At 58.7% G+C, this 67710-nt stretch overlaps 3 protein-coding genes across 6 annotated transcripts in view; 1 reads left to right on the top strand and 2 right to left on the bottom strand.

Annotated features, from left to right (window-relative positions):
• Positions 1-17950, top strand: part of RCC2 (regulator of chromosome condensation 2) — a 27139-nt gene extending 9189 nt beyond the window's left edge. For all 4 annotated transcript variants that reach the window (XM_045859274.1, XM_045859273.1, XM_045859275.1 and 1 more), the window contains exons 3-13: positions 677-770; positions 3741-3884; positions 6538-6669; positions 7039-7127; positions 8434-8548; positions 10486-10652; positions 11661-11841; positions 12090-12195; positions 13019-13091; positions 14772-14849; positions 15524-17950. In XM_045859274.1, the coding sequence (XP_045715230.1) occupies positions 677-770; positions 3741-3884; positions 6538-6669; positions 7039-7127; positions 8434-8548; positions 10486-10652; positions 11661-11841; positions 12090-12195; positions 13019-13091; positions 14772-14849; positions 15524-15628 (1284 nt within the window). In that variant the 3' untranslated portion in view covers positions 15629-17950. The remainder of the gene's footprint in view (positions 1-676; positions 771-3740; positions 3885-6537; positions 6670-7038; positions 7128-8433; positions 8549-10485; positions 10653-11660; positions 11842-12089; positions 12196-13018; positions 13092-14771; positions 14850-15523) is intronic.
• A 1237-nt stretch (positions 17951-19187) lies between these two features.
• On the bottom strand, positions 19188-39265 carry PADI6 (peptidyl arginine deiminase 6). Its single transcript, XM_045859663.1, has 16 exons — positions 39156-39265; positions 38261-38444; positions 36463-36535; positions 34110-34177; positions 33276-33387; positions 32381-32506; positions 28831-29009; positions 28448-28551; positions 26166-26277; positions 24780-24887; positions 24418-24572; positions 23522-23678; positions 23294-23417; positions 22118-22188; positions 20760-20921; positions 19188-19590 (listed from the first exon to the last, which is right to left on the bottom strand). The coding sequence occupies exons 1-16, from the start codon at positions 39245-39247 to the stop codon at positions 19357-19359; spliced, it is 2061 nt and encodes a 686-aa protein (XP_045715619.1). The 5' UTR covers positions 39248-39265; the 3' UTR covers positions 19188-19356.
• A 3902-nt stretch (positions 39266-43167) lies between these two features.
• Positions 43168-65706, bottom strand: LOC123831986 (protein-arginine deiminase type-4-like). Its single transcript, XM_045859375.1, has 16 exons — positions 65543-65706; positions 62130-62310; positions 59696-59762; positions 58150-58217; positions 56850-56967; positions 55065-55190; positions 53287-53465; positions 53037-53140; positions 51828-51939; positions 50290-50397; positions 48495-48649; positions 47319-47460; positions 46967-47069; positions 46088-46158; positions 45497-45637; positions 43168-43629 (listed from the first exon to the last, which is right to left on the bottom strand). The coding sequence occupies exons 1-16, from the start codon at positions 65632-65634 to the stop codon at positions 43396-43398; spliced, it is 2001 nt and encodes a 666-aa protein (XP_045715331.1). The 5' UTR covers positions 65635-65706; the 3' UTR covers positions 43168-43395.
• Between the last annotated feature and the right edge of the window lie 2004 nt (positions 65707-67710).

The following is a 67710-nucleotide window of genomic DNA, read 5'->3' as shown; positions in this document are numbered from 1 at the left end:
GGCCCGCCGGTTAAACAAAGAAGGGGAGATAGATAAGCAGGGGAAACTGGGCTCCCGTTCAAGTAACCCGAGTCTGGGTTCTGGAGGGATGGACTGGCCCCCGACAGAGGCCATCCTCTCAATTATTCAGGTGCAGCCAGGTCCCTCTCCGTCCCTGGCTGTGTGTCCCCCCTTCGCACGCCGACTGCCCGCGGAGTCCTGTAGACAGACCAGCTCCCAGCCACGGAAATGTGGCCGAGCCAGGCGAGCACGGCGGGACCCGTACTGTGGGGGGCGCCGGCAATGCCAGGTTCGGGTCACACGGAGGTCCCCAGGCAATGGAACCCTTGATAGTGAAACGAAGATGTGTTCACCTTACAAAGGACGCACCCTGTTGCCAAAGTGTCCCGCCAGGGCAGCCGCCGTGCAGAGGGGGGCGGAGGGGTATGTCTCTTGGCTCTGAGTTTTGCAGAAGACACTCGAAAGAGAAACGAAAGGATGACCAGGAGCCTGGGGCAGCGTTGGGGTTGGCGCACCGACGCGGGCTGGCCAGGTGGTGAGCCGCCCGGGCTTCTGTCCACTGGCGGCAGTGTTGATAGTGTCTTGTTCTTGTTTCCTGCCGTTGTTGGGCAGACTTAGGAAGCGGGAAGCAGCATTGGAGGCTAATTCCTCTTCCCCCTCTCTCTTGTCTCTGCAGAAACTTGAAGGGTCTAAATGCAAAGGGCAGCTTTTGATTTTTGGGGCCACCAACTGGGACTTGATTGGTCGGAAAGAAGTGCCTAAACAGCAAGGTATGAGAAGCAGTTCTAAAAATGTGAGAAGCTACTATTTCTTGCGTGCTTCCTAGGTGTTTGCTGTAGTTTGGTGACCATCCGCCAGGTAAGTGGTCTCTTCGTTTACAAGAATGTTCAGAGAGGCCAAGCCACTTTCCCGAGGCCACACAGCCACTCTAGGGATGGCACTAGATTCGAACCCTGGTCTTCTGTGAGTCCCACCTCACAGTTCTGCTTTAAAAAGAACAAATTCCTTTAAGATTAAACTGAAAAATATGAATAACAGCCTCAAATAAAACATCGACAGCTTTTTCCCATCCTCCTTCTCACGGCACTTGGTTTTTTTGAAATGAAGCTGCTCCCGTGGGGTATCAGAATGTCCTGGACATTTGTCACATGTCACACTGTTAGAACTTCCAAAGAGTCCACGTTTCTTTGCAAGCTGCCAAGGTGTTGCAGCAGCCGGTTTGACAGTTGAGTGGAGGGCGCGGAGAAGCCCTGAGAAGGAATGTTGGTCCCCAAACGCTGCTTTTAGAAAAGGGGTCTCTTTCCCCGGGAGAATACCAGCCCGGCGCAGAGAGGCGAGGTTGGCGCAGTGCCACGTTTTATGGCTCCTGAATTTCGTTTGGAAAGAGTCCCAAAGTCCTTTTTTACGGCATTGCCCAGGGAGCAGGTATTTGCACCCTGACAGCCCGGTGCCTCGAGACGCGGAGATCACCTCATTCCACGAAGACGCAGGAGTCTGGGCGCTCGCTCGGGGTCCGGCCGAACCAGCCGTGGGTCCGAGCCATTTTCTCCTGCCGTGGAAAGTGCCCAGACTTGGGGCCCAAGTGCCCCTCGCTGTTGGTGTCCCCCGAGGGAATCTGTCCTGTTGTGTGGTGACCCAAGTCTGCCAGTCCTGGGCACAAGTGGCATCTTTTCTCACGTTCTTCACACTAGTGGCCCACTCCCAGTTGCAGACACTCGGCCCGGAAAGGGGGGAGTAAGTTCCGGTGGGACGCGGGCGGCAGAGCCTGGGTTGCCGCCTGCGGGTGCAGGACGAGGCGCGGGAGGTCGGGAAGCCGCCGTGTGGGTTGCAAACGGCTCCCGAGCTGTCAGCGAGGGGACGCCGCCCTCACTGGGCTCCTCGACGAGCAACCCCTGCTGTCTCCCTCCCAGTTCTGCTTGCCCGGTTTTCTTCCTTCTGAAGGAAGTTTTATGTAGTTTTTAAAAAAATTTAAAAAGCATTTTAAGATATTTTTCAGTGCTCCGAGACCTCGCACTGTAGACGGAAAGGAAGGGGAGGTAGGACTTGTTTTCCCACGGGTGCCAGGCCTAGAGGGGAGGACAGTTTTGCCCCTTGGCCCACTCTTCCCCGGTGTCCTGCCCTTCGTGGGGACAGGGAGAGCTGCTGGGGACACGGCACCGTGGATCTTGTCAAGTCAGCGGCAGGGAGCCGAGCTCATTCTCAGGATCGCCGCGGGGATGCCTGCCCCCTCCCTCTCTGCTTGGGGCCAGGCCTGGTGACCGTCGGGAGTTCATGACCGCCGGCCACTTCCTGGGACTCGGGTCACTGCCAGCCAGGGTTCCTTGGCCAGGCTGGGTCAGCTGTGGCCCCCGTGGCATCTCCACGGTTGGTCCCCCGGTGTCGTGTCCTTGACGAAGGTGACACATGGTGCGTGCACTTGGGGTTTGGTGCCGTGCCACCTCTTGCTGCACCTTCAGGGTACACAGGCCATGGGGCTCTCTGCAAGCTTTAGGGTGGCCCATGAAGGCTGTCCTCTCTGGTTTGCTCCAGCCGCCCCGGGCGTCACTGGTTTTTCTTCGCCCCTTTTAGTAGTAGGGGAGTGTGTTCAGGTGAAGCTCAGGGCTGTCGCTGTGTGACCTTGTGAGTTGGGAGTTCTTGCTCCCAAGCGAGAGGGCACGAGTGGCGCCCTCTGCCGGTGGGGCACAGGCAGGGTGGGGCCTGACACTGAACAATTGCACAGATACTTTCCTGTGGCGCCAGGAGCCTGGTGGAGAAATCAGCCTTTCCCTCAGTCCCCATGTCCGGACCAACCTGACATGGTTGGTTTGGCAGGGGCTGGCATTTCGTAACAGTCACCAGAGGCCCCCAGACGAGTTCAAGTTTCTGTCCTCGAGAGTCCCAGGTTGAAAACACTGAGCAAAACATTGGCCACGCCCCTTTCACTCACAGGGTGAAGTGGGGATTTTGAAGGGGGTAGCTCTTTCTTCGTCCCTCCCGCACGCCCGCCAGTGTTACTGACAGTGCTTCCCGTGTGCCAGGCGCTGGCGAGGCCCCAGTGGCCGGTGCAGAGTGGGAAGGCACATGAGTTCAGTGGGGTAAGTGCTGTCTGTGGCAGGACTCACAGGGCGCTGGTGTGTGGGGAGTGACGAGGTCAAGGGGATGTGGCGGGGAGGGCTTCCCCAGAGGAGGGGGTGCTTGACCCGAGGTTTGCAGAATGAGCAGGTGGCAGGGAAGGGTTCTGCAGGGAAGTGAATACGTGGGTAAAGGCCAGGGGTTGTGACCTGGACAACACAAAGGGACCCCCGAGAAGGGAGCAAACCCACGGTGGGGGGTGGGTTTGGCGGGGAGCAGAGGGCCTGGGAGGCGCAAGGAGGGCAGGTTGGGGTGTAGGGTGGGATGCTCAGAGTCACGCCGAGGGCCTCCTGGCTGCAGCACGGCTGCTGGGACGGCGGGAAAAGCGAGGGAGATACCAGGTCCACTGCCGGCTCTTCTGGGTTGGCCCCCACCCCACAGGGCCGCAGGTGAGCATGCTCAGTGGCCGCTACACGTGCACCCGCGGTGCCCATGTGGCCACCGGCCAGGTCTGCACCAGCTCAGGAGCAAGGGGCAATGTGCTGGAGGTGCCGACTTCTCAGGTGGCACCCCAAGGACCCTTGCAGTTGTACCGTGGGAGAGTGGACCCTGGGTGCCTGGTGACACTTGTGCATGCTCTTCACGTGCTTGTCACTGCGGGTGTTAGATCTGTGTTCTTCTCTTTGCAGCTGCCTACCGCAATCTCGGTCAGAACCTGTGGGGACCCCACAGATATGGGTGCCTGTCGGGGGTCCGGGTGCGGACGGTGGTTTCGGGGTCCTGCGCTGCCCACAGCCTCCTCATCACCACGGAAGGGAAGCTGTGGAGCTGGGGTGAGTACGAGCCGGCCGAGGGCTGCAGCGACTCCTGCAGCCAGGCACCCGCGGGGCTGACATCCCCTCTGCATGTTCTCCGCCGCGGGGACCCGCGGTGCGCGGCCTGTTTCCTCTTCCTGATTCCTCACGGGTCCCACCTGCACCCTACGGCTGCGCCGCTGCTTCCTCTGTTTAGTCTTCCCGCGGCCCCTGAATTTCTGGATGCTCCTCCTTGAAGCAGCCCTTTCCTGACCATTCTGACTGAATCTGCGTCTTCCCGGTACTGGGGTGCCTGCAGCTGAATTCCTGTTTGAGGCCTGCTGTCGCCCCAGCAGACCGTCAGTCCCCCCTCCCTCCTCCTCCCTCCTTGTTTTGCAACCCAGCGACGCAAGACCTCTGTTCTTGCCGCGTTAAGTGCCACCCACTTGCACAGCAGCCACGTCAAGACAGCGGCCCCCGCGTCTCTGCAGTCTCTGCCTCTGGGGACTGCACCGGGATGTGTGGCTGCTGGCCTCTTCCGTCCCTTTCTCACTGTATGTGTCCCCGGGCGGCGTGCTTCTTCCGGGTGGATTGGCTCTCCTTGCTGCTGGGTGTCCTCGCCTGGGTACTCGGTGCCTCCCTGCCCTGGCCCTGCCGCTCTGCTCCACTTCAGGGCCCCCGGCGAGGGCTCGAGCGCGCTGCCGCCTGTCACCCCTCCTGGGTCACTGATCCAGCCACCGACCAGGCCCCATTCTTTCCTGCGCCCGTCTGGCGGCCCCTGGACGGCCTCCCCTGGTGTGCCGGCTTCTGTCCCTGCCCCCCGTTTCTGTCCTGTAGCCGTCGGGCTTTTAGTTCACGTGACTGCATTTTCATCTGGGTCTGTGTGAACCTTTTTTTTTCTTTTCTTTTCTTTTTTCTTTTTTTTGCTGCTGTAACGACGTTCAACTATATTAACATCTGTTCTCCCTGCACTGCTAATTTCGTCATTCGGTTGAAAAAAAGCTAACAAGTCTGTCTGGCCCAGATCTGTGCCTCTCAGACTCCTGACACATGCCGGCATCGCCTCGGTTTTCATCTCCCCCCTGCTGGCACCCCTCCCGCCTCGCGTCCCCGCGCTGAGCGCGCGGGCCGTGTCAGTCTGCCGCTTTAAACACCACCTTCCCGCTCTCTCTACTGAATCTCCCTTACGTGGTGCTTCTAAAAATGTCCCCTCCGCTGACCCTGTGGGCAGGGAGTGTCTCTATAAACTGTCCACTTGCCCCGGCCCTGGGCAGAGGTGTGTCCCCGTGAGCAGACGTGGTGCCAGCAGCGAGGGGCGACGTGCCAGTGGGGTGTCACGGAGCCACTGCTGGTCGGTCACCCCAAGGCGAGGGGCCCTGCCCGCTGCCTGGGAGCCCTGGCGCTCTACCGCACGTCCCTCCCCGGGGTCCACCCCTGCCAGCCAGTTGGCCCCGAGCCCCATCCTGCACTTGTCCTGCGTTTGAAGTGCCTTTTGCGGGGAGCTTGGGCAGCTCCGTCAGCAGCTTCTGTCTTCCCGTCCTGCTGGGGGGCCGAGGTCAAAGTTCGTGGCCAAATGTGGTTTTCTGAAGGTAACCGGTGGCCAGTAACTTCCTCCTCAGGCCCGCTCCAGGATGACTGGCCCTCATCCTCGTAGCTCTGCTCTTGTTTCCCATGACCTAAAGGTCAAGTTCATTGTTGAGGATGGGCGTGAGCCTCCGCCACCCTTCCCCAAATTGCTCTGACTTTGCGGCCCTGTAAAACCTCCCTGAGTCTCCAGAATCATTGAGCAGCAAGTGAGGTTTTCCTCCCCGACCTGCCACTGGCCCGCTGGGCGGGTTTGTTTGGAGCCGTTGCAGCCGGTGTGGAAAACGGGGGGAGGTTCGGGAGCACCCAGGCTCCTCCTGGCCCACACGACTCACCATGTTTGCGGTGGGGCTTGGCGTCCGGGGTCGCCGCCTCAGGCCTCCCTGCCGCGGGGCCCCCCCCAAAGCCAGCGCAGCTCCAGAGGGGGGGCTCGTGTTCAGCGTGGGCCCAGCATTTGTCCATCGCTGGGGCCCACGCAGCTGGGGGTCCCATGAAGGGTGGTCCCGAGGAGGCGGGGTTGGCCCTGTGGGGTGACCTCCGTTTACAGGGTGGGTGAAAGGAAGAGAAGTGACGGGCAGAGGCCAGACGGGCCCCAGTAGATAGATGCCCAGAGCACGGAGGCCGTCAGACCTGGGAGGCAGGTCTCGAAATGGCTCTGTCTAAAACCACATCTTGTAGCGAGGGGACAGCTGTCAGGTGGGGCCTTGAGGCGTTGGGCCTGAGTTTCCGTGAGCACTTGAGCTTGTGTGTGACATCAGGCCGAACAGAGCGTCCCCCCATTTTCCGGGGAGCAGAGAGCGAAGGGAGGTGCTCGCGTGGTCCTCACTGCCGCCCCAGCAAAGGGGCCCAGGGAGTTGACTGAGGCCGCGGATGGCTGTGGCGGAGACATCCCTGCGGAGTGTCGCCCCCGGTCCCCCAGCCCCACTCGGCAGGCCTCAGAAGGCTGGCCGCCGCCGAAGACACTGGAGCCCCCCTGCCCCTCCCTGGCTGTCGCGTTGGGAGGGCACCTGGGAGACCGGACCTGCTTCTGCGGGGCGTTCCGCGTGCCCCACGCAGCCGCTCTGGCCGCTCTCTGTCCTCCCCACTTCATCCTGCTCTTGCCCCGCAGGTCGCAATGAGAAGGGGCAGCTTGGACACGGCGACACCAAGAGAGTGGAAGCCCCCAGGCTCATTGAGGGTCTCAGCCACGAGGTGATTGTGTCGGCAGCCTGTGGGCGGAACCACACCCTGGCCTTGACGGGTAAGGGATGGCTGGTGTCTGTGATGGTCGCTGTGGCGAGAGGTCAGGTGGTCCTCTTTGGGTGGGGGGCGGGGCAGAGATGCCCCTGTGACCCTTGGTCCCCATCAGAAAGATGCCCCCGAGAGGCCGGGCGGGTGCATCTGGGAGGCGCAGGGGGCCTCACCCACCGGCGGCGGCGGCCAGGGTTGTGCCCTGTGAAATGGTTTTGCTCTGAGCCACCCGCTCCGCCCACCACCTTTTGGAATACTGTCTCGCTTGCATTCTTCCTGGTAAAGGAGCTGTTTTTATTACTTGGGAGCCTTTGATTCCAGGTCTAGTTCAGAGCCCTCAGCATTGTTTTCCCTTTGTGGTATCATTCTTTCCTTCTAGAAACGGGCTCCGTGTTTGCGTTTGGGGAGAACAAGATGGGGCAGCTGGGCCTGGGCAACCAGACGGACGCCGTCCCGAGCCCCGCACAGGTACCGCGCCCCCCTCCGCCCCGCCAGCCTGTGGTGCTCGCCTGTCCGGGGTGGGAGCGTGGGTTCCTCTTGACTCCTCCAGAGCCTAGATGCTTTGAGCGGAATTCTGTGCTGTGGTCTCTAAAGCAGGTGTGATGCGTGTCTGCCGTTGAAAAAATGCCCACAAAGCAGAGTTTCTTTCTGAATGAAATAACTTGTTACAGAGGCCTCGTCTGAAGCCTGTTCTGTCCCAGAGAAAGGAGGAGATGTCGTATGGCTGTCACTCATCTTTATCAGCCAACAGTTGCCTGCTGCCAGGTGCCTGGCACACAAACAGGAATGAGTCGGAGGGGTGGGACTTACACCGAAAACATGAACCAATACCAGGCAGCGGGATGCTGACGAGTGGCTGACTGGTGGTTTAATGATGGAGGGACTCGGGTTCCTTGGCCTCCTCGAAAAGAGGCCGGGGCCGGGCCGGGCTGTGGTTTGTAGGATTTCTGAAGCCTCGCTGTTGCGGCAGCTGTGTGCTCCTCAGCAGGATGGCAGGCAGGGTGTCCAGAGACTCCCGCCTCAAGGGGACAGGGCCTGAAGTCTCCACCCCGTTCCCCCAGCTCCAGCCCCGATCTGCCCCCACCCCGTACCCCCAGTCCGGTGCAGATCTCCCCACTGTCACTTCGTTCCCCCCACTTGTCACGGGCTTTCCCAGACGCAGCTGGGGTGCAGTAAGGAGCACGTTTTCTAAGTGCTCTCTGAGATCCGTTTTCAAATCCCGTGTGCAGTTACTCGGGGCCTTCGCTGGCTTCTCTGCCTTCTAGTTGTGAACCAGTCTGTTCCTTGTTCAGACCGTCGGCCAAGTATCTCTGCAGAGGTAACGGAGAGTGTCCAGTGGATGGTTTCGCTGGTTGGCAGTAACACTTACAAAGGCTTTGCTTCGAAACGTGGGGGCTGAGCTGGTGACTAGAGCGAGGTTCGAGGGCTGTGGTGGTGAGCTTCCCTTGTCTCCCACGCTCACATCCACGCCAGTCAGCGGACTTCTCGGCCTTCACGGGGCACTGGGCTGTGTGAGGTCCAGTGCCGGCTGTTCTGAGAGAGTCACAGAGACCTGGGCCGCTACTTACCTGGCTTTGAACTTGACTCCAGTGGGAATGTACGGGTCCCCAGGGTGTTTTTTCACATAGATCCTAAGCGTTTGCCTTCAGAACGGTTGAGCCCATTACATTTCTCTTGCAGCCCAGTAATTGTTTCAGCACGAACCAGAGAGGTAGAGACTTCTTAATCAACCTTTTAAACCCGTGTCTGAAAGTGTCCTGTCTTTTCTTTTCAGATAATGTACAACGGCCAGCCAATTACCAAAATGGCCTGTGGGGCTGAGTTCAGTATGATAATGGATTGCAAAGGAAACCTCTATTCCTTTGGGTGCCCTGAATACGGCCAGCTGGGTACGGAAGTATATCTTTTTTCAAAAGCTCTGTGAGCTAACTGTATATTTAGAACCAGGAGTCAATGTGGGGCTGCACACGTGTCAGGAATGTGGGTAATTGATCGCAGATAATGGCCCTGGTCCCTTAAGTGGATCTCACCGTCCGTGGAACAGCATGTCCTAACTCACAGGGCTGGGGGGCTGTTTGTTACAATGACTCGCCTTAAAGAACAAGGGCCCCAGTCCGACAGAAGACGCTTTATTCTGATTTGGGAGTTCATAGATATGTACAAGGATTTCAAAGGGGAAAAGTGGGGACCAAACCACCCTCATTAGTTCCATGTTGAAAGATGGGCTTTTATGGAGAGTGAGGAAGGGACGCGAGTTTCGGGCTGCTCTGGAAGCCCCGGCCTGGGCGATCGTGTGCGGGACACACCCGTGGAGCCCCATGCATGAGCGGCTGGGAGCCCGTCCCATTTTCATCCCCAGACGGAGTGTGCTCGCCTAAAAACACGTACCTGACAGCTAGCTCACTGAGTGAAAATGGAAAGCCCGGGAGGCAGGCTGCGCTGCTTCTCAGGATGTCTCTCCATCCTGATCTCACAGGGTCTCCATTTTCTTTTCCCATCTGACACTGAAGTGTTTTTCCCCTTCCTGGCGCCTTCCCCACTCCGTCCCCCCGCCCCCCGCCCCCCAGCCCCTTCTGAGTGGGAGGCAAGGCGTGGGCGCCCTCTGCTGGCTCCCTGCTGCATGCCGCTCGGGTCCTCGCCCCCGGATCTGGGATGCTGGGGCTCCGCGTCATCCCAGCAGGCGGATGGAAAGGCTGCATAAATAGAAGGAGGAGCGTCTCGCTGGCCTTAGACTTCAGGGAACAGTGACTCGGTGGAACTAAATATACCTCAAGTCAGACGTGAATAAGAAAGAACGGCCCCTTACGCACATGCAGTGCTGGTTGCCAGGGAGTTGCCAGAGACCGTTGGGGGAAGCGTTTCCATGGCCACAGGCCCACATGCGGTCCCCAGCCCCGAGCCAAACACCAGAAGGGCGTTCTGGTCTCCTTCCGGAGCCGAGCGCGGCCCCTCTGCCGCCTGCGGCCGCCCCAGATCTGCACAGAAGCGGCTTGTCGCAGCCCGTTGGTTTTCCTCCAGGGGGAGCCCGGCGAAGTCGGCGTAAGCGTCTGACGTCATTACCGTGTGCCAGCCCCCATTTACGTGCTTTGTACAGCCCCCCGCTTCCTAGTCGGTCCCCATTGACACGTGTTGAGAAACTGGCTTGCTTCATAGCTATAGAATCGGCTTTTATATATCTATAGAGTCAGTTATTCAGTTGTTCTTAAGTTGCCAGATTGCAAACCTGTTTTTAATCTCATTGTCCAATCCAGAGCTCTCCCTTTTGGAACTGGAACGTGAATGTGACCTTGGAGGAGCGTATCACCAGCTCTCCAACCCCCCCATCCCCCATCACAGTGTACCTCCTGGGGCAGGCAGGGCAAAGACGGGAATGTGCCAGTTAACTATTCTGCCAGCCATAATGCTCCATGTGGGTTACTGGTAAAGCCTAAAAAGACAGGTCTGGGGGGGTGTGGCGAACTCTTTGGACCATCTTGGGCCCCCCCCCACCCCGTTCAGGGGCTCCTTGAGGGGCCCTCAAGGGGACACAGACCGTTCCTCTGGACCAGCACCTTCCACCTTTGTAGCCGGCAGCCCACGGTGAGAAGTGCACTCACGTTGCAGCTGGATCTGAACATAGAAACACACACACAGTAAGGCCCTTATTGTAGGCCACATCCTTGGGTGTTTCTCGGTGCGTTTTAAAAACAACTGAGTAACTGGTTTCAACCCACTGAACGGGTTTCATGGCCCCGACTGGGCTGTGCCTCAGCTTGGAGAAGGCTGCCGGGTTGATAGAGGGCCCCTGGGCCGTGGCTGCCGCTGACCCCGGGCTCTGGCACCACAGGACACAACTCGGACGGGAAATTCATCGCCCGGGCGCAGCGGATAGAGTACGACTGCGAGCTGGTGCCCCGGCGCGTGGCCATCTTCATCGAGAAGACGAAGGACGGGCAGATTCTGCCGGTCCCCAACGTGGTTGTGCGGGACGTGGCCTGTGGCGCTAACCACACGGTGAGTCCCGAGTGCCCTTGACGCTTTCTTCCTGCCTCCTAAGAGTGCCCTCCTTGGGGTGTGGGCTTACATGCCATTTTCTGCTTTGCTTCTGTCCAGGAGAACGTCACGGGCGTCCCTCTGGGTGGGTGGACAGTGTCCTGTAGGGAGGTGCTGACTAGTTTTCGTAAATTGTTTTTCAACGATCAAAGTGGTTTCCTTGAGGTCACTTCAGGTAGATGGCAGCGCACTTTGTGCACAAACAGTCTTGATCTCAGCTGCCTCCTGGCAGCTGCTTTACTGAGAATGCCCGTGTGTTGGCCCTTTTCTCTGCTGAAAGAGCGCGAGGCTGGGAGTCCAGAGACCAGGCTGGTGCCCCGGGGGCTGCTGTGCGGCCGGGGGACCTCGGGCACAACTCCATCCCGGGCGTGTCTCCCTCCCGGTCTGGTGAGCAGGAGCTCCGACTGGGAGGTTTCCGTCGTTAAAGTCTGGACACAGCCTCGTCAGGTTGTCCTGATACGTTGTGTTTCACGTGATTCGGATGTTAAACACTGAAGATGCTGTGAAGAAAAGAATATTTTGAATTGTTGGGACGTCCATGTGCTCGCTGCACCAAGGACCAGGGGGGTCGCCTGCACATACGGGCTGAGGAGTCTAAAGAAAATCATGGCAGGAGGCCTGCCTGGTCCTTCCTGCAGGTCGGTCAGTGTCGTCGGGAAACAGACGTGTCCCTCTGCTTCGGAGATGTAGCCCCCTTCTGGTGGGGGAAGGGAAAGACTTGTGGCTTAAATACGAACAAAACGTAGTGTCCCTGGCACAGTAGATGGCATGGTCCTCGTGCTGCTGCTGCTGCTCCTGTTCCTGTCGCCTCCCCCACCTGCACAGGCAGGTGACGGGACACAGTCTCTTCCATGTTTCGGGCCCTCTGCCCTTAGCCACTGCACCAGGTTCTCTGGAACAGAAGTGAGGCTGCTTGCCACCCCTCCTGCCGGCAGGCCTGTCCCCGACCCTGTGTTGTCTCTCCCGCAGCTGGTCCTCGACTCCCAGAAGCGTGTCTTCTCCTGGGGCTTCGGCGGCTACGGCCGGCTGGGCCACGCCGAGCAGAAGGACGAGATGGTGCCCCGCCTGGTGAAGCTGTTTGACTTCCCCGGGCGCGGGGCGTCCCAGATCTACGCCGGCTACACCTGCTCCTTTGCCGTCAGTGAAGTGGGTGAGTGAGGCGGTCTCCCTCCGCTGCAGAGGCATGCCCTGGTGCCCCGTGGAAGCCACGGCGTTGTCTGTTCCTGCTCCCGGGGCCTTGATTTTGTTGGCTGCTCCCCGGTGTCCTTTTGAGCACAACTCTGCTTTGTCACTGGTACCGGGTGTCTCGCATGGTGGTCCCAGCCCTGTTGTCTGTCTCGTTGGTGTTGCCGGAGGTGCGAACTGAGCTCACGGGGGCCTGTGATTGTCTTTCTCCAGGCGGTCTGTTTTTCTGGGGGGCCACCAACACGTCCCGAGAGTCTACCATGTACCCGAAGGCCGTGCAGGACCTCTGTGGCTGGAGAATCCGGAGCCTGGCTTGTGGGTATGTGGCAGCGGCTCCTGGGGGGCAGGACGTCTGTCCCCCTCCCGGGGGTGTTGAATGTACCGGGGGGCCTGCCCTTGAGGGGGTTCTGCTGTCCATCAGAGCATCGGGTGGACTGAACCCCGAGTCCTAGAGGGGAGGGCTGTGCTTGGCCGGGGGGCGGCAGGTCCTGGAGCAGATGACTCGATTCCCTGCCTCCAGGGAAAGTCCCTTGGAAGGTGTTTGTTCCTCGGACATTTGGTGCGCTCTGCTCGTGGTACAGGTTCAAAGTTACATTTAGATTTGGGGACACGTGGTGGGGTTTTAGCAGCTCTGACACGCTGGTAAGAAATCGGAGACCGTGATTGTCAGATCAGTTTGCTGAAGAGTTCCCAGCCAGGTTGTGGGTGGGGGGCAGCATCAGTGGGGGGGGGGGGGCTTTCATCTGCGGCAGCCTCTAGTCCTGCCCAAATAATTGTGAGGTTCCACCCCCTTTGGAAGGAGTTCCGAGTTGTCCCGATTTGGCCTTCTTTTGCCAATGTGTTCACTCAAAGGGGACTACCCCACCCCCACCCCCCGAGAGCCCTAGAACCCCGTGCAGAGGTGAGGCAGGCGGGTCGGGGTTCCGTGGGAGGCTCTGCAGTTTGGGCCCCCCGAGGGTTCCGGGGAAGCCCGGCAGCCCCCTGCTCTGCGTTGCCAGGAAGTGAGAGCACGGTGGAGCTTGAGTGGCCGCGCTTGGGTTTGAAGCCAGCACGTCCCACCACCACGTTCTCGAGCTGGTGGCTGGGTCGGGGACGGGGCCCGGGCTGCCGGCCATCTGCTGACCGCCTCCGCCTGTTTGCAGGAAGAGCAGCATCATCGTGGCCGCGGACGAGAGCACGATCAGCTGGGGCCCGTCACCGACCTTCGGGGAGCTGGTAAGCTGGCCCCTGCGCCCCAAGAGGCAGCCCAGTTGGGGGGCTCCCTGAGACCGAGCCCTGAAAATACGTGGACTGGAGAAAACGGCCCTTTTCCCTGTTGTGTTAGGGCCCGTCACAGTCCCTAGCCTCTGAGCACCTCCATGCTGCGCCGTCAGATGCAGTCGACCCTTGGGCGGCGCAGGTCCACGCACACGCAGACTCGTTCAGTCGGCTGACCTGCACGGCCCAGACCTGTGTAAGGTCTGAGCCATGTAACCCCACAGGCGGGACCCGCAGGTGCGGGGAGCCGACTATTGACATGCAGACTGTCAGCTTTGGGGTAGACTGGTCCCCAGTCCCCTCTCCCCACATCATTTGAGGGCCAGCCATAATTGTGAACGTCCTTTGTGTCCACATAGTGACACGGGAATCGGGAAGGATTGGGTCTCGTGCCCTCTGCGCTTTGTAAACTGTGGGTGTGGCCCTAGGGTGACAGGGAAGACCGGGGCCCCCTTGCCCCCTCTCCGGGAGGGCCTGAGCGAGCAGAGCAAAGTGTGTTCCCTGCTTTTCCTCAGTTACTTGGGCACCTAACACTGGTGCTCAGTTTCTCACACGCACTTGGCCTTCCCCAGCCACGTGCCTCTGCTCGGGTTCTGCTGCGTGGGCAGCCCAGCTGCTCCCCCAGACGGACAGCGTGGCTGGGGCTTGCCCCAGCGGCCCGCCTGTCCTGCCCATGGTTTGACCCTCGGCTTGGCTCCTGTGTGTCCTGCTGGGAACACAGTCCGTCTCTCGCCCCGCCTGTCTCCTCCTGTCTCGGACGGGGGCCGTTGGCATCATGGAGACGAGGGAAAAAGGGAGGGGCCCCTCGAGCCGTCTCCAGGACGGCTGGGCTGGACGTGCCTTTTCCTGGGCGCTGAGCCTGGCAGCTCCGGAGGGGCCCCATTGGGCCTGAGAACCGGGTCCAGTTTCAGTGGGGTGTTCTTAGGGAAGGGGCCTCTCAGAAACACAGACGGAGAATCAACTTTAAAACTGGAGGGGAAAGAGAGGGACTCAGGGCCGCCTCTCGGCACTCACTGTTGGGGGAGGCACGGGGCGGGGCCCGGGGTCACGTGGAGCTGGGGAGGGCGGTCCCTCCTCACCTGCCCTGTGTGTCCCTCGGTTAGAGCTGAGCTGCGCGGGGGTCTGCCGGCTTCGAAATCACCCATCTCCCTGCCTGTGACCTGCCCCGGCCCCTCCCCCCAGCAGTCCCTGACCAATCCCTTTCGTCCCTGGTCGGGTGAAGGTGGCATCATCACTGATAACGGGTGGTGGGCAGGTGGACGGGTGGTGGGCAGGTAGACGGCCAGCCTTCCTTGTGACCTTGTGGCCCTGAAGGGCAGTGGCTTCCTGGGCTCACGATGGTGTTTTCTCACCAGTGAGACGTCCCCAAAGGTACCTGTAACCACAGAAATCCCCAGGGGTTACAGGTGAGCCTGTGTCCTGCTCAAGTGAAGAAATAGTCATGTGTTGGCAGCACATTTTGGGGGTGAATATTGCTCCCCCGGCCTGGCCCCTCGTGTCTGAGGGCAGCAGGGCCCAGTCACAGAGAGGCGCCGGGCTCTGGCTCCGGTCAGCGGGGGTCCTTCGTCCCCCCCCTCCGGCCCGTGTCACTGTGACCCCCAGACCTGTTGTGAGCGCCTTCTCCGCTTACCTCGCCAGGGCTACGGGGACCACAAGCCCAAGTCTTCCACTGCAGCCCAGGAGGTGAAGACGCTCGACGGCATTTTCACGGAGCAGGTGAGCCGGGACCTCTGCGCTGCCGGGGAGAACACGCGCCCATTCGCACCTCACCGCCCGTGTCTCTGGTCTCCGCGTGCGCCGCCTCCGTGTCCCGATGCGTGGCGGCCGTCCACGGCATGCAGAGGCATGCTGGCCGGGCCCCGTTGTCCTCCTCCCCTGGACGACGCTGTCCCCGGGACCCCCTCTCGCGCCGGCCTCGCGGCTGTCCCCGAGACCGCACACCCTCAGGCCGGGGGTAGGTGGTGGGGTGAGGCCCCTTCTCTGCCGATAGGTCTGCCAGGCCGCCGGCTCTGTCTGCCGAGACGCAGGCAGTGTGTGTGTGCCCTCCCACGAGGCAGAGTTGTGGTCCAGAGAGGCGGAGGAAACGGGGCGGGACCCGCGTGTCCCCGCTGGTCCCTGCGGACAGTGGGCGTGGAAGTCCTCCTGGGTGGGCTCCCTCCATGTCCTCCCTGAGGCAGCTGGGGCGTGCTGGCGGCAGGGGGGTTGGTGACGGGCGCACAAGAGTAGTTGCTTTTGTAAAGGGTTTTCATGCATTTTCATGCGTCCTCCATGTTTTCCGTACTGACCCAGTTTGCCCGCCCAGCTGGCTGGTGCCCCGTCTGCTCCAAACCCAGTGTGACATGCTGCCTGTGTGCCGCAGTGTCACACGCAACCCTGATCTGTCCCCCCAGGTTGCCATGGGCTACTCACACTCCCTGGTGATAGCGAGAGATGAAAGCGAAACCGAGAAGGAGAAGATCAAGAAACTGCCAGAGTATAACCCCCGCACCCTCTGATTGCCCGGAGTCCCCCACTCCACACCTCGCGGCAGCTGTCATCCCCACGTGCACTGGGACGGGAAGTCAGACGAGGCATTGAAACAAGCGGAAGTTGACTGAAGGTGCATTTTTGTTAGACTCCCTGAGGTTCCGTTTTATAAGTGGTTCAACGTCAACTACCTTTTCTGTATGCTTTCCAAAGTGTTTTTCTTCTCTTGATGTTTAATTAAAATATTTGCTCATAGTTGACTTACCATTCCTACAAGAGGCAGAAACTTTGAGCAATCTAGGTTTTTTTGGGGTTTTTTTTTTTTGTTTTTTGTTTTTTTTTTACATTTCTCTCCACCTGCTTCCTGAGGATACTTCTCGAAACTCCCCTTTCCGATCGCAGTCAGCATTGTGGTCCGAGTGGGTGCGGCCTGGGACAGCAGTCCCTGTTGACTCATAAAAAACGTCCGTTATGGGAGCTGGCAGCATTATTGGCAAAGAGGGTCCCTGGTGGTCCGTCTCTATCCAAAATCACACCCACGTGCTTTTCGGGGGCATCTGGGTCGCTTCCTTCCCGCCTCTTCCTGCAGACCGGCCGAGGCCGGCCGTGGTTCCCTTCTCCCGTGGCTGCTCGTGAGCCCCGCCCACCGCCTTGTGGCTGCACCGTTAATAGAACCTGCCGTCTCCCCCCTGGTGGGGGCTGGGGGCATGTGTTTAGCCATTTATATCTATTTTGTCTGTAAACGAAGTCCCAGCGAAAATCAGGTGACCGTGGAACCAGCGGCGGGGGGTCAGGGGGTGCAGTCGTGGGACAGTGTACCTGGTTCAGGACCCGGTTCTAGGGTTCCTGTGAGGAGCTGGGGCCGCCTCGCCAGCACTCGCCATCAGAGATTGATCAGCCAGCAGTAAAAAGTGCATTCTGGAGTCCTTTCGAAGAAGGACCAGCCCTTAAGTACCAGCCTTGATCGCCTTGTGCTTCTGTTTTTATTACCCCCACCCCCACCCCCGGGTCCGGCTTGGAACAGCCCGGTCTGCTTCCGAGACTCGGGCTCCAGTTCCGCCGTCCCGGCTCTGCAGTCCCGTGTGCTTGGCCATGGTACCAAATAGTCGGGATGACGACGTCCCCCTTCCCCGCGTGTCAGCGCAGATGCTGGGACCGCCGCCGCCCGGCTGCCCGCCAAGTGCCCTGTGCCCGAGCTCGCCCCCGGTGTCCCGCTGCTCTGCGTGCGTTACGAGGTGCCTTTCCCGGAACCCTCCTCTCGCTTGGACCCAAGAGAGGCAACAGCTCTGGCTGGGGCTCTTGGTTCCGAGATGGTCTGGACTGGTTTGGGTGCTTTAAATAGACGTTTTAGTTCAGTGGTGCTTCTGGGGAGAAGGGGGTAGGACTTCAGTGTGAGGCTTGGGTGGATGGGAAAGTTCAATATTGGTCTTTTATTACTTTTTTGCTTTGCTGTTGTTACCATTTGTCACTGTCTTGATGTTAAAATGCCAAAAATGATCTAGTTGTTGCTTTTTTTTTTTCCCTACCCGTCCCCCGGTCCTCCTCGCAGTGGCTTCTGCCTGGGCAGGGCTTGTCGTGGCGGCGGTCTCTGTTCTGGCCAGTGGGGAGGCCGCACGTGAGGGGACCAGCCCGTATCTGAGACTTAGTCTGACTCCACGCTCGTCTCCGCTGCCCTGTGTTCAGTCGATAGTCCAGGGGAGAAGCTTCTGCCGTTTCAGAGCTTCTGCTAAACTGACCCGGTTTGTCCAAATCACCCCTAAGCCACCGTCTCCAGCTCAAGCTCCCGCACGTGGACCCCGCTTCCCCGGACGAGGCTCTCCCGGAGTGGGGTTGGGTGCCCGTGCTCCCTGTCCCCCCGCACAGCACCCCTCTGGGGCCGTGCGGTCGCCGAGCGAGTGCTGGGAGCAGGAGCCGCCCTCAGCCACGCGGGGCTCGGGTCTTCCAGTGGACTGACAGTCTGCAGCCCGCCGCCAGCCGATGCTGGAGCCCGTGCCAGGGACTGCAGCGGGAAAGGGGTGCAGCTGCCCTTTCTCTCCCACAATCACTCCTTTTGGCTTAGAGTTTTAAAACGAACTTCCCGCTGGGCGAGCTCCTGCAGAACGAGGAGCTGCGGGGGGTGGGTCCTGCACCCCAGGAGAAGGGGACGGAGTGACTGGAGCTGAGAGGGGCGTCGGCCGTGCCTTCCAGCTCAGGAGGAATTTGGAAGGAGGAGGCTTAGAGTGAAGGGGGACCTGAGAGGAGGTCGTGGTTTGGTCGAAAGGTGCCTGGTTTAGTGCTGTAATTGTCTTATTTTTTTTATATATATTTCTTGGAGTAAACATTTTAAATAAACGACATCATTGTTTACTCTGTTTCGGCTTTTGCGCTTCTTTGTCGGTGGCACGGAGGGCTCCGTGTTCCCCTGCCCTGCCGCCCGGGCTGGGGCTCCACCAAGGGGCTGTCGCAGGAGGAGCCCGGGGCGGCGGGGACTTCCAGCTTCTCGGCTTAAACCACATGGGGGTTGGGAGGTCCCTTGCAGGGGTTCGGTCAGCACCCCTCTTACCCAAGAGGACTTTTGCACCCACCACACTGGGGCTTTGAGACAATGGGATGGGGCATGGAAAGCACCAGAACGGGGTTGGGGGTGCGGTGTTTTGTCCAAGAACATCTAGTGTCAGTTGCCACCCTCCCCCACCCACTCTTGAGAAGGGAGCCTATTGTCACTAGAGCATGGTCACAAATGTGCCCCTTCAGCCCGCACTGGGCCCTTACCTGCAGCGTGGTAAGCCACCCACCAGGGGTACCGAGAGGCAGGCTGTGTGTTCAGAGGCCCCGGCTGCCCCTCCAGGCCTGCTTGGCTGAGCTACACCGCACCTGCCACCAGGCCCCTGCAGCCACTGACATTTCAACGCCGCCCACTCCTTGCTGGGGCCTGGACACTGGCTGTTCACGCGAGCACACCCGCCCTCCCAGTAGGCATTGCCCCACTCCAGGCACCTGGACTGCTTGGAGTGTCATCCGTGGGAGGAGAGGCAGGGTGGGAACAGCCAGAATCGTTCACTTGCTGTAGCAGCATTTTTGTGCCATTGAACACAAGGGCAGGCAGGTGGGAATAAACGACTTCAGGCCCCAGACCCCAGAGTGAGCATTGCCTCTCCTGGACGCTTAGGCGTAATGGGAGTTGGCCCAGGCCTGCCCCTGATATACGTGTCGCCCAGCGGGTGCACACCTGCAGACCCCAAGGAGACCAGAGCCCCTGTCTGACAAAGCCAGCTGCTCACGAGGCCCGAAGGGCAAAGGGCGCCACCCTTCCTGGCCAGGCCTCCCACGGCTGCAGCAGGCGGCCCACGCAGTGGCCTCTCCCTCCCCCGCCTGATCTGTCCCACTTGGCTCAGGCTGCTGTCTCGATGTTTTTCTAGAGGAATTCAAGCAGTCTGATTCCCATCGCTTCTCACCCCAGACAGCCGTGAAGGTTGAGGCTAACAGCAACTTGTAAGCCCCGTCCCCTGCCCCCACAAGCAGGACAGGTTGGCCACAGGTAACCCACCTGCTCGGCTTTCCGTCCTCCAACCCCCAAACAAGGCAGCCACTGCCAAGATGCATTCAGAACAGCCAAAGCTTTAATGACCACTTCTCAGCTGAAAGCTGTCTCCATCTCCAAGGGGTTCAGTCTGGCAGCCTTTGCCACCCCACTGGATTCTGGGGGACGGGAACAGGATAAGGACCCCAAGCAGGGCCAGGGCACAGTGACACTGAGCCATCTGTGTGGGGCGTGGGTCTAAGGCACCATCCTCCACCACTTGTGGGCGAAGGGCACCCGGCGGATGTTGGCGCAGGCGCAGAAGTCTCCGATTTCGGTCAGGTAGCAGTCAAAGTCGTTGATGAAGGTGCACTGGAAGCCCAGGGGCTCCAGCAACTGGCGCATCTTCTCTTCCAGGCAGCAGGTGCCCTTGATCTGGGGCCCAAAAGGCTTGGGGATGCCCAGGTTCTTGCCCATCACCGTCACCTGCAGCTGTTGGAGAGACGGGGTGGGCAAGGCCTGGCCAGGCTGGGGCTGCAGAAGAAGGCTGGCCCCTGTCCGTCGGGGTCAGAAGCCCCCCCACTGGGTTCGTGCAGTGCGGAGGAGAACCCAGCTGCCTCTGGCTGGACCGGACCGGGAGGAGCCCGCCACACCAGCACCCCCCCGGGTCTGCGTTCGTGCAGACCTCACTCGGCAGTCCTGGTGAATCCAACTCCCTCCTGCTTAAGCCTCCAATGGCCTCACCCTCCACGTGGTTCGGTAGCAAAACTCAAGTCCCGCCTGGCCAAGGCCTGGCTTTGCCAGCTTCCCTGGTTCCTTCCTCTCCCGCATTTCTCAGTCTGGCCTGAAGTCCTGTTTCCTCATGACCTTGCCCGCCTCTGCTGGAACATTCGTTCCCCCACCCCTAGCTTTGTCAGCAGACCTTGTCCGTTTTTTACCTCAACTCGAGCATCTCTTCCTTAAAGCAGTTCCCACCAGGCCACCCCCCAACCTGCTCCCAGGGCCTACGGTAGGCTCCTGCTCTGTGCCCCGAGGGCCACGTTGGTCTGGTAAAGTTGGCAGGTACCCACATGTGGCTGGGGACCGTGGGGCCTGTGTCCCTGGGCCTCGGAGAGAAGGTCTGCAGGTGTTTGAGGGACTGCTGAGCGCGAGCGTCAGAGCGCGTGCTAAGTGGCCGCATGGTGGGTCCCAGTGCGAGAAAGGTCAGACACCGGCCAGAGTCGGCGTAGGCTCGGCTCGGCAGGGTCCCATGGGCACTCGCACGCCCCAGCTTCTGCCCCACAGTCTACACAGAAACCGCCCCTGTGAGTGTGAGCACTTCCTGTGCCGGATGCTGCCCTGGTCCCAGGCTCTGTGGACAGGGAAGTCCTGCTTTGGGGAGCTCGCCCATCGTCTCAGCCAGCAGGTGGCTTGGCTGCCTTGACTCTGGTGGCAGCACCGCATCCCGGTGTCTCAGCTGGGCTGCACGACGACTACCCCAGGGCCCAGCCCACAGTCACTACTTGGCAAGCCCCTCAGCCTGGGCCCTGCACACGGCTCTGCAGGGGAAGGGCTCCTTCCTCCACCTTACTTCCTCTGAGAGCCCATTGCCTGCTCTGCACCGCCCCCCATAGTCCAGCACCATGTATGTCAGGGGACCAGCCCGCCCCCGAGCCTCTCACCAGGTTGGGGAAGTAGGGCCTGGCGTAGAGTTTCTCAGTCTGCTGGTTCGAGGGGACATTCGTCAGCTGCTCCAAGCAGAAGAGCTGGGGGACGTCAATGATGTCCTTGTCCTGCAGGCCCAGCTCCTGCTTCAGGATGTGTCGGTTCAGGTTAATGCACCTCTGTGGGGCAGGTGGGCCGGGACGGCTGTGAGCTCCCGGGCGTGGAGGCCAGCGGCCTGCCGCAGCTCCCACCTCCCATCACCCCATCCCGCGGAGCCCCGCATGGCAGGCCAGCCCCCGGATAAAGCGGGCAGTTTCCTTTTTCTGGGAGGAAGTGGGGGCTCAGAGGAAAGACCTGGTCTCGAGAGGTCAGGATGCCACAGCCAGTTGGCGCTGCAGCAGCTGCTAGCCCTCGTTTTGCTGTAGCTTGGGTCCCCCCTTTGGCCCTCAGTCCCGGCTGGGGTGAGGGACCTGGGCAAGGACAGGGCGCCAGGGGGCCAGGAAAGGGCCTGAATAAATCCTCAGACCAAGGCACTCTGCTTCCCTCCTTAAAGAAGGGACAGGAGGAGTGGTCCCCACTTGGGCATTTTCCTGTCCAGGCCCGGTGATGCCAGGCACCCGAGCATCTCCCTGGTCTGACACAGGGCACGACCCCCTCACCCAGGATACTGTCCAGGGCTGTCTTGACACCAGACCTGGCCGGTACCCACCCCGCTGTGCCAGGAGGCCTTCCCTGCTTTGGCCAAGGTCAGGGCACCAGTGCGTTGTGGCGCTGCATGTGCCTTGGCCGGGAGCCATAAAGAACCCAGAGGACAAAGCAGTTTTGTGCCGACCGTGTGACCCTGGGTAACGCCACCCTCCTCTGGGCCTTGGCCTCCCTTCCAGAAGCCAGGCAAGCGCTTCGGGGCGCTCCTGTGCCTCCCACAGCCGGTGACCCACATTTGCGGACACCTGAAGTGCTGCTGGCCGACTCTGGACACCGAGCCGATGGGCCCGAGCATGGAGAAGGCCCTGGACTGTTCCTAAGTCTCAGGCACTTAGCTTCCTGGACAAGTCAGAGGTGGGGTCCCCCGCCCGGAGGCTGCTGAGCTCCAGCAGTGTTTTCTGGCCCGACCCTGTGAGTAACGCAGTGAGTGAGGCATGAACTTGGCAGTCCCACGGGTTCAAACCCAGTACCCAGTCATCAGCATAGACTTGACTCCAAGCCTGCCTACCACACACAGGCGGGTGTGACCTCACGGGGTTGTTTCGAGGACTCCAGTAATGCATCTTGCATGCTGCTTGGGCTACAGTAGCTGCTCAGTTAGGAACTTGTTTATATCGTCATTGCCTCCCCCCACTTTCTGGAGAAGGCCGCCCACCTTCTCGGCCCCTACCTCCACGTAGTTATTCTGCTTCCTCAGGTTCTCATCGGCCAGAAGTTGGTTGATGGTGGTGGACTCCCTCCCTGGAGGAAGGAGGAGGAGGAGGCGGCGGGCAGGCTTGGGAGGCCAGGGAGTGGGCAGCCTTGTCCAAGGCTGGCCGGACTCGAGCCCCGGGCACGGCTGGCTGGGGATGTTCTCGGGCCAGTGACTAGAGTGGGTGACCTGGCCAGTCTCTAGGGACCCACCTAGGTCAAATGTCACCTCTAGGGACTGAACGGGGCCACGAAAGCCCAGGCGGGACTCTTCCTAGCCCCTCTGTCCCTGGCAGGGTGGAGAGTCCCTGCTTGGGAGGCAACCTGGAGCGGGTTCACAGGTGGCGTCAGCCCCACCCACCTGTGACCTGCACGCCTCTGTGCGTTCCCTGACCTGTACAACCGGGCTACCTTCCACCTGTGACCTTGACTGAGTTACTTAACTTTGCTTCCCAGCTGCCTCGCCTTTCGAGCAGTTCAGCTGAGGTAACACCAAGTGTAGCATATGGCACGTGGTTCGTGCTCAGTAAACGTCACTTTCCATAGTGCTCCTGGGACCCGGAGGTTTCTGGACCCCACCCCAGAAGTCGGTGGAGGTGGTCTGGGGTGGGGCAGAAATTCTGCCTTTCTAACCGGCTCCCAGGTGGCCCTCAGACCACACACGCTGAACAGCGAGGGTCTACGGGACTTCCTGCCACCCTCTCCCCAGGGCTCCACACATCTAGAAAAACTGCAGCACTGGCTACGCAACCTCCACCATCTGCTCTGTTCTCCCTAAGGGTGACTGGGGAGCCCTGAAGCCCCAGTACCGAGGTGCTTAACCCGACATTCCCTAAGTAGTCCTGGAGACTAGTGCTAGCTGCTGGCCCTCGCCCCTCCCCCACGGAGCCATCCGCGTGCTGGCTGAGTCCCCTTCACACACGTTCTGGCAGCCGCAGCTGTCCCAGAACTTCGGATCTGCCTGTGCTGTCCCGGCACCCCCAGAATAGCCCGGAACTGGAAGATGATGTTCTAACAGGGTACATGCTATGCTTTTATGTCTCCCTAGGACCCTTTCTTCCAGGAAAGACAGTAAAATGGCTCTCCAGAACGGATGCGTGGGGAGGAGCGGAGGAGGGGACAGGCCCCCACTCTGTGGCTGAGGAGTCCCCCTTACCGTTGGAAAGGAGCTGGTCCTCCCTGACTTCTTCGAACAGAGGCATGCTCCCGTAGCCCTCCTTCTGCTTCTCCTGGAAGAGTCTGTAGCAGGAGCTGGGGTTGGCCAGGAGCAGCCAGAAGCCCTGGGCGACAGGGAGCTAGGGTCAGACTCGAGCTTCCCCTCTGGAAACCTCTTAAGGGTCTCTGCGGAAGGCGGGAGACGCCCTCTGCCGTCCCCAACGCAGACCTTTTCGTCCTCGCTCTTGACCGGTGTGGGGAGGAAGCACATGAACTCGTCCACGTGGCCGGTCATCAGCCAGTCTGAGAAGAGCTCCACTGGGGCCTGGACTTGCTGGGCGTAGAGGAAGTCACGCAGGTCCTTACCCATGTCCCTGCCCTCCTTGCTACAGGGAAGAGGATAGGAACAGCCCTTGAGCCAGCGCGGCCCCGGTTGGCCGCCGACTCCTCGCTGAGTGTCAGGCTACCTTCAGGTAACTGGTGCTCTAACTGCCCCCTGGGCCCCAGTGACAGTCCACAGGGGTGGGCTGGTTAGGAAGAATCCCTTACACGCTCAGTCGTTTGGAGCGTTGCCCCACAAAGTTGTAAGATCACTGGTTCGATTCCCAGTCAGGGCACATGCCTGGGTTGTGAGTCCCTGGTCAGGGTGCATGCAAGGGGCAACCAGTTATTGATATTTCTCTCCCTCTTTTTCTCCCTCCCTCCCCTTCTCTGAACATATATAAAAATCTTGAAAAAAAAAAAAAACAAACCTCAGGTCCAATTCAGCACCGAGCCAAGAGATTCTAGAAAAAAGACTGGACCTTGGGCCTCAATATTTCCTGGCTTTAGATTAATGGCCATCAAGAAGTATAGCTTGGAGGGAGGCCACCTAGAAGTTCGCCTCTTGTGGAAGTGACATCCCGTTGGGTCAACAGGCCAACTGAGTTTGGCGTGCTTCCATTCAAACTCTGGAATCGCTACTCAAAGAATCTTTCTCCCTTCAGTTTCCTGTATGAATTGCAGACTCAGACATCCTTACTTGCGAATTTAAGGAATGATGGAGGCAAGCAGAACCGGGTGACCTGCCAGGGTCCCTTCCTTTAGTTCTAAGACATCTGGCCACCACCTGACCTCTCGCCTCACCTTGGGTAAAAGCTGCTGCCAATGAGGATCCTGCCTAGAGGATACTCTTTCTCTTTGAACTTGACAGGCGGGGACACCATCAGGTTCCCGATGGAATCCATGCTGGCTACCCTGTGGTCCTGGGTGGATTGGACCATGTAGCCAATCCTTGGGCTCTGGAAGGAGACCCGGTGGGGGTGGGGGTGTTAGGAAGGATGGGATTTAAGCCCCAGTCTCACCCCTAATTCAGACTCTCAGACTCCCACGCCCCTTGCTGCCCCCCCCCCCCCCCACCAGGCCACCTGGGCCCTCCCATCCCTCCTGGACAGGCACCAGGCCCGAGAGGTTGACCGAGTTCGGATCAGCCAACCCGAGCCCCGCACCAGAGAGTATTTCATGGGGAAATCGTCGAGCTTGATGAGCCGAGGGGTGTCGAGAACCAAGGACACGGTCTTGTGGGGAGCCTGGGTGTAGCAGAAGGCCATCTCGTCCTGGAGGGGACAGGAAAACAGACTGTGGTGACGTCTGCTCACCGCGGCCGCTTGCCTGCCTGCATGCCTTCGTCTGGCTGGCAGGGCACAGGGCTCCCTGCACCCGGGCCACCTCCAGGGCGGGGCGGGGGTTGTGGGTGGGCAGGCAATGAGAACACGTCTTCCAACGCCTGCTCAGCCCTCAGAACTCAGCTCAGGAACGACACCTCCTTGGGGGCACTTTTTTGGACCCGTTCTCCTGCTCAAGTTTAAACTTCAAACCACTCACATTCTTCCTTCTCTCACCCTTTACCCCCCACCTGTGAACAAGCCTCCTTGGCTCCGTTTCTAAAATACCTTAGGAGCGGTCTCACCTGGACGCCACGTGGGGGAGCCACCGTGATCTCTTCCCTCAGTTACTACCACGCCCCCCCAGCCGCCTTCTCTCCTGTCCTCGTCCTCAGACCTGATCTCTCTCTCAGCTGCAGGGTCTTTTCGGCCCTGATTCGTGCCGTCCGACATCACCCCGTCTTGCTCTGAGTGTGTTTCTGCTCCTCGCCCTGGCTTGCAAAGGCCCTGGTACGTGACCCAGCGTTACCTGCGTCTGACCTCTTCACCCTGACCTGGCCCTCCAGCCCCATTTCTGCAGTCTCCCGAGCGTGGCCCCCGTGATGGCCTTCAGTCAGCTGCTCCTGCTTCTAATCCGCCCCCCAAGCCCAGCCTTTACTAGGCCACCTCTGTTTCCTGCGTTTGAAGGTTTTGCTGGTCTCCCAACCCCCCAGTCAGGCCTGGTCGCCCTGTCATCTCGCCTGCGCAGCACTTAGAGCTCTGTCTGTGCTACAGCGGGGACAGTGCGGTCCCGCCCGTCTCCAAGAGTCAGAACGGTGCCAGCGTGTGATCACGCAGCTCCTTGTGCAGAACAGCATGCCAGGAGGGCTTCCTGCTCTGCCAGGCTCAGACCGGACCTGGAGCGACGCGCCGGCTCTGGCAGCCTGCCGCTGAGGGCGCCAGGCCCTTCAGGTGCCCGGGGGTCAAGGGTTGGTGTTCTGTGGTCCTGACTGCACATGCGCCCTGAGTTAGGAGAAGTTGGACCCTGAGCTCTGTATTCCTCGGTGGGTGTGACTCGGGCACGTGGTTCCATCCGAGCCTCCAGGGAGGTTCAGAAGACAAGGACACCTCCGGGTAGGCTAGCTTTGCTGGGAAGGTTGAACGGAAGCCCGAGACGTTCGTCGCATGGGCTGCCATTGCCATGTCCCCTGCACCTCCCCCACTGGCAGGGTTCCCCGGGTGGGGTGTTACCTGGAGCCACCTGCCCAGGCGGTTGGGGTCCTCGTAGACAGATGCCACCTGGCAGCTACTCTTCTCACTGAGCTCCATCACCGTGTTCACAAAACCCTGGACCTGCAGCTCTCTGCCGCGGGAGATAAGCCAGCTCTGGGAAGGCCTTCAAGGCTGCCCTCCTCCCCCTCCCCCTGGGTCATGACCTTGCTGTCCCAGGGGAAGGGGGCACCTCTTTCCGGTCAGGAGAGATGATGTCCCCACCCAGGAGAGAAGCAGGGGGCTGTTCCCCCACCTCACGGAGCATAAGCTGGCAGCTCAGCGCGTCTTGCCCAGTGTCACCCGGCTTAGCTCACGGCCGGGTCTGGTCAAGAACTGTCCGTATCAGTCCCCACTCTGGTGGCCTAGGACCCTGCTCGGTCCTTATCCTGCCATCACTCTCTACAAGTACCTTCTACCCCTGCCCCAGGCAGCTTGGGGCCGCCCTAGGCTCTCCTGCTTGGGTCTGCCCAGAGGGCAGCGGGCTCTTCTCTCCCCGAGGGGGTTGTATTTTCCCCGGAGAAGTCAGGACTTTAGGTGTGCCCCCATGAGCTGGCCACCACGGCTGTTGCACCACAGCTGTCGTATTTGTATGGGGAGCAGAAGGTGGGGCTTGAAGCCCGGGATCTCAGTCCCAGGGTGCCCTGCACCGTGCACCTGAGGATCTCAGTGCCACGGTGCACGGCACCCTGGGACCCGGGCACTGTCCTGCTGGTCCACGCTGTGCACCTGTTCCTTGGAGATCAACAGCGGTGTGGGCAGCTGTTTAAGAAGACCACCCATCTTACAAACAGATCCTCAGGAGTTGCGTGCGGGCAAGGCCACACTATTGGGAAGTGTCAAAACGGGTATTCTAATCCTCTTTCTGGTAAAAAAAAAAAAACAAAAACAAAAAACAAACAAAAAACCCCACAAAAAACAAAAACACTTGTGTGACCAGTCTATGCTCCTGTTCCAAAAACACTTTCTCAGGAGCTGACCAGCCTGACCAGGCCTAGAGCTGTCTTGGGGGTGTGTGCTGGGTGTCTGGGTCTTCTGTGGCTAGGCCAGGTCCGGCCGTGCCTGCCCACCACCGCTGTGGGAGGCTCCCAGGAGACCCGGGTTCCCCCAGGTGCCTCCTGGGAGTGAACAACTTGTCTTCAGATACAAAAGGCAAAGTAGCAAGAGCTGGTGTCTGTGTATGTTATCAGCAAAATTCCTCGAGCCCCTCCCTGGATGGTCTCGTTCTGAAACCTGGCATTCCCAAGGACCCGCCTGCGGAAGGGCTCTTTTTGTCTGATAACCCCACGGGCCTGGGGAGGGGAGGGGTTCCTCCGTGTCGTGTGTTGCTGCATCCGGGTCATTGAAGCCTCGTCTGTCTTCGACTTGACAGACCTTAGGATCCACCCTGCCTCGGCCTCTCCCCCACCAGGCACACCACCTCCAAGGTCTCGACCTAACGTCCGGCTCCGTCAGCCCCATCCTCTCTTCTCGCCCCATCCAGGCGCTGGGCCAGCTGCGTGACCTCACAGGGACCTCTGGCCCTCGACAGTTCTCATTCCCACCCCCCACCCCTGCTCCCACTTCGCCTTTCTTCTTACCCAGCTTTGAGTCTATAATCATCGCATCCCTGCCCAGCATCGCCCTGGGTTTACCTGCCTGGCCGCTTACCAACCTCCAGCCCTGATCAGAGCTGGTTCTGCATTTACGCTTCCCTAGAACTCGAGTCGCTGGAAACAGACCAGTCACCATGGGCTTTTCTCTGAGTTGTCAGCTTAAACAGGTGCTTAGCACTGGCTAGCTTGAAACCACCGGAGTGGGGTCTGTTGCAGCCCCGAGGCTGTGCCCTGACACATGGGGGGTGGTCCCCGAGGCCCTGCTGGCCTTGGCCCCGTCCTCGTGTCCCCCTCCCCTCCCTCCCGTCACCTGCTTTGTCCTAGCTCTGCAGGCCTCCTTGCTGTCCCCAGGACACACTCTTGTCCTCACCATTCCTTCCTTCTACCTTTTGCTCCGTGGCATCTGATAATACCTGAAGGAACACTGTTTACTTGTCAGTCACCCCATACAACCATGGGCAGGACCTCGAGTTCACAGCTCTGTCCCTCATGTGGTAAGTGTTCGGACTCGTACTGATGACCACACCTTGGGGACCAGGCAGCTCAGGTGGAAGGGGTCCACTTTCCTGATGAGAAGTCTAGTCCTTTTTACTCAAGTGCCCGCAGACGGATGGAAGGGGGTCCTAGGTATGGGAGCGGCCCGGCGCGGGCAGCCTGAGGGGTTCTCACCTGCACAGGTAGACCTCCAGAGGCATCTGGGTGCTCGGGGTAAAGATGCAAGGAGCCACCCGGAACACCACCGTGTCCTTGTGCACCAGGGTCTCTGGAATTAACTGCGACAGAAAACACGGTCCTGTTGGTGACCTGGTTCCACATCTACCTTCTTCCCTGTCCCCAGGACTCCAGCTGCTTGGTCCAGGCCACCTCCGGGCGCTCACCTGTCCTCTGCCGCTCTTTCCCCCAAAGGTGGCATGAAACCCCAGCTCCACCCGCCGAGCTGTGTCCTCCCCTCTGTCCTTCCCAGCCAAGAGGGATGTCCCTCCCAGCCAAGAGGGATGTCCCTCCCCATGCTTTCCCTGCTCCAAGAGGGGTGTGTCTTCTCAGGGACTCACCGGGTCTTGAGACTCTTTCACCAGGGAGAGAGAGAAGGAGAGGAGGCCAGAGAAGCTGGCGGACGGGAACTCGGTGGCCTCCACGTAGAGGGTCTCCTGCAAGCTGCTCTCCAGCCGGGGGAAGTTGTACGTGTGCTGGCCTGGGCCCAGCACCAGCTCAAAGGTGCTGGAGTCGTCTTCTAGGAAGGAGGGGAGGGACAGGCCAGCGGTCACCACAGCCGGTGGCCCAGGCGACCGGCCCCTTCCTCACCCCGGAAGCCTGGCTGAGAGTTCCAGGAGAGCAGGCGCCCCGCCGGGCTATGTTTCTGTCCCCATGTTTAGGACAAAGGCCTGTCACACTTCAGGACTCAGGGCTCAGATACAAACGGCTGCTCTCAAAGGCTCGTGGTGGGCTGTGCATTGCCCACCTTTGGGCAGAACGTCATGAAAAGCCTTGAAGGGGAGAAACGACGCACAGAAGGGGACTTGGCAGCCTCGCCCGAGAGGTCCAACACCGCCTCACTGAGCCCGGGGAAGCGTCAACGACAGCCGTCTCCTGGGTGGAACGGGCTCCGCTCAGGGTTTCCGAAGAAGGTGAGAAGCTTCCTAGCACGTGGGTCGAGCCCACGCTGTTGCAGCTTTAGATCATGAAACAAAACCACATGTAGAAGCGAACAGAGGGAAGTCGACCACATGTAGTTGTCTCTGGTTAGTTTGACCCCAAGTTCATCCGTTCTCCATCTCTGGAGATCGCCGTGGCCCAGGGCCACCAACCTGGACCGCTTCTCCCTACCTGGCCTTCCTGCCCTCGTCCCCACCCTTCTCACCCACCACCCGCAGGGTGGCAGCCGGAGCCCCAATGACAGCTGCTCCAGCTTAAAGCCTCTGGATGGATTCCAGTTTGGGGAAATCTCACTGTAGGTTGACCTTGGCCACGGAGGCCCTGAAGGGTCCGGGCACCGCATCCTCCTCATACATCGTGTGTAGCAGGTGGCCACTGCCTTGGTCTACAGTTTCCTCAGCGGGCCGGCAGGCGGCTGCTGAGGTCACAGCTGTCCCCAGGGCACAGGCTCTGGTTCACTGCCTCTTGCTCTGGTTTACGGTTCTGCAATGGCCTGGGTCGGGGCTTGTCCCTGCAGAGGGATTCTAGCTACTAGCAATTATGCAGAAAAACCTTCTTAAAGGTGCAGAGGTGCTGGCCGCAGGCTTGGCCTCAGTCCTCTTGCTTCTGCTGCTGCTGGCTGTGTAGAGGCTGGGCTAGCTGGGGTGCCCCTGGAGGCTTCTCCGCTGGCCCTGGGCCAGGCCTCGAGGGGGTCAGACTGGACAAGATGAGCCTCACACCAGGACCCCCGCAAATCCCCCTAGCCCAGAGACACAGCCCTTTCGACTCACTGCTGAGGTTGCAGCTCGGTGCCCTGTGGGTTCCCAACTCTATAGATGGAATCATGGCTGACCGCCACTCGGCCCCCGAGAGCTGCTGCAGACCCAGCACCTTCACCCATGCAGGGGCCCTGGGCTCCCATAGGCGCTCCACCCTAAGCTGATTCACCAGGAGTGGTGAGGGCGAGAGGGTCCCAAGTTCGCCTGCTACAAGCTCCTTACCAACCATCTCGGGCCTTCTGCACTTGACCTTCTGGGGGACCTTCCCTCTGACACCGCCGTTTCGTTCATGCTTATTAACCCCACTCCCAGTGTTCTCCCCCGAGCACGTGTGCTCCTTCCTGCAGTTCTCTCCAATATCTTCCCCCCCGGCCCCGGCAGGTCCCCTCTGCACACAGATGGGCTGTGTCCACCACCACCTTCAGATTTGGCCCCCCTTCTCCACCCCCTCAAGTCCTTCCCCTTCTTACATTTCCCTCCATGGGCAGTTCCTTCCACAATCTGTACTCTCTGCGCCTGCCCACTTTGGCCTGGCTTTCATCCCCACTGTTCTCCTCAGACTCACTAATGACTTGCTTTGAAAACAAGACGTGACCACCAGTCTGGAATGCCTGCCAACGGCACCCGCCATGGGTGACCCCGCTGCCTTTGCGTGCTGTGTCTGGAACCTTACGCTCCGGATGCCTATCTCTCCAGAAGCTTCTTCTCAGCCTCCTTTACTGTATCTTACAGACTAGTGGCTCTCAAACGTTAGCTTATTCTGAATCCCTTGGAGGTCTCATTAAAACATTTTGGGCGATGTATCCCAGCCTTAAAAAAATGTTTAAGTTAAAAACATAAAAGCCCTGGCCAGTGTGGCTCAGTTGGTTGGAGCATCGTTCTGTAAACTGAGAGGTTGCAGGTTCGATTCTGATGAGGGCACATGACTGGGCTGAAGGTTCGGTCCCCAGTTGGGATACGTACGAGAGGCAATTGATCAACATCTCTCTCACATTGGTATTTTTCGCCCCCTTCCCTCTAAAAATCAATGAGCATGTCCTCAGGTGAGGAGAAAACCAAACAAAGCCAAAACACAAAGGTGGGTGGCTTGGTACACACGTGATGAAACAGAGCACCTGGAGTGGGCCATGGGACTCACTGGGCTCCCGAGTGGACCCCAGGCACTACCCGGCTTAGCACCATTGTCTACACCTGGCGGACCTCAGGGGCCTCAGCAGCCCTCACAGCCTGAGCCAGGCCGTGACCCATAGGTTTCTAAGGCTCCCTCCTAGCCCATAAGTAGAAGGGCCACATACAACCTGGGCTACCTTTTCTGTCTAGTCCCAGGTCCCTGCCAAGTCCCGCCGTGACCTCTGGTCGGCAGGAGAGATGCAGTGGGAGCCAGCAGAGCCCGAGAAGGCAGCAAGGGGCGTGTGCTCCCACAGGGGACGCCGAGCTGGTCCGGCACAAACCACAGGCTCCACCAAGTGCCCAGCTGAAGCCGAACGTGGCTTCTAGAACAAGGTGGCAAGCTGACATACGCCTCCGGGAGTGAAGAGCTAGGTCTCCGTGTCAGGACTGCAGAAGCCCTGGGCACTAAACCTGCTCAGCGAAGTCAGAAGCCTTGTTTGTTCCAGGCTGTTTCGCTGGAGTGGACAAGCCCACGTTCTGACCCGACAGCCCCGACACCGTTACAGAATGGGGACGTGCTGCCCGCCTGCCAGGCCAGTAAGGACTGAAGGTGGCGCGGGGCCTGAGGTGGACGCCCCGGCATCGCTGCTACTGGCTTCTTGGCCTCTGAACCCCGAAAACTGAACACAGTGGTGTCCTGGTTCAGGAAGGAAGGTGGGTTCTTCTGGCAGGAGTCCGTGGGAGGAGGCGTTACCTAATCTGCATCAGGCAGGAGCTATTGTTCTAGCCACTGCGCATGTCTCCTCTTCCAAGTATGGGAGTCCTGCAGGATAGGCGCCCTCACTGCCCCTGCACCCCCCCCCCCCCAGGGAAGGTGGCCTGGAGGCACAGTGACGCACGCATGGGTGCAGTTTTTGGTGACAGTGGCAGCCAGACAACCCTAGGGATATGAATCCAGACACAACAGAGCCTGGCCAGCATCTCTAGGCTCCCAGCGGCTTTCGGAGGGGACCCCGCCAGGTGTGGGCGTGGCCACACGTCACCCAAGGAGACGAAGCGGAGCTGGTGCCGGAACACCCACCTTGGGGCCGGTAGACCCTCGCCCTCTTCGCCTCTTCCTCGGAGGTGTGGAGAACCAGCCGGTGCTTCCTCAAAATGCGGCTGGGCCCCTGCACGGTCAGCACCATCTGGGACAGATTCTTTATTTCTAGGCAAGAGACAAGGCCAAGGTTCAGGGCCTCTGGAGGCTGGCGCTCCAGGGGTTGGTGGGGGGCCTGCGTGCTGGACCTTCTGCCTCCTGCTCTGCCCAGGCCGCCCAGGCCTGCCTCACGCTTTGCTCCCTACACGGCTGGCCACAGGCAACTCGCAATTCTCGGGCCCGTTTTGAGTGAGGGGGGCCCTGACCCCCCGCCTATGGTAGCCCAGAAACACCTAGAACACGGCCTGGCGTGGTCAGTGCAGTGCGAGTTTCCCTCCAGTCTTGGTGTGAACAGGGACAGCTGTCCTGCTGCTGAGACCAAGAACCGAGGTCCTGACATGTGGTCCAAGAATTGACTGCTTTTGCCTGGGACAGTCAGGGTCCCGTCCCAGACTACGGAGGGTTTTAGGGGGAGGGTCCCACATATCCCTTTGTGTCTCCATTTATTCTTCTCACCTACCCTGGGAGCCTGACTGTGTCAGGCCCATTTTACAGAGGGCGAAACCAGAGCAGGGAGGCTAAGCTAACTGGCTCAAGTTCATAGCCAGGAAGTAACAGTTTGTTACCTGACGTCAGCTCCCACGTTCTTCCCACGGGGCCATGGGGCCTCTTTCTTCCTACTTACAAGCTTCAAGTCAGTGAGACTCGGCTGGCCCAGACTGGCGACACCAGCCTGGAAGCTGTTTGCTGAGGGGTGGGGCGGTGGAGCCGCAGGGTAAGGTGGAGCCCGAGGAGGACAGGCGGCAATGGTCCCAGGCCGTGGCCCTTCCTTCCTCACCCTCTGCGGAGAACTCCTTCGTGGTCTTGTCTGTGGCCCGGCCCGTGTCAGCGGGATTGCAGTTCACAAGCAGGATGGCGCCCCAGCCGCTGGGGCCCCAGACCCAGTTTTTCTGCAAAGAGGACAAGAAAGGTGTTTCCGGAAGACGTCGGCAAATGCTCTGTTTTTCAGGTGCTACCCTGCATCAGGGCGGAGCTGGGCCTCATCTTCAAGGTGATAGGGGCCTCTAGGTCGGACTCTGCTGGCTCAGGTGCCTTACAGGACCTGGAAGGCGACAGCAGGGAAGTGGGCCGAGAAGGGAAAAAACACCTGGGGATGGGCCACCAGCTTTCTACCTGGTGTCAGGAAGTAGGGACTGAGGCCAAATGGAGGAGGAGACAGGTTCTAGCTGAAGGGGCCGCTGACCCAGCCCCTGCTCTGGTTGACTATACCACCAGGCTAGGGTGTGGACCTAGCATCTCCAGACATTCTGGCTCTTTAAGATTTTAGAAAGAGGGGAAAAGGGAGAAAAATGGAGAAAACACGGATGTGCAAGAGAAACATCAATCAGTTGCCTCTCCCACACCCCCAACTGGGGACCCAGCCCAGGGATGTGCCTGACCAGGAATCGAACCAGCGAGAACTTTGTTTGCAGGACGACGATGCCCCAACCACTGAGCCACACCAGTCCAGGCTAGTTATTTTTGTTTTTGTTTTTGTTTTCAACTAGAAATTGACACCATCAGCTCTGATTTGTGTTGCATCGATTTGACACGATGAAGGTCAAGTAGAGAGGTCGTTGGCCAGGTCTGGCTCAGGGTCCCCAGGTCGGCACCCTTCCCCTGGCGGCCTCACCTTCACCCACTTGTCACTTGCCATCTTGATTTGCCCACTGCGGTAGACGTCCGCGTCCAGGGAGACCGCTGCAACGGGAGGAAGAGGTCTCAGCCCCCTGGGCCTGCTGGAGCCTCGAGCTAATCCCCCAGGGCCGCCCAAAGCGGGTGTCGGGCCATCCAGCCTTCGGGCACGCGGTCGCCTCCGCTGGGAGAGTTCGCCAGAGGCAGACTGCTGCCTGCCAGCAAGCCTGGGGAGGCCCAAGTGTTTACGTGTCTCCCCCGGCCTCTTGGGGACTCACACAAAACAAGTTCACTGCGGCCATGATGCCCCTGTGTCCCTGATGCTGAGGCTTACCTGGAAAGGCTCACCCCCTCCCAGCCTTCTGGAAAGCTCCTGGCATGCTAAGACCCGGGGAGGGGTCAACATGTAGCAATTGCAAGCCCCTTTAGAGGTTACGGACCCAGGCTCGGCCCCGGAGACCACCACAGAGGCTCTTTCTATCGTTCATACATTTCACTTCCTGCCCCTCCCCATTGCATAATGACCGCTGGGTGGCTTTTGTCACCGGACATGCTATTTCTCAACTGGAATGTCAAGGCCAAGGGGATAGGCCTGGGTTGCTGCTGAATACTCAGCACCTGGCACAGGTGCTCAGGACCTGTTGCCTGCCACAAACCAAGCACCATTCTAGGCCCTGGGGGTCCAGCTGAGTTCAGGTGTAAAGGTGTGTGTGTGCGTGCGTGTGTTTGCATGCACGTGGCAGGAGATGAAGAAGTAACACGTGTCTGATGGTAAAAGCGCTGTAGAAACAAGGAAGGATGGAGCAGGTCACCTCAGTTGTAAGTAATCAGAGAAGTCTTCCAAGTTGAAATGTGAGCCTGGACCGGGAGGCGGCCAGAGATTGGTCCATGTTAATATCTGGAGTTAAGAGCAAATCAAATAGGAATGGCAGTGGAAAGGTCAAGGTGGCAAGTTCAAGGGTCAAAGACACCAGTGTGTCAAGAGCAGAATGAGCACGGGGGAGAGAAATAGGGCACAGGTTAGAGGTCACATCAGCTAGCTCAGGTAGCCTCTGTGGATAATCGTGACCCCGGCTTTAATCCGAGGAAACAGAAGCAGTGGGAGGCTTCGATCCAAGGAGACATTATCCAATACGCCTTTCCAGGTGTGCTGCTCTGGGGGCCGAATTAAGACTGGATGCGTAGAAAGGTAAGGATGGAGCAGGGGGACCCCACAGGGGGACCTGCACAGTGACCCAGGCAAGAGGCCAGTGGCTCAGACCAGGCTGAGGGCCTTGCAAGTGGAGAGTAGCTGGATTCCTGCTTAAGGCAGCACCACCAAGACTCACAGATCCGCACGGCCCCAAAGAAGAATAAGGGAGATGCCTGGTTGGCTAGAAGGATCGACTATGATCTATGGTAATGAGGAAGGTCATTAAAAACAGGTGTTTGGGGTAGAGCATCTCAGCCCAATTTGGGATATGTTCAGCTTGAGACATCGGGTCGATATTCAAGTTGCGTTGGGTCAGCAGAGAGCCAAGCCAGGTTAATAGGAGACACCTGGCTAGAGAGTTTTGGGAGCCATCTGCCTGTAGAGCCACGTGATGGGCCACCTGAGCCACTTCCGGTGCCAGCAAGGATCCAGCCAAGGGCTCTGAGAAGGAACAGCCAGCTATGCTGGGGGGAGCTGGGTGCAGGGTTCCTGGAGTATTTCCAGTGAAACAGATTAAGAAAAAAAACGACCAGTTGCATTCAACGCTGATGAAGGCAGAGGAAGAGAGACGGCCCCTGGGCAAAGAGAAGCAGGAGCTGCCAGGATCCTGGATAAGGGCAGTGCTGGCGGTGGGGGTCTGATCGGAGCAGGCTCAAGAGGAAGGGAGGAGACATCGAGGACGCGGAGACGGCTGCAGAGGAGCGGAAAGGTGGGAGTGAGTCCGAAGACACGATAGCGTTAGGCTCGAGCATGAATGGTACAGCTTATTGAAGAGAATAGGCATCATAGGCATCGTCGCCTGTTCTGGACCCATCCGGAGGGGGAGGGGGCGATGCAGTGGTGTCCTACATCAGCCGGAATTGCTGCAGGGATGTGCTGAAATGTGCCTGAGGAAAAGGGACCCAGAGTGATTAAGAAGTTAACTTTGAACCAAACTCCTCATCCACTGGCACCAGCCACGGGCAGGTGGGCAGGTGACGGGAACTCACGGATGTACGATGGCCTCTGTTCTCAGAGAATGAGGGCGGTGGTAGGAGGGCGGTGGCGGAGCCTTGAGGGGGGAGTGTGGGTGATGTGTCGAGTGAATCCCCGAGGACCCATGGAAGCATCTCATTACAGGGAGAGCCCCTTCCTCTCCAGGGCTGGGAACAGCACTCACCGATGCCGGTGAGGTAGAGCTCAGCTATGGCCTTGGGCACCTCGTCGTTGGTCCGATAGTATGAGACCACGACCTGTGGAGACAGCATCCAGAGCCCATGGGAGCAGGGAAGGGCAGGAGCGGGGCCTGGGCCATGTACTCAAGTCTGGCCCCTTGACCTTGGTCTCACAGTACAGTCCCCTGACATCTCACTGGGTGCCAGTCAAGGGCCCTGTGCTGTAACTCAGACCAGGTGAGAACAACCTGTTTAACATGCCACGACCACTCCAAAGACGTCCACGCTCAGGTCTCCTAGCCCACCCAGGTGGGCTCCACCCCCAAGGGCAGCAGGATCCAGGGACTTGACTGTGTCCTTCAGACAGGAAGGGGGAGCACGGGATTGGAGATCCAGGCTCTCTGGCTCTGGAGGTCAAGCTTTATTCAAATTATGCCCGCCCTCCTGAGGTTCACCTGTTACCCCATGAGGAGGGCAGGGGAGAAGTGGGGCCTCCAATCAATCAAGCCGCACATTCAATAGGAAGCGGAGTACCTGGGGCGGGGGCTGGAATTGGAATTCAGTCTTTCCTCTGTCCCAAGCCAGCTTCTGCTTCCAGACAAAGACTTGCCCTTCAGCCATTGGCCTTGACCACGAGGCCTTCACCACGAACCAGAGAACCAAACACTAGCTAGGGCCCCACTTACATGCGCGCGACCACCACCTGTCCCTAAAGGGAAGCCCTTGTCCTCCAAGGTCAAGCGTCTCACTCCACAGGTCCCTCCTGGCAGGGCTGGGGACTGGGCCCCGGGCAGGGTGCTTCTCAGGCCGTGCTGCCTGCCTCTGGGTCATCGTCTGCCTCGGGCGCATGGCACAGACTGGGTGTGTACCACCCTCCTGCCATCCCAGGCGAACCCCCCGCCACCTCCCAGCAGACCACGCCAGCAGCTTCTACTGATAGGCGCCCCGGCCCTGAATGGGCCTCATCTGGGAGTCTCACCCTCGGCCTCCCCGTGGAGCCACCTGGGGCCTGGGAACTGCTGACGTCAGGACCCCACCCCGAGGGTGACTTAACTGGCAGGGCTGTGGCCCAGGTGTTGAGTGTTAGAGACCCCGGTGCCTCTAATTGCTCCGCAGGAGCCACCTGCCGCCACCACAGAACCACCACCGATGCCTAGCCCACCACGAGCCTGCCGGCCTGTTCTACACCACCAGAGGAAGTCGACCACCACCTGCCACAGGTGCCCCAGTAGGGAGACAGCTTGCCCAGGAGCAAGGGCACAGCCGTGGGCTCAAATCCCGGGTCTTGGCCCACTCCAGTTATACCAGTTAACTTGGCGGATGTACAACAGGGTAAAGCCGACCTCTGTGTGCAAGATACCTAGGTACACGGCATGCGTTTGATTCACATTAGCTCTTAAGCGTCATCAGGCTCTCCGTCTCCAGAAGACTGGCCTTAGCCAAAAAAGCTCATTGGAGTTCTGCTGCCGAAACCTTTTAAGGCAGCCTTCCCCAGCCGCTGGTTTGGAAGCCAGCCCAGCGCCGCGGTCAGCAGCACACGCAGACAGACCTGTCTGAGCTTGAATCCCAGTTCTGCCACCCACGGACGTGGGCAGGGCCCTCCCTCTCAGTGCCCCCATTGCTTTATCTGTAAAACGGGGTCACACAGTGCCCACCTCACAGGGGCGTCTCAGGCACGCAAGGTCAGCCGTGCAAACCCCTGGGCACTGGATGTTTCAGGAGCTCAGGAAATGCCAGCTGTGGGGAGGCAGACCCCGGGGTTGTGCGAGCTTTACTCCAACCCCTCCCCGCACCCCGGCCTACCATGTCCTCGTCGATGGCATTGGCAGGGGACGTCATCTTCATCAGCACGTTCTTGGGGTTGGACAGAAAGCGATAGGTGGTGACCGCCTCCTCTTTGGTGGTGGCCGGGATCATGTTGTGGGTGTCCACCAAAACCCCCGCAGAGCCGCTGACGGAGAAGGAGTCGCACCCCCGTGGCGCACACCTGGCTTGCCCAAAACGGGGACAGACTTCAGGGCACGAGCGTCTCACCTTCTCAGCCTGGAGTGCCGCTGACGTGGTGGGGTGAACTCCCACCCCCTCTCTCCTTAGGGTGCAGAGGCCTCCCTCGTTTATGGTCAGGGCAGTTTTGAAGGGTCCTTACACAACTCCACCTCATTCTCACCCTCCCCTACTCCAAGGACCCTGATGTCCTCTCTCCAACAAGCTCCAGCCCAGGCCCCAGGCCCCACCCATGCTCTGCAAACTACCAAAGCTACATCTTACTCGTAAGCCCCTGACTCCCGGGGAGAAAGGAGCCCCAAGGGATCCCTGGAGCAGAAGAGACCCGGCCTGGGCCAGGGAAGGTCTCTGCTATGACCCCAGGAGAGACCTGGCCTCTTGGGAGTGTCACCTGTCCCAGTTCACAGGTGTCTCCCTTGAGAGGCAGCCTCGCCCCCATGCAGGGAGTGAGGGGACTGAGGGAGGGCAGAGCATTTGCTCGCAAGGCCCCCAGCCCACAAGGGGCAGCGGTAGGGTTCAGTCGGCGTCCTGCAGCGTCAAGACAGGGAAGCCCTTAGGGACCCGAACCTGGCTCCTAGTTGAACTAAGGCAAGACAATGAGATAAGATGCAGAGGAAGGAGAAAACCCCCAGCTCCCACGTAACCCAGGGGCAGCTCCAGGAGGGGAGCCCAGGTAGGGCCCCCAGCACCTCACCCGCAGAGATCCAAGCAGAACTCCATACCCAGCACACAAACGACATGCGCGGGCCTGTCCAGGGACAGGCGGATGACGCCTTGGAGGGACATGGCCCGGCCCTCCCAGCTGACAACCCACCCCAGGGCTCCCTGCTGCCCTCCCCTCTTATGCACTCAGGGGCTCTGCAACCCGCCCCCTTGTTAAGAAGCCTGCAGCAGCTGCCCAGGTGTAACTGGTTCTCTCCATGGAGGCTGCAGAGGAGCAGGCGGGGCCCAGAGTCCCTCCATCACGATATGTTAGGCAGTTTGTGCCTGCAAGCCCGAGGCTCGTGCGGGGCTGGCTGCTTAGGTCTCTGGCCTTCAGCTGGGAGCAAGGGGGTTCTGGGGGCTCTGGGGGCTCTGGTCAACCCGGCCACAGTGCTGGAAAGCTGTCAGCAGCAAGTCTGCAGAGGTGTGTGGGGTGGTGCTCGGGGTGGCAGCGTGAGGTAGCCCCGCCAGGTTCTAGAGCCTCGGCTCTAGGGGTGTGTTTCCTGGAAATTGACAAGGTGAGCCCTGCAAAGTGGTGTCAAGGCTACAGCGGTTGCAAAAATGACCAGGGAGTCTTGTGTAAGTTGCAGATCCTGGGCCTGGCAAGTGTGGGGTGTGGCCTGGGAAGCCAGCTCCCGGTTAGGGAGAGCTCCTGGTCCACACTGAGTCACTAGCTCGCTGTGGGGCTTGGCAGGTGTTTGTAGCATGAACGGGGGAGCCAGCTGCTCCTCATCTCCACTGAGCTCCCTCAGCAAAGGAGTGGGAGCTCCTGCTCCAGCCCCAGGGACTCGCCAGCTGCCTTGAAAACGGTGTTCATTTCATGTTTAAGTGAGGGTTAGGGTTATGCTTGAATAGATGTCATATTCACATGGTCCCAAGTTCAAAAGCGGCTTGTAACAAAGTCTCCCTCCTTCTGTCACTCACCCACTCAGTTCCCTTACTTGGAGGCCCTCAGTGGCTTCAGTTTTTCCTGCCTTTCTAAATAAATGTTGGGTGTAACCAAGGAAACGTGTGTATATCCACCCCTCCTTATTTTTACATGAAGGGTAGTGTATACTACATAGTACTCCTTACCTTGCTTTGTTCACTTCATAGCATAACTCGGGACAGGAGGTCTTTGTATCAGTGTGTAAAAAGAAGCCTTATCCTTTTTCACAGCTGTGTAGTATTCCACACAGGTCACACCATCATAGATAAGTATTTGCATTTGTTTTCAGTGTTTTGCCCTGACACACGACCCTCTGGTGCGTAATCTGTGTAACAGCGTGGTGGGTGTGAGTTGGGTACTGAAGACCGCTCATTTAGCCAGGCTTCTTAAATTTGGGACTAAAAGTAAAAATAGGCCTCCTTGGAGGGTTGAAGAACACAGCATAACCGTCGGGGTGGCTTTGTTTTGAGGGGTCTTAGAGCAAGGGGTTGGCAAAGAGACCCTAAACCCCTCTGGTTGGGTTGAAAGCGGGAAAACTGATCAGGCAGGAGGCGTCCCACATGTGGATGCTTGCCCCACCAAGGGCTCACCCACGCCCGCCCGCCCACTTGCTCACACAGGTGGCCAGGGAGGGGCTGCAGGGAAGCTCTGTCCCTGTAGCCCTCAGAGAGCCCTGCTCGGTGCCAGGGCTCTGTCTGAGCAGAGCAGAGTGGGGTGGGGTGCCCTTGGTTTCTCTGGGCATGAAAAGGACTTGGGGAGGTCTAGAGGGGGTCCTGCTCCCGCTCCAGGGGTCTGCCTGTTCGCTACTGAATCCCTAGCTACCACAAAAGTCCTGGACATAGTAGATGCTCAGTAAATTCTCGTGCAGACAATGAGGCATCCACGAGGCTCTCCATCCAAAACAAGAGGTTTGTAACCACAAAGCAGTATTACAGAGGGAGGCCCGCAGCTCCTTCAGGCGCTTGTGTGGTGTAGGAGGTTCTCCGCTCCCTCTTCAGTAGCTGAGTCCCGCTTCCACACTAGGTCACTGTGGTGGATGCTATGGTGTACCACCCCCGCGCAGGGCAGAGCCACGAACCCCACCCCCCACCCCCCGCCCCCAGATGCTACGAATTGGCTTCTGGCAGCTCACAGCAGGTCCTCCTGGGATTGTTCTCTGCCACTTCCCAAGGCCACACCCCCTCCTGTGGAACAGACACATGCGATGAGGGGGACAAAGTCCGGACTGTGCATCTTAATTCAGGACAACTCCAGGGCCTGTCCCAGCCCCCGAGCTGCCCATGACATTACCTGACACTTCTGTGGCGCCTCTTCCCAGCTGGCCACCTCCCAGCATGCCCCACACCCCCTCCCAGGTGTGGATCCTGTGAGCCCCACCCCACAAACCTCCAGCAGGCCAGTCTCCCTCTCAGAATCCAGCATAAAACAGTTGCCAATCTCTGCTCAGAAGTTCAAAAGTCCAGACCAATGCAAAAAAACCCCTCCAAACTCGGTTTTAGGAAGTTCAGTCTTTCCCATTGGGGTTTAATGAGGGACACAGATTAGGGCTGGGGGAAGGGGACACTCAGCTTCTTTCCTTCCTTTCTGCCTGCCCCAGCTGGCAGACAGTGGTTCCAGACCTGGGGGAGGCTGAGGAGTAACCCCCAAGTCCACCAGCCCCCAATCCCTGGAGCCTGTGCTGTCTCGTCTGCAGAAAGAGCCTTTGCAAATGGGACTCAATTTGCAGGTGTGATGGGGTCTCTGAGGAGGGGATTATCCTGAATTATCTGGGTGGGCCCTAAACGCATCACTCGTGTCCTCATAAGAGAGAAACGGGGAGTGGCGCAGCCACCAGGCAAGGCCAGCTGCCAGCCACCAGAGAATGGAAGGGCCAGGGACCAGACTCTTCCCTGGAGCCCCCGGAGGAGATGGCCCTGCTGACGCCTCGGTTTCAGCCCGGTGAAACAGATCTGGGCCTTCTGGCCTGCAGAACTGTGCGAGAATGAACTTCTGTTGACTTTAGCCGCTCAATTTGTGACCCCTGGGGGAGGGAGGGAGCCGGGGGGTTAGGGAGGGGGAGGGAGCAGCACGGTGCCTGCTGGAGGGCACTGCCACAGGATGCTCTGTGGGGCCGGCGGAACTTGCACCTGGTGCTTTGTCCACGGGGGCTTCCCTGGCTCCATGACCGATGCCCCCCGTGCCCCACGGATGGCTGGGGATGCTCACCCGCATTGGCCTTGATACAAGGGGCTGCTTTAGCCACCAGTTCGTGTCCGGATCCTTTGTAGCCCCAGGAGGCTGTCACTGCTCCAGGCAGCCCTATGGATAAGGTTTGGGATGACCTCACCCAGCTTCTTCTGTGCAAGCCACCATTCCTGGTCCACAAGGAACACAGCACATGTTCTGCCCCGGCAGTCCCGGGGTGGGGGGAAGCAGCCGACTCTCTTCAGCCAGGTCCGTGGGTCCCTTTTTCCCCCGTGTGTGGGCAGAGGCTCTGCACGTCCATCTTTTCCACCTCATCGTCCTCCACGACCCACGGGAAAGCTGCGCCTCATCTGGGTGTTTCTCGGTATCTCAGGCTCCACGGAGCCAACACCTAGCCTCAGTTTCAAAGCCCCCGAGTCATTTCGTGTTATTGGCTATTGAGGAATCTTAAGTCTCTATGTCAGGGCCATGGAAGAAAACGAGCAAAAAAGACAGAGGGGACTAAGGATTGCATTCCACAGAAACCCACGGCTCCTACTACGCGCCACGCCGCCTAAGGTAGGTAGTCCTCGACTCAGCCGGGAGCCCGCTTCACGGGGCTTTCCCGCTGGCGGGCTGGAACCGATCCGCGGAGGGGGCGACCAGGAGGACTCGCCAGCCTCTGGGTGTGCCGACACCGCAGTCGAACCCTATGTCCCCCTTGGGCTCCTGCGTCCCCTATCTGTTGCCTTTTCCTCAAAGGACAATGAGGTCGGGGATCCAATTCTCAGGCACACGCAGGAGCACTGGCCTTCGAGAAACCCCGACAGCCCCTTCGGGTTTGTAATGTCCAACTCGACAATGCGTAAACGGGTGAAGGAAGGAAGGATCGCCTGGCCTCGAGCACGTGGGATTATAAAACTTTATTGCAGCTTCTCACAGCAGAACTGAGTTTGCGATGCCGGGACCATCTTGGGGGATCTTCAGAGGGGACACGGGGGAAGCAAGCAAGCCTCTGCCTGGAAGGTGGCCGCCCCTGGGGAGCCGAAGTGTCCCCAAGCACTCTTGCTGGGCCCCACTGCAGGGGGCCAGGGGCTTCCCAAGGGAGAAGACGCTAGGGGTGGGTTGGGGGGGGACAGGCTCAGGGCACCATGTGCCACCACTTGAAGGAGAAGGGCTGCCTGTGCACGTTGGTCCCGCAGTGCACCTCGCCGTGCCGCAGGTGGTAGGCGTGGAAGTCGTCGATGAAGGTGCAGTGGAGGCCCAGCGGCTCCAGCAGCGCCCGCACCTTCTCCTCCAGGCAGCAGCGGCCGTGGACGATGGGCCCGAAGGGCTTGGGGATGCCCAGGTGCTTGCCCAGCACCAGCATGTTCACCTGCGAAGGGGAGGTTCCAGGTCGGGGCGGCAGCGTGCCGCCTGCGTCGCTATCCCAGCGCCCCCTCCTTCTTCTGACCTTCGGAAATAGCAGCCCCATTCCCCAGGTGAGGAAACAGAGGCCCACCCAGGTGACGTGGGCTACCTCCGACCACCCGCTCGCTGATCTAGGACTTTACACCCCAGTCTGTCAGACTCTGGGGGCCGGGCTCCTTCCCCACCCACTGCTTTCTGGCCAAGTCTCTCACTCAGTTGAGCTCGGCTCAACTGCCACCCGCTGCGTGAAGGGGCCTGTGAATCCCAAACGCCTGTATGTTCCCATAGCTCCCAGCGCAGTGCCTGGCACATAATAGGCACTTAATACATATCTGTTGAATGGATGAATGTGGCGACCTCTTTTGTAGCACTTGCCATCTGTGATAACTTATGCAAATGATTGTTTCCTCTGTTATTATCGGGAGGTGGGCTAGTGAGATCAAAAGACCAGGGTTTCGGCTCCAGACCAACGTGGGCACCACCCAGCAGCTGTGTGGCCTTAGGCCAGTCTCGTCACCCCTCTGAGCCTCAGCAGCAAAAGGAGCCCCACACGTTTCCATTCTATGACGATTAGATAAGGACCCCAGGTCGGCACGTAGCAGGTGCAGACTCAGTCTCAGGACTCTTCACGAGTCATCGAAGGGGCTTCTTATTCTGTCACCTCTGTCACGGCTCAGATGCAGCCCACATGGAGGGCCCCGCACTCTTCATGTCTCTGCCCGGGCCTCCCCCTGGCCCCTCCCCCGCCCACCCTGCTGTGGGCTCCTGGGAGAGCCGTGGCTTGTTGTGCAGAGCCTTCCGCCCGGGGCCTCATGCGGTGAAGGCACAGGGTCAGCCGTGGGCACAGCTGCTGACTGCACTCGGGATGCCTCGGCCCCCCGCTGTCGGCATCAGCTTTCCGCCCAGAGCCGGGAGACCTGGCAGGGCTGCACGGGAGGAGAAACAAATGCTTGGGGCCCAGGAATTTTGGTCAGGGCAATGAGAGGAGGGTGCCCCTGCCTATCTTGCTTTGGCCAAGAAATCCTTTACTCCAAACAAAATCATGTGCAGAACGTCAGTGCATAAAACAGGAAACATCTGCACCACTGGATCAGAGGCCCGGCCTTGGAACCCCCGAGACCTGGGGAACCCAGTTTGAAGACTACTGTGCTCCCCCCGGAACTGCGACCCCAGCTCTGGCAGGAGGGGGAGGCGGAGGGGCCCCAGGGGAACCGGGCGAAGTTGCTGGTACTCTTTGAAGGGACAGAGTGACGGGGCAGAGAAAGGGTAAGAACACAGTCAACAACTTAGGATGGTGCTGAGGGTCACAGCTGAAAGTTCTGGACAAGGTGGGATCAGCCTCGAGCCCACCCTTCAGACAGGGGAGTGCCGGCTACAGCAGTGCCAATCTCACCTCCTCAGGGAGGCCATTCTGGACCACCCAGTGGAGCCCCATGGCACTTGGCTCCGCCCAAGAGCGTTTTGTTTGGTGCCCGTCTCCCCCGCCCCCACTTCCCCATCCCCCACTCCTATTTCAGGGGAGCCCCGAGAGGGCGGTGCTGCTAGTGGTTAGAGGGTGGGCTCTGTGGCTGGACCCCTGGCTCTAGATCCCCCCTCTTGCCAGCTGCGTGTCCTGGTGCCAGAGACCTCCCCTCTCTGTGCCTCATCCATCAAGTGGGGGTGACGATCATCTCTGCCCTTGAGATGCCCCCAGGGGCTCTGTGAGCCGGCTGGGCCGTGAAAATCCCCAGCGGATGAGGAGACGACCGAGGCCCTGCAGCCAGAGCCCAGCGGGCCTCAATCGCTCAAGGCCACTGGCAAAGGTGGGCCCCCTCCCGAGGCCACTTCCTTACCATGTTTGGGAAGAAGGCTTCGGCCTTGAAGGTCCCAGAGATGTCGGCACGGAGCTTGAAGAGCTGGGGGATGTCCACGATGTCCCGCTCCGTCAGCCCCAGCTCCCGCTTCAGCACCTCCCGGTTCCAGTCGATGCAGCTCTGGGGGCGGGGCGGGGGGTGTGGTGAGTGTGGTCTGGGCCCACCTAGTCAGGGTGGGGACTGCCGGGGGCAGGACCAGGGACAGGGGCAGGAAGGAGTGAGTGATGGACACCTGTTCTTCCCTTCTTCCCTGCCTCTGTCCCCGTCTTCCCAGCCACTCTGTCACTCCAGCGCATGGCCTCTCTCCTGCCTCTGTCCCTCTTCTTCGGAGTGGTCACCTGTCTCTCCCGACTGTCTCTCTTTTCCATATGTCACCTTGTGCGTGTTCCTGCAGTGCTGACTGGGCCCTCCACACTCTTCCTCACTCGCACACATTCACCCACACTCCAGGGCCGCTCCACGGAGCCAGCACACAGCCCGAGCAAGGCCCTGCCTCGTGGGCAGGGGGCTGGGGTGGAGGTGTCAGCCCAGCCCGGGGTTGCGGCCCTCCGGGGCACCCAGGGCTGGTACCTCCACGTAGGAGTTATGCTCTCTCAACTTCTTGTTTGACAGAATGTCCTTTAGTGTCTGCTGTTTTTTTTCTGTTGTGGAGAAAAAGAAAAAAAAAAACGCAAATGAATTCAGAGGTCCGCTTCCCTGTTCCTAGCAAGCAACAGGGACTCAGTTTTCCCATCTGTAAAACGGAGCTGCACTGGTCCCTAACATACAGCTTTGCTGTGAGGATCTAGGAGGCAAATGCCAGTAACAAAACATTTATCAGGGTAGGTTCTCATCACAGGTGCCGCTCTACCCCTTTAAACTCTCTTAGCTCCACAGGGGCTTGTTTACCGAGGGGCGGACAAAGGCCAGGGCCTTGCCCGGTGCCGCGCAGCACGCTACAGATATTGGGTGAGGACTCGGCCACGGAGACTTGTCAGCCTCCGACCCCGGTCTGTGTCTGTGGACTTTACTGAACAAAATAACATTTCATTCTGTGCTCTGGCCAGACTGAACTTTTTTTTAGGTCCGTGAACGCACCTTGCTTCCTCCTGCCTCTGAGCCTTTGCGTTCACTGTTCTCTCTATCTGGAATGTATCTCTTCCTCTCGTCCCACCATCCTAATTGCCTGGCCGAGTCCTGCTCTTCTCTCATGCTCTTGCTTGGTCATTGCCTCCTCCAGGAAGCCTTCCTTGAGCTCCTTCTAGACATCCCCTAAAGCCCCCATGTTACAGTTGTTGCCTTGACTCCCTTCCCCTGTTCACACAGCAGCCCCAGCACTCAGCACAGTGCCTGGCACACGGCAGGTGATCAGAAGACACCTGACGCCTGAGTGATTCCATCTGGCAGTAGGCGACCACGTGAAGGCAGAGGAAGGTGCCCGAATGGAAGAACGAGGCAAGGCCAACTTACTGGAGATGCCCTTGAACAGCACAGCCTCGCCGTGACCTGCCTTCAGCTGCTCCTGGAACAATTTGTAGCAGGACCTGGGGCTGGCCAGGAGCAGCCGGAAGCCCTGGAGGCAGAAACACTGGGATCAGAGGTCAGCTCGGCCATGGGACTCCCACGGAGGTGGGCTCTGTGGAGGGTGCAGGGAGTATAGGCTCAGACCCGGGCAGGCCACCTCTTCCCTGCCCCCTCCTGGGAGGAGGTGAAATAGAGCCGGCCATGTGAGGTCAGGTCTCCCAGGCCAAGTGCAGAGCTGTGCTTGGGAACCCGGGAAGGAGGTATATGGCTTCCTCCAGGCAGCCTCCCCAGACTGCACCTTCTTGTTCGCCGGCACGAAACTCAGGAACTCATCCACGTGGCCCACAAACAGCCAGTTGGAGAAGAGCTTCACAGGGGCCTGCACCTTCTGGGCAGCGAGGAAGTCCTGCAAGGCCTGATGCATCTCCTGGCTCGTGGCGCTGCCCACATGGGAGGAAAGGAGTGTTATGGGAGGGCCCGGCACGGTGGTCTGTGGGGCTGGAGGCTTGGCAAAGGGGTCAGGAAAGGGACTCAGGAGCCTGGGCTGCCTCTATTATGTCCCCTAACATTTGAGAAATTCAGGAATTTTCACCCCAGTTTTATTGGGGAAACTGAGGCACAGAGTCAGTAACGTAAACAGGACCAGAGTCCAGCCTTGGAAAGCACTGCCTGTTAACACAGCCTCGATGAGGGTGGGAATGAACATGGGGTTTGGAGCTGACTCCTCCTGAGCTGGTGATCCATTAGCTGCGTGGCCCTGGGGACAGTCCTTCATCTTTTTGAGTTTCAGTTTCTCCTTGCTCTGGCCTCCGAAGTCCTTTGTGATCTAGCCCTTGGCTCTTCCTCTTGCTCAGTCTGTTTTAGCTTAGCCACTCTGGCCTTCAGGAATACACTAAGCGCATCCCTGTCTCAGGGCCTTTGCACGTGCTCTTTCGTCTGCCAGGAACCCTCTACCCCAGACCTTTCACACCCATGTCCTTCTTGCCATCAGGGCTCAGTGCAACAGCCTCCTCCCCGGAGAGCCCCCCCCCCCGTCACCCTAACACAATTCCACCTCCGCCTCTGCCTCTCTTGATTTTTTTTCTTCACTGTTTCAAATCATCTTATGTGTTGACTTTCCTGTTCCTCCCCCCGCCCCATTGCTCCCCACTACCATAGTGGCAGGGACTTGTCTGTCATGGTCATGGCTGCATTCCTTCCCACCGCCTGGCAGAGTGCCTGGCACATAGCAGGTGCTCAGCAAAAACTCGCTGGCCGAAAGAGTGTAAGTGGCAGCGCTAGACGTTGAACTTGGATCTGTTGGGATCCCGAGCCCCGGTTGCTTGCCCTGCACTTTGATTCCTCTCGCACGCCCTACCGTTTGCTGAGCCCGCTTGGGTTGGGGGTGAGTAGGACAGGCTTTTGCTCTGGCCTCTGCTTTTCCACGGCATCCCCGGGGTCCTCCTGGCCACCCCCACGGCCCCTCCCCCCTCACCTGGGGTAACTGCTGTCCCCAATGAGAATCCGGCCCAGTGGGTATCTCTTCCTGCCCACTGTGACTGGGGGGCTCACTTCCAGGTTCCCAAAGGAGTCGAGGTCGCTAACGCCCCCTTTTTGGGGGCCTCGAGTCACGTAGCCAAAATCCGGACCCTGGGATGGGAGAAGCACGTGGCAAGGGTTAGAGAACTTAGTCTCTGGGCGAAGAGCGCGTGAGGTCTGGGTTTAGAGACAGGCTTGGTCGCAGGGAGGAGCTCAGTCACTGTCAGCAGCTGGTCCGTAGCAGGCACCGTGACTGCGGGGTGTTGGAGGGCCCCTGAGTCGGGTGTGGGTGAGAGGAGGCACGAGCATCTGTGGGGTCCCTCCCATCTGCCAGCTGCTTTGCAAACCTAGTTACTGACTGGGGCATGGTAATGAACCGACAAAATACCACTTCCACTTTCATTTTGCAGAGAGCATATTAAGCCCAGGGCTGCATGCGCGTGGCTTCCGCGGGCCCCGGAGCCAGTGTGAGGAAGGACCGGGGTTTGAGCTGTCTGCACAGCGAGCTCTCGGCCCACACCCTCACCTGGGGCCGGAATGAGCTTCCACCAACAGCTGTGACGTCCCCACACGGATGTGCCGGAGAAGGCAGGCGGGCGGCAGGTCTCTCGCCCCCGTATTAGTTTTCTACGGCTGCCACATCAAATCTAGCGCCTTACAACACCGAAATTTATTCTCACACAGTTCTGGGGGGTCAGAAGTCCGAAATCCTTCTCCCAGGGCTAAATTGAGGTGTGGCCGGGCTGGTTCCTTCTGGGGGCTCTGGGGGGAAAACCCACTTCCTGGCCTTTCCCAGCTTCTTGTAGCTCCCGAGGCTGGTGGCCTCTTCCTCCATCTCCGACCTGTGACCTGTTTCCGCCCGCACCGTTCCTCACACACCCTCCTTTCTCCCTCTTACAAGGAGCGTTATGAGTACATAGGGTCTGCCCAGATAATCCAAGATAGTCTCCCCCTCCGCAGACCCCTAACTTACTCACACCGCAAAGCCCCTTCGGCACCAGGGTGCGGGGACCAGGGTGTGGACGTGTTTGAGGGGCCAGCGTTCGGTCTACGGCATGCGGCATGAACTCTAGCGTTCTAGACCATCGGCGGTCTGTGTCTTGGGGCGTCATGGGGCCACAGACTCCCTGAAAGCAGGTTTCACACTGTGAGTGAGCTTGGGTGCCTTTTTCTGGGAAGATAAATCCTCTCAAGGAGGTCTGGGATTCTACTGATTTAAAACCCACCCTTTCTGAGTCCTGTCCCTCCTTTCTCTCTAAAACCTGTGCCACCCTGACTTCCAGCCTCACTGTGTCGTTGAAACTGCTCTTCACGATCACGCAGCCAGACTGGACAGGCAAGGCCCACCAGCAGCACTGAGCCGGCCGGTCACACCCACGCAGTCTTCCTGCACTTGGCCTTCAGGACCCTGTGTACTCCTGGGCCCTGCTCACCACCGCTCCCTCGCAGCCCCCTGTGCAGGCGGGCAGAGCCCGGGAACAAATATGCCCAAGGCTCAGCCACAGCCTCAGCAGGACTCCCTTGAGGTGAGATCATTCATGGCTGGAAGGGGCTTCAGGAAAGGAAGAGCCAGATCTCACCATGGTTGCAACAAAATGCCCAGGCCGCCTGCACGCTTGCTGCTTGAGCAGGAATTGCACCTGCACAAGCTGGGACCCTCGGTGGCAGAGGGGGTGCAGGGAGACGGGCCATGAAGAAGGAGGCCCCAGGGCAAGGGGGGTCTCAGCCACCAGCACCCCGCCCACACCTACCAGCAGGCACTTGATGGGAAACTCCTTCAGGCCCCTGTTCCTCGGAGAGTCGAAGACGACGGGCATCGTCTTGTGTGGGGCTTGGATGTAGCCAATCTCGATCTCGTCCTGGACAGAGCGAGTGGAAGTGAGGCCCGTGGGCATGCTGCCTGGGTCTTGGCACCCAGTGCAGGGGTGGAGGGTTCAAAACCACCCACACTTTCTCCCCCTTGTGGCCAAGGGCAAATTCATGTGGGACCCCAGAGGGTGGGGCCTCTGAGGGAGCAGAGCTTATCAGCAAACATGTTGTGCAACCCTTGAGTGTCCCTCCCTTCCAGGCCTGGTGAGTGCCCCGGGCCGGGTGCTGGGGACCTGTGGTGAGCAAGCCTTGGCACTGTCCTTGAGGTCAGAGATCCAGGGAGGCTGGGACAGGCCAGGGAAGGGAGCATTGCTGAGCTGGGGCCTGGAGCACAGGGAGGAGCGGCCCTCCCATAAAGGGGGATGGGTTAAGGGAAGAATCAGAAAGGAATCAGGTGCAGATCCCACTGTATTCCATCAGACAGTTGTGATGATGGGCATAAATCACGATTAGGCTGAACCGTATGAAATTGCCATCCTGGTAGGTCAAGAATACTGGCATATCTGCCATTTCATGTGGTTCAGCCTGACTGAGCGTAGAAGGAATGACAAGAAAGGAAGTAAGGGGGGGCATTATTTGGGGGTGGAGGACACTTAGAGGAAAGAGGGAAGAATTCCTGCTGGAGGGATTGGGAGCATTTATGAGGGGGTGGCTTTCAAGCTGGGAGTGGACAGGCATGCTGTGGACGTGGGGATGGGAATGGGGAGGTCGTCGGAGAGGAGGGACAGCGTGGGCAGAGGTGTGGGTGGGGGAGCCGGGTGCAAGGCTGGGGAGGGCTGAGTCCTAAGACAAGGCAAAGGCGTAGCGAGGAAGTTCGGGTCAGCCCACCACCTGCCCAGCGGCTCGGCCCACTGCCAGGCGCTGGGGTGCAGAGGTGAGTGAGACTCAGGGTCTGCCCTCAGGGAGCTCGTGGCTTGATGGGGTCGCTTGGCGTGGAAACAGGATGGTTGACGCCAAGTCACCTGTGTGGTGGTTGGCTGGCGGGGGAGCTGGAGGGCCAGGGGCGGGGCAGCCAGAGTGGGAGGGCCCTGGGCACAGGCTGAGGAGGAGGAGATGGGAACCATGGAAGGTGCTGGAGCAGGGGTGTGGCCCTGTCTAGTGGCCGAGGCCAGAAGGCCAGCTTGGAGGAAGGGCCACTGGACGGAGCAGTGAGCTCTAGTCCCTAAGCTTTGACTCCTGTCCGGAGGTCGTCAGAGAGGTTTTAAATGAGAAGGTAGCTTTCACCGTGCTGACCACGGTGGGCATACAGCAGCCCACAGTACATGTCAGTAGAATCTCTTGCCCGAGTCCCCTTATGCAAGGACCGTGACAGGCTCCTAGCTCCCTGCCCATCCGAGGAAGGGTGGCCGAGAGGCACTAGCTGGGCCCCCTGGAGCCTGGGTCCTACGAGGGGATCTGCTCACCCCACGGGGCCACGAACCTGCATCCACTGGTCCTCCATGCTCTCCTCCATGGGGCACACAGTCAGCTTGCACTTGGCTTTCTTGGTCAGGTCAGTCAATGACTTCACGAAGTCCTCATTGTCAAATACCCTAGAAAGTGCAGAGAGGAAATCCCTTAGTGTTCTGAATGCAGCAGCAGTCAGTGGCCTTGGCCCCGGTCTGAGTGGGCCAGCTGGAGCCCTGCAGGGTCCCTAGGGCAGGAGCAAGAGCTGGGGCCTGGCCGGAGGTGGGGAGGCGCACAGTGGGTGGTCAGGAGATGCTTCGCAAACATCATCTCATTAAACCCTCGTGACAACCCACCGAGTGGGGAGGCCAGCACTCAAAGTCATGCCCCCTAGGGACATCACTGGGACTCGAACCCAGGCCTCTCTGGCTTCCAGCTGTGCCCTGACTACCATGTTGCACTCTCACCCCTCCTTCCCCTGACTCCACTGGGAGAGGAGAAGGGAGGGACCCCTGAGAGCCCAGCATACGGACTATCAGACCGCAGGCTGGGTGCCAAGGTTCCCAGAGCAGCCAGCTCGATACGCGTGGCCCGTCCCCAGGTACGTGACCCAACAGTACAGAGGCCGGCCAGAAATGGGCATTGTATTTTTATTTTATTTTTAAAGATTTTATTTATTTATTGTTAGACAGAAGGGAAGGGAGGGAGAAAGAGAGGGAGAGAAACACTGATGTGTGAGGGAAACATTGGTCGGTTGCTCCTCACATGCATCCCAACAGGGACCGGCCTGCAACCCAGGCATGTGCCCTGACTGGGAAACGAACCGGTGACCCTTTGCTTTGTGGACCGATGCCCCACCCACTGAGCCACACCAGCCAGGACAAACGTGCGTTTTAAATGAGTCCCGGGAGCTTCCGGTGCAGAAGGTCCAAGAGCCACGCTCTGAGGGTTCCGTCGTGCAGGTCCAGCCAACTCTCCAGGCCCCCAGGGGATAAAAGCAGCCCTCAGGACAGGACAGGACAGGACAGGACAGGACAGAAACAGCCACAGGGATGAGCCCTGCCTGTGAGTGGCTCCCAACAAGCCACAAGCCCTCCATGAGCAGCCGTAGGGAATGCCGTTTTTCCCATCCACACAGCAAGGGCGTGGCGGGCCTGCAGCCAGAACCCCAGGCTCCAGGCTCCTGGGCCAGGGCTCCCCCTGGTGTGTCTGCGCCCTGTCCCCACACTCCAGGGCCCCTCACCTGCACACGTACACCTCCTTCGGGGGCTGAGTGTTGGGCGTCATGATCCAGGGGGCCACGCGGAAGGCCACACTATCTTGGAACACCAGGGCTTCGGGGAGATCCTGCAGGGGGAGGGGCAGGGGAGGGGCTGTCACAGAAGCCAGGACCCAACTCCTACCAGCCCTCCCCCTGCTGGGCTCTGCACCCCTTCCCACTGGGCCACTGCCAGGAAGCCCAGGCGCCCACCCCCGCCACCATCTCCGCCTACCGGGTTGGACGTGTCCAGCAGGGAGAGGGTGAGGGAAACGAGGCCCGGGAAGTTGGCGTCCGGGAACGCGAGGCCCTCCACGTAGAAGTCCGTGCTGTGCTGCCCGCCCGGGAGCTGCAGGGCGTGGGAGGGCTGCTGGGGCCCCAGGATCGCCTGGTACCCCGAGGGCTGTTTGCCCCCTAGGAGAGAGCGGGGGAGGCTCGGGTGTGCGTCCTGACCTCCGAAGACCCCGTCTTCCCCTGGGCCTGTGACGCCTTCTCAGGGCCCCCGCATGTCACCCCTGAGGGCCCCTCACAGCTAAACCTGGCTGGAGCCTCCCCTTAGGAGGAAGGGACCGAAGCCGCACCTGGGACATACCGCCCCCCTCCAACCCAGGCTGGGGGTCCAGGAATGGAGTGAGGGCAGTGCCTGAGCCACTTGCAACTTGATGGGAAGTCTAATACACATTGTTCATTCATTCATGCATGCATTCATTCATTCCTGAGCGCCTGCACTCAGCTGACACCTGGGAAGACCAAGAAGACAGTCGCCATCCTGGTCCTCAGGCAGTGCAGTCTCCTGGGTGAGTAGGCAGGGCCAAAGACAGTCAAAACCCCAGGTGGTGGTAAGTACTGTGACGGAGGGAAGCCCAGAGGGCCAGGGAAGGCTTCCTGGAAGAGGCAACCCTCGGCGGAGGGAAGGAGTTGGAGTGTCACCAAACCAACATTCAGAATGTAAGTCAGATCAAGCCGTGTCTCCGCACAAAACTCTCAGGTAGCTTCTCCCCCCTCCCTCAGCCGAGAGGCCAAAGTCATTCTGTGTCTTCCTGATCCGGCCCTGCCCCTCTGCCCTTTCCTCCGCACCCCCGCCTACCCCGTAAACCACGCACACTGCGCTCCAGACACACCGGGCCCCTGCGTCCCTCCAGCCTACGGGCACTGTCCTGCCTCAGGACCTTTGTACTTGCAGCGCCCGCTGCCTGGAATGTCCTTCCCCAGGGTGTCCCCATGGCTGTCCCCACACTCCCCCTTCTGCTCAAGTGACACCTTATGGGGGACACCGGCCCTGACCACCCTGTCCCCCCACTCCCTGACTCCACCCCTCACCCACATCCCCTTCCCTGCCCCATTCTTCCACATAACATTCAAGACCACCTGATGCGCTAAGCATTCTACTTAATTATTTTACACGTCCTCTCTCCCAGCCCTCTGAGACACAGGGGGCTCCCGGCCAGGGGCTTTGTCGTGGTCTTTGCGCTCGGCCTCACACCTAGAACCAAGCCTGGCGCTGACGTTGCAGCAGGCGCTCGTGAGCGGCTGGGAAGTCACTGACGGCTTTGGTCGGCGGGATGCGGGGGACCAAGGATGACCTAACACACACAGTCAGCGTGGATCCAAAAATCTCCTTAAAGAAGAGCCGTGTGTGTGTGTGTGTGTGTGTGTGTGTGTGTGTGTGTGTGTGTGTGTGTGTTGGAGAGAGACAGGCGCGCGCGCGCACACACACACACACACACACACGGGTACAGATGACAACTGATCTCGGGAGGGAAGTCACTTCCTTCTCAGAGGAATCTCGCCAGTTCCAGGCACCCTCGTGTGAGTCTGTCTGCGTTCCGTCACTGTCCTTTTCAGGAGGAGGACCAAGAGACACTGCCGTCTTGCTCACTGCCCTGCCCTCAGTTCCTAGAACCTGGCACATAGTAGGTGCTCAGGAATTGTTCCCCAAACTGGGTGCGCTGGGGCTGTGCCTACGGTGGGGGCAGAGAGGGAACATCGAAATCACGGTCAAGGACAACTCACAACTGGCTTGAAACACTCGGACTTTGTTCATCTCGGACTTGGCCACGTGGAGCACCAGCTGATGGTTGGCGAAGAAGTCCTTGGGGGTCTTTGTGGTCAGGGTCACCAGGGACATGTCCTGCAGGTCTGGGGCGAGAAGGTGTGGCCTGAGACGCAGGCCCCTGCGCCCCTGCGCCCCCCAGCACCAGACTGCTCTTCACCGTGTCTCCTGGTTTTATTTTCTTTATGCTCTTTCCAGTACTTAAATGGTGTTTCTCATTCTGGAGTTAAAGCCAATCAGGTGTGCGGTTTTCTCCCACTAGAACGAGCTTAGGACATAAGCATGGGACCTTGTTTATCTCGTTCACTGCTCTGGCCCCAGCGCCCAGAACCTAGAAAACTAGAAACACCCAGAATGCCTAGCCCATGGCAGGTGCTGGATGCTATTTGTGGAACGAATAAGTGGAAAGGTTTCTCCCCTGGACCCGAGTGGGAAGTGAAGTTTGTGGACCAGCTAGAGTAACGGCTGACAAAGGTGTGGGTGGAGCCAAGCTGGGCAGTAGCCACGGGCTGGACAATGGTCATGGGATGGACAATGGTCACAGGCTCAATGATAGTCACAGGGCTAAGGGTGCTGGGGTCAGCAGGGCTCGAACCCTGGATCTGGGCGGGCTTAGGGGAATTATTTCAGCTCTGTTTCGTCATCAGTCAACAGGGCTAAGAGCAGGGCCTACGCAGAGGGGGGAGCGAGGTCATCGCACGGAGTCCTTATCACAGCCTGGGAGTGCCCACAAAGGCCACCAGCCATGCAGTTGCTGCTGTGTGCCAGGCACCGGGCCAGGCTGGCTGCACGCATCTGTCTCTGTGCTTTCCAGGAGGGCCACCGCCGCGGCCCCAGCTGGCGACCCCACCCCTAAGGGCCCCTCCCCAGGCAGGTGGCAGTGTGCCGCCCACCCTGGCCGCACTGCAGAGCCGTGCCAGCAGGGGTCCCGCCCGCGCCACCGCCCACATGCCCCTGAACCGGGCCTGGTGCCAGGGTGCCCAGGTCCAAACCTGGGACCTGGGATGCACGTGAGGGAACTGTTTAACTTCCCCATGCCTCGGTTTCCCTTCCTGTGAAGGGGAGGAAGACAGTGCACGCTTCTTAGCCTCGTGTCACAGGGGCAAATGAATCAACGTATTTTCGGACTGTAAGACACAACCCCCCCACCCCCCCAGTTTGGGAGAAATGATGGTTGTCAGTGCTGCTGTTGAGTTCTGTTGACATTTACATTGGTGAAATATTAGGTTATTTATGTTCTTGAATATTTTAGCACATCGTTGGCTTCAACAATTTCTTTTTCCTACTTTCCTCCTCTGAAACCTAGGTGCATCTTATGGTCCGGACAATACGGTCCTAATTCTGAAGCGGTCAAAGCCATGCTGGGCATACACCAGGGCCTCGGGGAAGCGGTCGGACTTTCGTTTTGAATGGCTTTGGGCCGCGGGTTTGACCCCAGAGCAGAAGTTCGGGTTGGGCCGCAGTCTGGGGCGTGGGAACTGGGGCCTGGGGGAGGCGCTGCAGCTCACTCGGGGTGGGTCCTAAGTCTTCTCTGGCCGCCTGTGTCCTCGGGCAGGCCACCTGCCCTCCCAGGACCCTTGTCTGCTCCTTCTCCTAGACGATGGACACTCTAACAAGGACACGCTAACAAGGACACACTCCCTACAGCCCCGATTTCTGAGGCCCGGTACCAGGCTCAGCACAAAGGGCTGTATAAACAGGTGAAGCTCTGTTCCTGTGGTTCCAGGGAGGGGAGGGGTCTTTACCTTCCTTGTCGTGCACCTGGCCATCCATGCAGTCCATGGAGGGAGATTTCGGATTGTCTTTGTCACAGTTCACCAGCAGGATGGCGCCTTGCCCGCGGGGGCCCCAGGTCCAGGTCCTCTGTGGACGCCCAGCAGAGACGGGGTGCCCGTAAGAACCTGTGTGTGTCCCTCTGACCCCCTGGGGGAGCATAGCCACCTGTCCCCAGTGTCCCAGCAGCCTCAAACCGTTTGTAGACCTTGAAATTCTTTGGTCCCCAGGAGTGGACTTTTGCCTTCCCTTCAAGTCATGAGCAAATCCACCAAACCTCCGATTCATCCACGTAACACAAGGAGCCCGTGACCGCGAAATAGACTTTCAGCAGCTTTGAAAATGTGTTGGATTGGCAAACCAAACTGCGCTAAATACTTGTACCGAGATCCTAATCTAAACAGTTACTCCTATGGGAACTCTTCATTACTCACTCACCAAAGTACAGGCACTATTCTTAGCAGCCAGATGTTGTCTGTCTGACGACGACAGCAAATGAAGCAGCTCCTCCTAACAGTGATGACGCCCCCTGCTGGTGGGTGAGTGTTGCCCCCCCGCCCCCGGGGCAGTGACTGCATCTGGGGTGGGACTTAGGGAAGACACACTCCACTCCCAGAGTTGGAACTCCTCCCCCACTTTGGACAGACATCTTCCTCCTGTGACAGGTCATAGCTCCCTAAGGGGCACTCAGCATAAGGTTATGCAGGCGGCTCTGAAGCTTCAGGGTGGCCCTGACGTTTATTGATGGACCGTGGAGGTTTATCCAGGGACCGAGGTTCAGCCTACTCCTCACCCACAGACACCACCTCCTCTCTCTCTGTAGCCTGCATCCCTTGCCCTCACCTGGTCCCTTTCCTCCCCTACCCCCTGCCCTTTCTTCCTCTCTCTATTATTCACACCCCAGGGGCAGCACCGTGGGAATCTCTCCCCCTAGTCCTTAGAGCCCGGGGTAGGGGACTTTTGTGCTAGAGCGGAGACCCGCCTGCAAATTTCCTCTCTGTTGTGCACCAGCTGGGTGATTGTAGTTTCCAGTGTGTAGAGCAACACGTTCTCTGAACTCACAACCAGTGAAAATCTAGTTTTATAAGAGGTGGGAAAAATATGAACGAAAATGGTAATGGTGGTTTGAACTTCCTTCTTCCAGTTAACACGGGGTGTGTAAAACAGACCACCATTCATGCCATCACCACCAGGGGGTGCTAGAGGATAGCCCAGCATTTAACCTGGCAGAGGTACAGGGGACATTCTGGGTGTCGGCAAGGTTGAGCATACCTGGTTTTTCTTGGCTTTGGTCGGCTTCATTTTGCCAGTGCGGCTGATGTCCGCGCTCAGGGAGATTTCTGAAATCCCACCAAGTAAGAGGAGAGTATTGGTAAGGGTGCAGGGTTGGGGCACTCAGCCTGGTCCGAAAGGATAATCTTTTCCCCGAGACACTGTCTACACCCAGGCCCCCCCTTTCTCCCCTTCAGAGGAGACACCCTGATGTCCTCCCCTCCCCCCAAGAAGAAGTTGGACTGCAATTCAGACAGTAGAGCTGGGGCTTCTGACCACGCGTACTGCCCTTGGAGGGGGGCCACGCCACGGCTGTGGTGCCAGCCGACGCTGCAGGTCCGGCCACCTCCGGGGACTTCAGGAAGAATTCCCAGCTACAGCCCAATGAGATGTGTGGGGTGAATCCCCTGCAGGAACGCCTCTCCGGGCTGTCAGAGGCCTCTGGCCCCGGCTCCAGCCCCCAGTGACCTTGGGGTGGGGGCCACTGTGGTTACTTCAGCCCCATCTGGAGCTTTATGATGTGTGTCGTGACTGCCCTGGACACAAATCATGTCCCCCAACGTGCCCCCTCTGTCCGAGCGGCAATGCCGAGGAAGCATGTTTGCTTCCAAATTCTGCCTCCCTCCTCAGAAACGTCATCCCAGGGCAGAGAGCCGTGACTTAGGGCCCTTGGGACTCGCAGTGTGAGGCCGGCCCAGCCGTCCTTTCAACCACATCCACAGCCACAGGTTAGCTAGGGGCCAGGGCAGCGTTGTGCTTAGTGGCTGAGACTTCCCTGCTCCTTCACGAACCGGCTTAGGTACCTTGGGCAAGTCTGCTTGCCTCTGGTGCCTCAGTTTTCTCATCTATAAAATGGGATAATTGCACCAATTTCATTGGATTGTTGTAAGGTTTACAAGTAAACTCCTAGCACAGTGCCTGGTAGAGAGTTACTGCTTTATTATTATCATCATTATTGTTAAAATGTGCATGGATGACATGAATGGGTATTAATAAATGAAATTTGTTAATGAAATGAAAGCCAAAGCTTTCACAGGCAGTTCATATATTTAATGCACATTTAAATAATAATCATAATGTCATTATATTATTGTTCGGGATGAGGTCAAGTGAAAAAGTATACCTATTTAAGACTATTACATTGACGATAGGAGTCCAGGCTGACCACTGACAGGGCACAACCGGTGACTCTGGGGTACGAACAAGGGGACCTGGGGACACTGGCCTGCAGTACCGCATAAGGCAGTGTCATCGTCTACTTTTTCCTCATGAGCAGTCAGTCAAAAAGACATAGAGGCTCATGCACTGAAAAATCCATGTACCACTTCCTAAGTCGAGAAACAAAATATGAAGATGCAATCGAAGCTCCCTGCAACCATCCTCTCTCCCCAGCACCGACTGGGGCTGTGAGCCACCAGGTGTGCCCGGCCAGAAATTGTCCTTCTCTTCCGCTCGGTCTGAGTAAGCGCCAGAGCGGGGTTTGTCCTGGAGGAAGGCTGTGTGTGGGGGGGACGAGGGGCGGGGCTCCAGGACCCTGGCCACTTACCCACCCCGGTGACGTAGAGCAGGGCTTGGACTGGGTCGGCCTTGGGTCCGTAGTATGAAATCTGAACCTGTAGGACAAACCTCGAATGACTTCTCTTAGTCATTCAACAAACACGAACTGGCCCCCCTCCTATGTGCCAGATCAAGACCAGATGCTGAGGAGACAAGGGAATGGCAAGAAGTCTCAGCTGCTAGGGAGCACCCCAACTGTGGGGACAGAGGGGTAGCAAAACACTCAAATGGGCCCTGGCTGGCATAGCTCAGTGGATTGAGCTCGGGCTGCGAACCAAAGTATCGCAGGTTCGATTCCCAGTCAGGGCACATGCCTAGGTTGCAGGCCACGACCTCCAGCAACCGCACATTGATGTTTCTCTCTCTCTCTCTCTTTCTCCCTCCCTTCCTTCCCTCTCTAAAAATAAATAAATAAAATCTTTTTAAAATTTTTTAAAAATTAAAAAATTTTTAAAAATTAAAAAAACAACAACACTTAAATGGCTGCAATGCATGGTTGAGGGTTCTATGGGAGCCCGGAGATGGGGGGCTTACACTGCCTAGGGGAGACAGGAAGCCACACACTGAAGCACGTCTCCTAAGAGGAGAGGTGGTGGTGGAAGAGGCATCGGGGGACAGCGCTGGTGATAAACCATGGCTACTGGCCCCAGCCAAGCAGAAGAGGCAAGCAGACCTTGGAAAGGCTGGAGCCTGAGCTCTCTGAGGATCCGGGGAGCAGGATATTTGGGTGGGTGGTGGTCCCTTCAGGGCAGGTGCTGTCCTGAGTAAGAAACGCTAACCCCCATTGCCCAAAGTTCAACAACAAAAAAAATCTAGAAAGGATGTATCTGATTGGCCCAGCCCGGCCAGAGGAGGGCAGAGCATCAGGATTGACACTTCTAGCAAAATAGCAGAGGGAAGTTCCCCAAAGCAAATCCAAGGAGCTGCCAACGGAATACCAGGGGCTCTTGAGGGGACATACTGAGATGTCAGGTCTGCTCTGTAGATAGTGGGGATCCAGAGAAATGTCATAGCCACCATCACCTTGTGCCTGGACCAAGCGTCTAGTCCAGAGCCTGGACGCAGTCTGCTCCCTGCACCGCAGCCCGCGGGGTCATTCTAACGCACAAGTGCAGCCGTGCTACTCCCTGGGTGAAATGTGTTCACTGGCTTCCTGCTGCCTTCACAAAATGAGGTCCCTGACGCCAAGCCCTGTAACACAGCCTTTCTCTCCCACCCACCTTCCTCTCCACCCTCCTGTCTTGCCATACAGATCTTCTCCGGTTTCCACAACACGGACCTCACCCTCTCCTCACCCAGAGTGAGCCGCCAGGCCACACCCCCTCCGTAGAGCTCTCTTTTCTTGGGTGGGTCATTCATACACCATCCTTCGACTTGCCACTTCCCCCAGGAAGTTCTCCCTGATTGCAGCTTCCCCAACTTGCTTTGATACCCAGTCTCTATGCTCCTACAGCAGGCGACAACTCTCTGCCCCAGGGAGCGGCCTGCTCGGCCCGTCCTGCTGGGAACAAGGGGTCACTGGCCCAGCTCTCCATGGAAACCCCAGAGGTTCCTGTGGGCATCTCCAGCCAATGAGGGTGCAGTGGTAAAGGGTGGTGCCCCAAAAGATATGCCAGCCTCCTAATCTCGGGAACCTACAAGTGTGACCTTATTTGGTAAAAAGGCTTTGCAGATGCAGGTAAGCGTCTTGAGATGAGATCCTCCTGGATCATGAAGGCGGCCCTTGGACGCAATGACCCGAGGTGAGGCCCAGGGAGACTTGACGGACGGAGCAGGAAGCAGCGTGACCAGGAAGGTCAAGATCGGAGCGATGAGGCCCCTCGTCTAGGACTGCCGACAGCCACCAGACGCGAGAAGAGGCAAAACCCTGCTTCTTCCCGATCCTGTGGAGGGAGCGCAGCCCTGCCGGCACCTGCATGTCAGACTTCCGGCCTCCGGGACTGCCGGAGAGTGCAGCTCTGCCGCGCTACGCCGACAGCTGTGGTGGTTTGTGACAGCGGCCACAGGGAACCAGGTTCGTGGCACGGACCCGAGTTCGAGGGGCTGCTGGCTGTGGCTCCGCAGCACCGGCATCTGCAGTCCCTCAGCTGCAGAGTGGCCGATGCCCTCACTGGTGGGTTCTGAGCCCCATAGAGGCTGCACCCTCACACGTCTTGTTTACTTCTGTGTTTCCAGTGCCGGGCAGTGCTCGGCATGTGGTAGCTGATCATCAAACGTTTGTTGAGTAGATGAATTTTGTCATCGTCAAAACCCTGGACTCAACAGCCCCCTGGTGTCCCTATACTGTCTGTGGGGACGCTGCGGCTGGGATGAGCCATCACGCGCTTCCTCAGGGAGACGCAGGCGCTGCCAGGGTGGGGCCCTGGGTCGGTGAATTGCTGAGACCCTCAGAGCCACCCCCACCCCACGGCTGCCACACTCACCTTCTGGTCACCTGTGCTGCTGCTGGCGGCCTTCACCCCCAGGCTCACCTCCAGCCCGGGGGCCAGCGGCCACTTGGAGGAACCTGTGGGATTCCTCTTGGCTGGAGGGCTGGGGGTGACGTCCACGACCACTCCTGGGGAGGCGCGGATGCCGAAGCTTGTGCAGCCCTCGGGGGCGGAGCTGGAAGACAGAGGCGGGGAGCACAGGGAGGCACGGTGAGGCAGGGCCCGGCCCGCTACTGCTCCCCCAGAACTCTTCTTCTTCCCCTGAAGTGTCACCACCAGACAGCAGCCAGTTCGACCCTGACCACGGGAGGCTGTCGGGAGGCTGCCAGAAACTGGAAAATAGTCCCTGACCTGGAGGGCTTGCACTGGGCCTAGGGAACTGGTGGAGGGGTGTGCACGCCAAAGACAGACACACGCTGTGTGCACAGAGCAGTGTGCACCCCTGGAGGCTTACTGCCCCCCCCACATGCGTGTGCACACTCACACGCACACTCAGGGCCGTGCCTGTGCGGAAACCGCACAGACCCCTGCTGCTGCTGCTGCTGGAGCGGCGGCCCAGTAGGCTGCAGGCCCTCTCTCACAGAACTGCTGGGTCTGCTCCACAGAGGCGGTGCAGGCAGGCAGCGACGGGGGTGGGGGCGGTGGGGGAGGGGTGGGGCAGAAGAGAAAAACTAACAGACACGGACATCAGTGTGGTGGAAGTAGGGGGCGGGCGGAGGGAGGCGGAGGAGGGTCCAGGAGGGACGAATGGGAGGGAAGGAGACGTGACCTGGGGCGGTGAACACACACTACAGCGCACAGGCGGTGTGTTGTGGGCCTGTGCGCCGGAAACCTGTACGATGGTGTTAGCCACTGTCACCCAACACAGTCAGTGAAAAGGAAAAATATGCATATCCGTTTTTTCTCCTCACCAGAGGACGTGCTTACTGATTTTAGAGACGGGGAAAAGGAGGGAGGAAGCGAGGGGAGAAACATCAGCTGGCTGCCTCTCACACGCGCCCTGACTGCAGACGGAGCCCGCAACCCAGGCATGCGCCCCGACCGGGAATCGAACCGGTTTGCAGGTCAGTGCCCAAACCACTGAGCCCCACCGGACAGGGTGTATACACATATACATTTAAACACACTGCTGGGGTCATGAGAAGTAAGAAGAATCTCCAAGGACTCTCTTCTCTTTGTGTACATGCTCGCTCACATGTACACACACACACGTAGCTAAACTGAAGAACACAAAAGACAAAGAACTTAAAGGTGTCCAGAAAGGAAAGTCAGATTACCTATGAAGAAATAACAATCAAAACTAAAAGCATGCCCTGGCTGGCGTAGCTCAGTGGATTGAGCTCGGGCTGGGAACCAAAGCATCATAGATTCGATTCCCAGTCAGGGCACATGCCTGGGTTGCAGGCCATGGCCCCCAGCAACCACACATTAATGTTTCTCTCTCTCTCTCTTTCTCCCTCCCTTCCCTCTCTAAAAATAAATAAATAAAATCTTTAAAAAAATCTTAATAAAAAAACTAAAAGCAAACTTTCGAATAGCAACAATAAAATCCAGCAGACAATTGGATAATATTTTCAAAGCATATTAAAAAAATAACTATAATCTTAGAATGGCACACCTGACAAAATTATGTTTTTTTTTAAACCTCACTCAAGGATATGTTTATTGATTTAAGAGTGAGCAGAGGGGAGAGAGAGAGAGAGAGAGAGAGAGAGAGAAACATCAGTGTGAGAAAGACACCGAATGGTTGCCTCCCGTATGCACCCCCACCAGGGATTGAACCCGCAGCCTTTTGGTGTGCAAGACGACGCCCCAGCCAACTGAGCCGCACGGCCAGGGCCAGAGCTGGCTCTTCTCGTAACTTCCAGTAACCTCTGTGGAGGAGCAGGGAGAACCCGTGCCCCACGTGAGTGACACCATTTCTCCCACTCCTGCACCCAGCACCCCCTAACCCATGGCCACCCGTGAGTCTGCAACACCCTCACGGGAAGGGGCGCGTGCAGCCCTCCCAGGAAAGCGGGACCACTCCTCAGGACAGCTGGCCTGCTTCTCATAATTTAACCTCACCACGACCCAGCAGGGTGGCTGTTGATTTTCCCATTTTCCAGAGGTGTAAACTGAGGCTCGGACACACGCACACGCTTGTTCATGCTCCTCACTGTCACCCTGAGTGGTCTCCTATTGAGCAGGGGACCCTGGGAGGAAGAGGAGGAGCCCACAGCTGGCAGCTTCGGAACACCCACCATCTTCCGTGGTTGGCACCTCCCGGATGCCCCCCCACCAACTCTGGGCCTTTCCCACGCCCCATGGAAGCTTCATGAACTCCACCAAGCAGGCAGCCGTGCCCAGCGAGGCCGGCCCCGCAGCGGCACCCACAGGCAGTGTGTGCTGGGGAGGCAGGCGAGGTTAGGCTCAGACAGTCCTGGGTGCCGATCTCCTGGCTTTGCCATCTTTAATTTGCATGACCTTGGGTCATGACCTTTAGGATGCTTTCTCTTCTTAAAGGCTCAGACCGCTCGTCTCTGAAATGGGCATGACGACCCCAGCCCTGGCCCCAGCTGCAGCGCCACCGAGAGCCCTTGACGGGCTTCCGTGTTCACCGCAGGCCAGCGGGGTCGTGTTCGAATGCAGTCAGTGCCGTTCCTGGTCCAGCGAGAGCACTTTCCAAACAGAGAACGAAACGCACTAGCAGAGTTGTAACCGCGGCTCTGGAACAGGCGCCCGCGCCCGTGTGGTCCGTCCCCGCCTCCGTGTCTGTCACTCCTGGGGCTCCAAGCCCGGCGACAGAAGGCACAGCTGAGCAAAGGCGAGCAGGCGTGCATGTGCTGGGGGTGAGGTGGGGGGAGGTCAAGCTGGACGAGGAGGGGGTGCCAACCTGGCTGTGTTTTAGGAAGAGAACCAAGGTTCCGCTGCCCACGGCGGCCCAGCCAGCCAACAGCAGGGCCAGGCTCCCGTCTCAGCCTTGCCCACGGCAGAGCCTGTCTCCTCACACCCGCGCTGTTACACACCCACTCAGGGAGGCTTGGCTGCGGGGTGGGGCGTGACTAACTGTGCCAGGAACCAGCTATGTGTGGGTCATGGAGTCCAGGGTCTAGCCTTGCTTTCAGGGTGCGCTTGCTGTGTGATCTTAGGCAAGTCACAGACCCTCTCTGAGCTCCCATGGGCTCAGTGGCAATACTTGATTTGTGGTGAGGCGCCAGGGAACTCCCTCTTGTACATGGCAAAGAACCCACTGCCCCGAGCGGCACCACCCAGGGCTGCTCAGGTCTCCTCTCTCCAGCCTGTGCCCCGCAGCGGCTACAGAGGCTGGAGCCTGCAGCCTGACCCAGCCACGGGTCCTGTGCCGGCAGAGCCTGCTCGCCCAGTGACCCCAAACCTGCTCCTGCCCCCAGGGCGTCCCCGCTCACCCGTAGACATCCAGCTGCGTCTCGGTGCCCAGCACACATACAGCATAGGTGGGCTGCTCTGGGGACACATGGACCACTGTCCCCTGGGCCATCGTTCAGCCAGCTCGTCCCTGCGGCAGCAGGAAGCCCCTGGACCGGTTCCTTTATGTTGCCCAGCTGAGGCCATGAGTCAGCAGCACCTGTGGTTTGTGGCTCAGTGGCTTAGCCCCTCCCCGCTCAGGTCCGAGGCCTGTGCTCTCGGCCCCTCCTCTGCCCCAGACCCGCCACTGACCCCGTGGGTGCTGGTTCCAGAATCAGAGGCAGGCTGGCTCTGTTAGCTTCCCAGGAGAGGCGGAGCGCTCATGTGGCCCAGGGGTGGGATCACAGGTCCGGGCCCTCCTGGCCGTAGACCCATCCCTGCCTGGGGCCGTGAACACCTGCGTCCCGCCAGCCTCGTCTGGCTGTGCCAACCGGGGCCATCAGAGCGAGTCAGGCAGGAAACACAGGGAAGTTGCAAGACCTTAGGCAAGAGGTCACAGCCCGGGCAATACACGGGAAGACTAGCCCGGCTTGGGACAAGGCCCCCAGGCTGGGTGGCCCACAGGGTGTTTTCCATGTGCTGGACACCCTTCCCCGCGCTTCATGTGGAGTAACTCCCTGAGGCGGCCCGTGAAGGAGGCGCTGCTATCACTCCCTCCTTCCATTCCGGCAGCGCTCTCCGACGTTGGTTCCATCGTTATTGCCGTGTCACAGCAGAAGAAACAGGCTCGGATGGGATGCTCAGCGAGAAAGTGGGAGAGCCGGGATTTGAACCCGAGGCACCCTGCTCCTGAGCGTAAGACACATTCGCTGCCTGCCACGTGGCATGTGCTTTTCTGACTTTATAACATCTACTTCTTCCTACAATGTGAGGCATAGAGGAGCTTGTTGCTGCTGCCCATTTTACAGGAGGGAAAACAGAGGCTCAGCAAAGCAAGGTGACTTTCCCAGGGTGCCACAGCCCGTGTGTGGCAGGGCGGGAAGCCGGTGTTTCCTGCACACGGTAGCCTGCCTCTGGCCAGGCCCACAAAGAACAACAACAACAACAACAACAACAACAACAACAACAAACAAAACAGAAAGGAAAGGAATGAGAAACTTTGTATCAAAATTGAGAAACTGTCTATTAAAAGACAGATTCAAAGAGTAAAAAAATAAGCCTCTGGGAGAAAATAATACATGTAAGCAGTGATAGAGCGGTACACGGGTTTGCCAACTCCAACCTCTCCATAAAGAAATGCCAGGCCCCCTGGTCTATGAAATCTGTCTGTTCGTCTGTCTCTGCTTACATTCTTCATTGTCTTAGTTACTACAGCCTTATAAGTCTTTTTTAAAAAAGATTTTACTTATTAACTCTTAGAGACAGGGGATGGGAAGGAGAAAGAGAGGGAGAGAAACATCAGTGTGTGAGAGGGATATCGATCAGTTGTCTTTTGCACACCTCCAACTGGGGACCTGGCCTGCAGCCCAAGCATGTGCCCTGACTGGGAATCAAACCGGCAACCTTTCAGTTCGCAGGTAGGTCCTCAATCCACTGAGCCACGCCAGTCAGAGCTATAATAAGTCTTAATATCTGGTAGAGCACGTTAGCTCATGGTTTCATCTTGACAAGTGACTTAGTGGTTCTTGGCTCTTAACAGTTCTATATAAAATCTAAAATTAGCTTACAAGTCCTACACACACACACACACACACACACACACACACACACACACAATAGCAATTCTAATTGGGTTTGCATTCATTCATAAGAGAATCGACATCTCCCCAACACCGAGCCTTCGGTGTCTGAACACGGTCTCTCTCTCCGTTAGTTTGGAGTTTCTCGAATGTTTCCAGCACAGTTGTATCGTCTACTCCATAAGGGTCTTGTACATCTTTCGTCAGGTTTGCTCTTTGTTTTCATTCACCTTTTTATTGCTACTCTAAGTGGCACATTTAAATTTTTTCATTTTCTATTTGCTGTTGGCACACAGAAACGCAATGGGTTTTTACATGCTGGGTTTACAGCGACAGCCTGGCTAAACCACCTTATTAATTTGTATAGATTAGAGATTCTTTCGGATTTCCTACATGTAGAACTGTGCCCTTCCAGTCCTCGCAAATTTTCTTGCCTTTTCCTGCCTCACCGCGCTGCGTGAACCTTCTGC

Source organism: Phyllostomus hastatus, unplaced genomic scaffold, assembly GCF_019186645.2.
Source record: "Phyllostomus hastatus isolate PE091 unplaced genomic scaffold, TTU_PhHast_1.1 phas_scaffold_182, whole genome shotgun sequence".
In the NCBI taxonomy this organism is placed as follows: domain Eukaryota; kingdom Metazoa; phylum Chordata; class Mammalia; order Chiroptera; family Phyllostomidae; genus Phyllostomus; species Phyllostomus hastatus.
This window is presented reverse-complemented; position numbering and strand designations above follow the sequence as displayed.

Coding starts and splice junctions, on each gene's coding strand:
- PADI6 (XM_045859663.1), bottom strand. CDS start 39,247: ATGTCCCTCCAAGGCGTCATCCGCCTGTCCCTGGACAGGCCCGCGCAT. Junction 38,445..39,155: donor TTCTGCTTGGATCTCTGCGG/GTGAGGTGCTGG, acceptor TGGGCAAGCCAG/GTGTGCGCCACGGGGGTGCG. Junction 23,418..23,521: donor TCAAGAGCGAGGACGAAAAG/GTCTGCGTTGGG, acceptor CCTGTCGCCCAG/GGCTTCTGGCTGCTCCTGGC.
- LOC123831986 (XM_045859375.1), bottom strand. CDS start 65,634: ATGGCCCAGGGGACAGTGGTCCATGTGTCCCCAGAGCAGCCCACCTAT. Junction 50,398..51,827: donor TGGAGGACCAGTGGATGCAG/GTTCGTGGCCCC, acceptor CGCTCTGTCCAG/GACGAGATCGAGATTGGCTA. Junction 47,461..48,494: donor GGGGACAGCAGTTACCCCAG/GTGAGGGGGGAG, acceptor CCATGTGGGCAG/CGCCACGAGCCAGGAGATGC.